Source organism: Mercenaria mercenaria, chromosome 7 (genome assembly GCF_021730395.1).
Source record: "Mercenaria mercenaria strain notata chromosome 7, MADL_Memer_1, whole genome shotgun sequence".
NCBI lineage: Eukaryota > Metazoa > Mollusca > Bivalvia > Venerida > Veneridae > Mercenaria > Mercenaria mercenaria.
Genome location: NC_069367.1, coordinates 1,464,691 through 1,536,779, shown reverse-complemented (window position 1 = coordinate 1,536,779; position 72,089 = coordinate 1,464,691). Strand labels below are relative to the sequence as shown.

General features: G+C 34.3%; 2 protein-coding genes across 2 annotated transcripts in view; both read left to right on the top strand.

Moving 5' to 3' along the window:
* LOC128558382 (uncharacterized) overlaps positions 1 to 3,801 on the top strand; it is a 13,736-nt gene extending 9,935 nt beyond the window's left edge. Inside the window, exon 4 of the mRNA XM_053547357.1 lies at positions 1 to 3,801. This exon is cut by the window's left edge and continues 1,748 nt beyond it. The gene's annotated coding sequence lies outside the window, so the exon portion shown is untranslated.
* Positions 3,802 to 30,323: 26,522 nt separating this feature from the next.
* Positions 30,324 to 56,243, top strand: LOC128558380 (uncharacterized). The gene is made up of 3 exons (XM_053547355.1): positions 30,324 to 30,956; positions 50,680 to 50,724; positions 51,045 to 56,243. Exons 1-3 carry the CDS (start codon positions 30,344 to 30,346, stop codon positions 52,688 to 52,690), a joined length of 2,304 nt encoding a protein of 767 aa, XP_053403330.1. The 5' UTR covers positions 30,324 to 30,343; the 3' UTR covers positions 52,691 to 56,243.
* The last annotated feature ends 15,846 nt before the right edge of the window (positions 56,244 to 72,089 follow it).

The following is a 72,089-nucleotide window of genomic DNA, read 5'->3' as shown; positions in this document are numbered from 1 at the left end:
TATTTTTGACTGTTGTTCTATAAAAAATAATAAGTTTATAGAAATTAGATAAAAACATACCGACTGATACCAAAATCATAAATATGTTTCCCTAAGAAACAGACAATCACACAAGTTACACGCTATTCTTAAACATTCACAGTTATCTACAAAAAACTGAAACGACGCCCAGTTCTAAAAGGGGAGTAAACAAGGGAAGAAGCGAGTACGAACATTGTTGGGGGCAGCGCATTTAGCGTTGGTAACTGATACAGCAAAACATTCTAGGTTTCAGATTGCATCTTTTATGCTACAAGAAGATGTTTTTATGAAAGAAACAAGACGCAGATACCAGATGTCAATCTGCGCAGAAATACATATACTTCCCTGGGAAAGCATTTAAAAAAATAAAAATTGGGTATTAAAAGCATGTGAATTGCCTTGTTTGCACACGATTTTTCTCCCGTTCATACATAGGCGGATCCAGTGAAAAAAAGTAGTTTTTATGAAAGAATGCAAATTAATGCATTAAATTATACATTTAAAACTTTGGACAACTCCAAAGTACTAATTTAAAATAGCCATTAAAGTATGACATAATTAGTTTTGTTAACCAATCTATTCTTATATTTTCAAACCTTTTTATCAATAACAGTATACAACATATAGTGATGTTAGAGACCGTAAGGCAGTTATACATAAACGATATCAATCACTGGAGACATACACAGATGCAAAATACTGCAGAATAGGAGAGATCGCCGTGACGTTACGCATGAACACCTGTTTATCTGGTTTAAATGTTGTGTTTCTTATGGTGCTGTTGGATCATTTCAAGTATTTCATACATATTAATCACTAGTTGGTAGAGTTGATTCATAAAAAAGATAAATGTAATAAAGTGGTATGTGTTGCTGCTATGAAATAAACCTGTTTTGTCAAATTGTAGCATGTTGTATAATAACAATATTTTATGGTTTATTGTCAAAAGCATATAACGTACAGTCACCTATGCCCTCACTCTCAGACGAAGATCATGAAGACCACAGTGCGTCCTGAAAATGTGTACTTCTTAAGTTCATACTGCGCCCTTGCAATATCCTTGCCAGGTTCTCACTGCGTCTAACACGTTTCCAATAATCTTTATTACCACGCGCATCTCCACGTCCAATGCGTTCTTACTACATTCTCAGTACGACCAGTCAGATTGAACCTCTCGCTCGCTTACCATGTGCTTATCACGTTCTCGTTGCGTCGTTCCTTTTGCAAGTTATATTGTGTCTGTATCTACACTCAACAGCAATCAAATACAATATACAACAAGGCCCCCGGAGAAATCAGAGCAGTCTTATAGAGAGGCCGTGGTGGAAAAAAGCAAAAGCAGCGTGAATGGTATACGAAGGTCCAGAAATCTACTATATGCTGCCAGTGCTTTTGAGTCCGTGATCTTGCGGTAATTCCTTATGATCTACGTTCATACCCATTGCTGGTTGAAAATGAAGTGATGGGGAATTGGATCCAGTATCCATACTCAGTTCTCAGAATCTGAAACAGACATGGTGAGAACCTGCTGCAAACGTGATATAGACATGTTAAGCACCAAAAGAACGTATTGATATCCAAAAACGTATTCTACAATGTGGCACGAACGTAGCAGTGTGCATTCCTACATCGTCTGTTACACCTCTTGAACATACTAAAACAGGTTGACCATCAGGTCGGGCGCATATGGGGTTAGGTGTTCTATCACTTTCTTAAGATCCAAGTCAAGATAAATAAGGCTGACCAGAGGTATCTTTGAAAACCTGGAACGTGCATCAAGTATCAGTCTCGTACCAATAGCTCCTCAAGTGCATGTGCAAACTAGATAGAGGCTGTCGAGGAAGATGTAATTTGTCAGAAGTGCTGAAATGCTCTGTACTGCCTTATGCAAGTTAATTAAAGTTGTCTACCATCTCGTGCTTGTGTGAACTGACATGTGTATCTTACATGAACCTTATTTCAGATTTCAGCTCACTGAGCTGAGTAATCTATTTCACAGAATAGTTACTGTTTGTCCGTGAAAACAACTTTAATATTTTCAGTCTTATTCTTCTTTGTTACAAAGTTAGCATTACATAATCAATGATTATGTGATCGATATATTATGCAGACATTGTGACAACGGGTGCATAATTAGGAACGTTGTTTCATTTGGTCCTACTAGCCCGAAGCTATAATATATTCTTGCATTTCTAAGTCCCAAACCGAAAGGGGTTGTTGTTGTATTTTGTGTCATAGAAAATACAATGTTATATAGAAACTAACATAACAGACTTTCTCATTCTCCATATTACCTACTATCTATACACAAGGTTTCATGAAGAAGTCTTTAGAAATTGTACTTTTGAAGTTATTGAAGAATCCACCATTTCCGAATGAAGGACGGACTTACAGACGCTCGAAATGATATACAAAGGAGAAACTAAGATAACAAGCATTTCTCAATTTTTCCTCTTATCTATGTACAATTTCTCAAGAAACAATCTCTCTTAGTTTTTAAGAAATGCAGGATGGAACTTTTTGTCACATTCGTTGACTATTTGTTGCCAATTTAAATGACGTTGGCATTCTCACAATTGCCATCTACCCATGTACCACGTATAATAAAAAATCTGTTCTAGTTTTAAAGTTATTACACTATCCATGCATACGGGGGGCAACCCATAAGCCCCCTCTGGCTAAACATTGTTGGCAGAATAGCAACTATGTTTTAATATGCTGCCTTGGAGGGAATACAAGTAAAATATGATAAATTACTTAAAGGAAAACAAAAAAAATCCCTTTAAAATATATAAAATGTGTTTTATGCTTTAATAAAATGCTGTGCCAATGTTGGTGCTTTTCCCATTTTCTGAATTATTTTGGCATTTCCTGTTACGAACTGATCGGACTATAATGGTCCTCTAAAAATATTTTAAATGTGCCTCCGAGGTGAAAAGAGGCCCCGCCAAAGGGACCACAAGTTTTCAAAAGAATTATATAGGAAAAACTAACTAGACCTAGGACTTTGATATTTAGTATGTAGCATTACATTGTGGTCCTCTACCAGAATTGCTCAAATTGTGCCTCTTGGATGAAAAGAGACCCTTCCCTAGGGGGAGGTGGGGTCGCAAGTTTTACACAGACTTGTATAGTAAACAACTTTAAAAATCTTCTTGCTTCTGGCATAGGCTTTTGATATTTGATATGTTGCATTGTCTTGTGGTCCTCTACCAAAGTTGTTCAAATTATACCTCTGGAATGAAAAGAGGCCCTGCCCTGGGGTCCCAGATTTAACATAATTTTATATAGGTAAAAATAAAAATCTTCTTGTCTGAAAGATCAAGGCTTAGGCCTTGGATATTAAGTGTGTAGCGTTGCCTAATGGATCTATAACAACACTTGTTATATGAGTTATAAAAGAGCAAAGACTTCAAAACTTATCAGATCATATTTCCTAGACTGTTTAATTATAATTACCTGATGACCCCAAGCGATTAATTAAGGGTCACTTGACTGTGACCATGACCTACTGACATATTTTCTTGATTTTTAAGGTACATCCTTGAAATTTAGATGACATGTTCAGTTTTACACACCAATCTTACAACTGACTTTCAGTGACCATGAATATATGACCTTCTGACATACTTTCTAATATTTTAGCATTAGTTTGTCGTTTTAAACGAGCTCATATTGCTCAGGTGAGCGAATCAGTGTCATCATGACCCTCCTGATAACGAAGTCTAGATTTAAGTATGTTTTTCTTTTATTTTGCATAAACTATATATAGTGTTTTGTTATGGACTTTGCATAAATTGTATATCGTTTAGCTTAATAAAAAAACTAATAAAATGATCAAATCAGTTAAAGGTGTTTCATTCCATGTATAAAACCTTTTTTTCATCCCTACCCCTAGAACAAAGTTTGCAATGGCGTGGGGTGAGAGGTCCATAGTGTTGCACTTGTCTGTGCATCCGTTCGCCCGTCCGAAAGTTATGTCGAGCATAACTCAAACAATATTTGACCCAGGGTAATCTCATTTAGCATGAGAAGCTGTGTACCTTATATTTCAACTGGGATTTCACACATCCAGATCGGAGTTATGACCCTTGACTTAGGTAGAAATATGCATAAAAAGGACCATAAAGTTTGTGTCGAATGTATCTCAAAAAGTCTTTGACAGAGTTATACTATATTATAGGAATATTATTCACTGTGTGGAGTTGTGCACCTAGGGTTGGTTTTATTTTAGATTTCACTCGATGAGACCAGAGTTATGCATGACAGACGGTTTTCACGAATCTTGCAACTTATTTGACCTAGGATCATGAAACATGATAGGAAAATTTATTCAGCATGTGAAGTTGTGCACCTAGGCTTTTGGTTTGATTTAACGTCGGACAGACCAGAGTAATGTCCCTTGATTTAGTCAAATATTATTAAAGGGCTACCTCTTCAAATAATATATGTATTTTCATAGATTTTTTAGGGTTAATGAAACACAGTAACGATAGGGATGCTACGTATCGCAATCAAATCATGAAAACATGTACGTTGACAGAATTGGTCATCATAGAGAAATACATCTTATATAAACATCTTATGATTTTTCACACATTACTAAAACGATTTGAACTTTCTATCAGTGAATCACAAACATAAAATAGGAGAAAATATGTGAAATAAGAAATGCCACAATGTGACAAATTTTCAGAGCAAATTGATTTTTGACTACTTCCTCAGTTAGCAACTGTTAGGACATTTGAAACCTGTTAAATGTATTTTCTTCTGTTTATAAATAGTTCCTCACACGACCCTTAAAATTAGTAAATGTATGTATTATGCACCATTATATTCAATAATACTGAAAATGAATTCCGTATTGTACTCTAAATATTGTACAGAGTGCATGTTGGTGAATAACTTTCATTACTGAATAATATTCCTGATCTGACCTCGCACACAAAAACTCCACTCAATCTATTTTAGCATCAATAAACCTGTTCATTGGTCAAACGCAAATCAACAAACAAAAGCATGGAGATATATAATGATAATATTATAACAGTATTTCTTACACTTAAACGTAAATGTATGCCAATGCTAATGAAATTTTTTACTTGTACCCGTCCGCGTTTTTATGTTAGTGCATAAAGAGGTCTCCTAGGACGAGTGGATAAGGTCGCTGACTTTGATAGCACTTGTCACTCACCGTTGTGTGTTCAAACGTTAAATTAATCATATGAGGAAGCTATCCAGCTGGCTCACGGAAGGCATGTCTGCTTATCCCTGGTCGTATAATGCACGGATAGGCACCAAGTGTCTTCCCCTGCCACTAAAGCTTGGATGGTGCTCTATGGCCTATAATTGTGTCGGGAGACGTTAAGTCAAACATAAATCCTTTTCAGTGCTTTTACATACATTCATCCGCCTATAGATAAATATGTGCATGCATAAAAATTGTACATGCATTTTTTTTCAGATAATCGTGCACAAGACTTAACAATTTTAAACTTTCAATGATTGTAAATTTTGTTGGGTAAGAATGACGCTATCAATAGATTAAGATTCAATGTTTTGAGATGGGTCATACAAGGACAGGTAGAATCTTACTGATAAGGGTATAATTCATCAAAATCTACCAATAGACAACAAAAAGTGCGTAATTTGGAGCGAAATATTTAAAGAATATTGGAAAACTATCTAAAATTGTAAGTAAAGTTTACATTTATGAGTACGTATTATTGAGTTTCTATATTATTAGGATAGCTGACAAATTTTATGTTAAGTGTCTTTTTTACTCGGTCCATCTAGATCTACGAATAATTAAGCCAGTGTCGGGTGGTTTTACAGCCACATAGAAGCACCTGAAGACTGCTGTTTTTATAATTGATAAAAATTCTTAGGCAAATAACGTAACAAATAAAGGAAAAGTAGATTCGGTTTGATTGAGCCTCTTCATGCGAGGTGATGAAATGCACAAAACTCTCAAGAAAGGACAAATATATGTTTGAATAAAGGTGAGTACAAGATATGTGTACATAGTCAATATATATATATATACAAATATACAAAGCTGATAAATATCCAAGTTTGAACACGAAACACCTTGTATCGAAGCAAAGTCGGTAGATGGTCACCGAAGAAACATTTTTAGAACTTTTTTGTTATATGACCAATCGTTTCTGACAATGATATCATAATAATCCAAAGAACATCTTTAATTAGCCTCTATCAAACAAAAAATGAAGCACGGTAGTGTGCCGCCTTGACATGGTGAAATTCCAAAAACACCGCTTGTTGTTAAAGAAACAAGGAAAAATATCTAATTTAACTATTGAAACCACCTCAACTCGCAACCCTGTAGTTTGTATGGATTTGTACTTGATAAACATTTAATACAGAAAAACAAAGTAGAACATATAGTAAGTAAGGACGTGGTATCGTGATCGGGCTGTCAGTGGCAAAAACGGCAATGTATAACTCAATTAAACCAGTTTACGGTGCGTTTATAACCTTAAATAGAAAAAAAAGGGGGAAACTTCACAGGTCGCTCAACACGATGCTTTGACAAAATCACAGCACAATTTTAACTAGGTTATTCTCGCCAGGAGAATCCCTAGTGCGCACAGTAGTCACAGAATACTTGGTATATATGCACTTTTCTTTTAAATATATATCAAAGCAATAAGCCTAAAAGACCTTAAAAGCAATTACTTTTTCCTAAAGACATAGCATGAGTGGCAACACCATCCGTTAATGAAGACAGATATTAAAGCAATTCAGCCTCGGTTTCCCGTTGGAACTGCCTAACATTAAGTTTTCCTGTAGATCACATTCAAGAGAAAATCGTTGCGTCAAACTGTAACAAAGGCTGAACATAATACATATGGCTAGTTAGAAAACAATCTAGTCGTAACATTTTTAAATCAAGCGTTTAATAACTTTACCAAATGAAATAATCACTTGAAAATTGTCCCCAAATATACACAACACATCCATAAATATCACATTTCTATTTACCTTTTTCACGGAAGATTCCATAAATTAGAATTAATCTTTCAGTCCAAATTTGAATAATGATACAATATTTTAAATTAATCTATTACAACGGTAGCCGTACTGAAGAAGTTTATTTGTAATACAGTGAAAGTGTATTGAAATTCTCATCAAGACTATACATGAATAACTAGATACCTCGTACGATTTTACCCGAGAGGGTAACTTACATTAAAAACCTAAAGTAAACTATCTGTTTTGTCAGAAATGTTTGTCTGTATAGAATTCTTACATATACAGAGAGATGAAAATTCAAAAAAGATGCAGCGGTATCCGATTTGCTTGTTTTATTTAACTCGAGCTCCGGGGAATAAATGATTTCCATCATATCAGTCAAAACGGATTATCCATATATGGAATTGCATCCAGATGGTGCGATGTTGCTTGCGTATCTGAAGAAAGGCTTATTTTATAACGATGTACAACCAACGTCATGACAATGGATTACAGTTTGTTCGAATTACATGGGAACACAGATTGGTAGTCGTAAAACTGCATTTCCAAAACTGACGAAAATTATGTCCAAAAGGGGAGAGCGCTTTACATCAAAGGGCTACTTATCAATATGATATTTCACAGCGCTACTATGAGGACAGCTTTATTATGTTGCATGGGAGAAATGTAGCATGTTTTCTTTAATAATGCCGTTAGTTTGTTTGTCTCTTATTTAAGAAATAATGTATAGAAAATCGTGTTTTGACTTTATTAAGACGCAAAAAGAGGCTAAACGTCCGATGATTAGCTATTCTTGCGCCTAAAAACGACAGTTTGAGTGTCTTACTTATTTTGATTCTATTATGCCCTAATGAGGCAGTATACCTGGGTAAATTCACATTAGATGAACCGTGACAATTTATTGTGTTTCGTATAATTTAGTGTTTTGGCTGTTACAATCTCAGATTTATCTCTGGCCCATTGCGGTTTTACTGTTATCCGTAAAAGTCTGCTTAATTGATAGTTATACTAGTATGCGCGTAAGCGTTTTAGTATAAGCTAATAATGTTTATGTCGCGGGGCGCGTGTTTCCATGGTAACGCGTTTACTCTTATTTTTAAACAACTATGTAAGATAATAATGTTTTCGGCGACTTCAGTTCAATTCTAATACTAGTAATCAACATCGAAAATAAAAGCAATATTATAAGCAAATACCAAACACTTTAAATGGTACCCTTTTTATCTAAACGGTTAGAGAAACCATGGCAACATAGATGCTAAAATTATCTTATTTCTTACTTTGTTGTGAATTTTATAGACAATAATTGAATAAAATTATAATTTTTGTTACTTTTCCTATTTTAAAGTAGGTAATAAATTATGTTCGTGTTACTTGCACTTATTTCAACAGATTCAAAAGCATAATATACATTTTAAACAGCAATATCCATCGGCTGACAATTTTATTGAATGATCATTTTACAATTGCAACTATTATTCTCATGTATAGTTATGAAATACATATAAAAAGCTAAAATTGTTTACTTTAAATCGACAAATACCAACGCCGTTGAATTTCAGGTTTAGCCAAATATGTAATCTTTCTATGGTAATACGAATTTATTTCAAGAAATCATTATTTTCTACCGAAAATTTAACAATTATGGAACCTAGTTTTAGTATATTTGTACCAAATTATCAATAAAAGCTGTAAATTAGGTATTACAAATCAAACTGTTGTTTTCCTACTTGAAAATGGCCGTTAACTTGATGTATTTTAGCGTATGTCTGTTTAAACCCTTCCCATGCTGGACACGATTGATTCTGCCTTTGCGACCAGTGTAGATCATGATCAGCCTGCAAATTCGTGCAGTCTGATCATGAAATGCACTTTTTCTAAGTCAGTTAGTATCTTTCTGGTAGGCACCCGTTTTAAACAGTTGATGGTACTGTCCAAAATTGAAGATAGACAAGTTCATTATAGATAGAAGGGTAAGGTTAACTGAAACAAGCATATGTGATCAGTTATAAGATAAAGTAGATAAATCTTATGTACTGGCTCAAGAAATTTTGTAATGATCAATTTTATACATTTTTGTTTAGATTTCGTGATAAGATAGTGTTTACTCTAGCTTTTTGTATGATTTATTGCAGTACATTCACAGCAGAAAGACACAATGTAAACAGATTGGATATATTGGTAGTATTACAAGAGCTTAAATAGGCGATAAATGGTTTTTATGTAGTTTGGAATATAACAAACGGTTGGAAAAAAACAATGATAAACATCACACAGGGAATGTCATGTTCAAAAAACGCAGCCTTCCCAAACTGAAACCCGCTGCACGCTGACGTGCACACTTCCAACACACACACACACACACGCACCAACACATACACGCACGCACACATGCACAATCGCATAGAAGCAAACACACGAGGACAAAACGAACAAATAAGGGAACACATTGGGGCACCGCCGTGGAACGGTCAGCGGCAAAAACACCACTAGGAAGCTTAAACCGGTTTATAGTGCGCATCCAACCTGACTATAGAAAAACATTGTAAACACTCTATATTCCACTTTATTCTATTGGATTTATATATAACCTGGTCAGAATATGTCTTAATGAAATCTACATTACGTTGAAACTAGATTATCTAGTCATTAGATGAAATTAGGTGAAGTTATAATCTTTATAAAACCTGTTTAGAATATTTGACATTATAAAGTCTAGACACAGTTTGGAATTAGATTTTCTGGAATTAAAAACAATGTCACGAGTCCGTATCATAGAAAATAAAGCATTTTTAATACTGTTGAGGCAATATTTTGTAATGGACCTTATGAAACCGATTCAGAATGTAGGCTGACTTTCAACTGGGTGAAAATCTAGGTCATTAAGTCAAATGACAAAAAAAACTTGTAAAACCCATACAGACTAAATTGTTGACCTTATTTATATGATATATGCCACAAGCAATTCTAGGTCAAGTTTGAAACTTGATCATCCAACACATGAATATTAGTCAAAACGTATCTCTTTATAAATGTAGAAATAGTGTTATCTGGGATTTAACATATCACAGAAATCTTTAGTGTCCGACATTTTGTTAAGACAATGATTCTTACCAAGTCACCAACGACCGGGCGATAATTGTTATCTCTGGAGTGTTCAAGCGAAAACTGTTTACGTCGGACGACGACCACGGACGATACACTGGGCGATCACACTAGCATACCTTATCTACCTTTTCTCAGGTGCACGACTTGTAATGCCGTATCTAACGTGCAATGTTATTAGACCACAAAGATTTGGTGATATCTTTAAAACAAATGTTTTTGCTTGACACAAAGCCAAATCTATGTCCCAAACAAGTTGTTTGTGAATGAGGGGTGGTATTTTGAAAGATATTTTCTTTGCAGATACATACACATGTTATGCACAAACTATTATTTTTAAGAATCAAGGGAAAACTCTGCTCTGTAGTGATCTATAAGTTTCATGAAGATCCATAAATGGATGACATTGTTAAGTAGAAACTAATGAATTTTAAAACTATTAACTCCCTGGAGCCGAAATGCGACCATAGGCGTTATATTTTCTACCCCCGTAGCGGCGTCGATATCAGACTATACGCGCGTTATCAGTACTCCCCAGGACGGCGATTGACGAGTATAGTCGCGGCACCGAGATCATGCTGATTGTGACATGTACTTGTTAATTTTTGATAATCTTGGCAAAAGCAAAATTATTTTGCATACTGGGTATTATTTCTTAGATATTATAATTAGTGGTAATTAATTCCCTTGTTAAAATAAGTGTTTGCCATTATGCGGCCATGTAAAGACGAAATCAACTGTGTTTCGTTCACACTGTATTTCAAAGGAGCAAATAATGTCGTCTGCCAAAAATCTTTTTTAAAATAAAGAAAATATTAATTATCATGCAGCTTCTGACATATCAGTTCCGTCCGATTATGATTCAGACGATGAAATTCCATTATCAGTTAAATGAATGTTCGGAAAATGTTAATTTTTCTCACGGCCTGAACCATTGTTAATTTGAAACTGTGCATTTCGGAATACGTGATGAAATGTACTTTATTCAGGCGTTTTGGCTATTTCGTGTTCGTCTGTACACTTTATACAATATTTTGATGGAAGGCACTAAATCATTTGCATCAGTAAAATGTATCGTATGGCCCAGTCTTACAATCGCTCTCGTAATGGCAATCACATGCCTAGCTTTTATTATTAACGTCAAAGGTGACCGTTTTGAAGCCCCCGGTGGCATAAAACCGATTTCCACATAGAACTTGAAATGACTCAGGTAAGCTGTGTAACCTAGCTGTAGCCTTAAAAACGTCCACATTCGACAAGCCACATACTTCAATAAGTGCACATCCGCAATTTCTCTACCTCTTGACAAGTTCCGTTTTCTCATATAATCTAAAGGATTCAACCTGTCACGAAATATTACCGGTCTTCTTTGTAGAGCTCGTTCTTGCAAAATAATATAGGGGGTAGCCATTTTTGTTTTTGACTTAAGTTTGACTTAAGACAGGTAGCTACCAGTCCTAAAATCGGCTCAAATTTTGAACTTAGTTTTTTGTCTAAGAATTTTGATGAATAGGCTTAAGTCGATGTTTTGAGACTTAGTCAAGACTTAAGTCAAATTATTAGTCTTAGCCCTTTTGTGAATAGGGCCCCTGTTTTCCTACGCTTGTACACAGAAGTTGAACACAAAAAAGCGAGAATTTCGTGATTCGCCATAGACCACTAGCTTACCGTATGATCTTTGGTATGCGACAATTTTCTTTTGTCATGCGAAGTGAGCTAAAACAGGTTTTTAAAGACCTGATTGATACCATTAACCCAGGAAGCACAGTAACGTTGTGACAATGTTGTTACAACGTTGTGATGTACGTTGTGACAACGTTAGAAACAACGTTGTGACAACGTAAAAGTGTGGAGTCGTGTCAACGTTGCGACAACGTTGGGGCAAAAACTTTGTTGCGGTCAATAAACTTTTGTGACAACGTAAAAATGGGGTCGTATCAACGTTGTGCCCAACGTTTTTGGGTTAACGTTGTAAACCCCCAAAATAAAACCAAATTTTTTGACAGCTCATGTTTAATAAATAAGCAAAACAAAATTTAAATTTAACAAATTTTTAATTTCCCAATTTTTTTTTTTAATTACAAAATTTACTAAAATATTCTTTTTAGTTCAAAAAAACGAAAGTAATCCCTTAAGCAGTATAGGGGGAATACCCCCCCTTGTAATACAATATGGGTTTAAAGCATACAAACCAATTTTTTTAAACCCATCAAATACAAAAAACTTAGGGTATTTTAAAACAATAACGAAAATTTTCAAGCCCCAAAATTAAAAAAGAATTATTTTTTTTTAAAACGATAATTAAATTTTAAAATTTAAATACAAAAAGCTTATAGTGCTGCCAAAATCGGGGAAAATGTATTTCTGATGGAAATTTTTTTTTGTTAATGCCCGGATTTTGGGTTTTTAAAGTTTTCCTAGAATCGAACAAAAAAATTTAAAAGGGGCTTCCCCCCTTCCCTGGGGTTTCCTTCATTACGTACAAGGGGGTAAAAAAGGTCAAAGGGGAGTCCCTTTTACAAATAAACTATCCGCTTTTCACCATTTTTTTTTCCCATATACCATCAAAATTTTTTTTTAAAAAAAAAGTCCCTCCGATGCCCTTTACTTTTTTTGTAAATAAAACTGTTTGAAAAAATATAAAATGTAAAACTAATAAATAAATAAATTATTTTAAAAATAATAAAATATCTGGGAAAGTGGCATACGAGGGGAAAAGTGTTTTTTTAATTTTACTTTTTTCAATCTTTATATTGGATGAACTAGAAAAAATATTTTTGGAAATTTTTTAATCCGGGGTTTTTTTCAATGAAATTTAAAGGGTCCAGACATGTAAAGGGTCAAAACGAATTTTTAAAAAAATTTTTTCCCCCAAGTTTTTAAAAAGGGAAACCAAAATGGTCATATTTTAACAATATTTTCAAGAATTTTTCCCTGACCCACATCTTTTTTTCCCCCTTTTATTCCCAAAATTTTTGACAGATTTGAATGAATTTTTTTACACAATGTTAAATAAATATTCTTTTAAAATATAACACAAAAACGATCATGGCCTGATGGAAATTCTTTTAAAAACTGAAAAAGGAAACAATAAGTAACCCTGAAAAAAAAAAATCATATTAAAAAATCCAAACCCACAGTATACATTTTGATCCTATTAATTCAATGATAAAAAAAATATTATATTCTAATGTTCAACCTGTTTAGTTGAAAATGGAACATCTTTTAAATTTTAAATTATGTACATTTTAAAATTTTTAAACGGGTTTTGTGACGTATTAATAAAAAACCCAAAAAATTAATGAAAAAAATGTTTAACCCCGCAGATGAAGTACTTGCCGCATACAGACCAGAAACAAGTTGCATTAAATTCAATGACTTTAATTTTTTTGGTATTTTGGCGGGGGGGGGGGGGGGGGGGGGGGGGGGGGGGGGGGGGGTACCTTATTTAAACTGCTTTGGCACAACGAATGTAAGAAAAATTGATACGTTGTTATGTTTTTTTTAATTTCCCAACTGGCCCTTAAAAAATTGTTTTCCCCAAAATTTTCCATTAAAATTTTTGTAAAACTTTTGGCAGGAAAAAAACAAAAGTCAGGTGTGCATTTTAAAAAAATTGTTGAGCAAATGTTTACAAAATGACACTGCAAATGCTTTCTTCCCTTTCAGCAGCAATAAAACTTGAATTTAAGTTTTGAACAAACCAAATAAAAAAAAATTTACATATTGTACACCTTCTGAGTTTTTGGTGTGCGAAAGAAAATATGATGGGTTTTTTGGGGGAAGAAGACAAAAAGGGGAAAAAATAAAATTAATAAAAAAGAAAAAAATTTCCACGAAAATATTTTAAAATCACTTTATTTTCCCATGTAACAAACAAGTATTTTTCCCCAATCAGTAACGCAGATCTATGGGTCGGAGTTCAACCCCCGGGGAGAGGTGAATGTTCCCCATACGATTTGGATAATAGACATTGTCAGAGTAAAATTTGTCCTCCATTTTCAAAATCATTTGGAAAAAAGGGGCTTTTATTTTGCACGGAAAAATCTACACTTGTAGAGATTTCCAAAAAACACGGATTAATTTAAATTAAACCGCCGTTAATGACAAAAATGTTAAAAGCATTTAAAATATTATAGGGAACCTTTCCCCACCCCCTAAAGAAATTTTTTCCCAAATCGGGTGTTTATTCTTTAAAAATGATAAAATTTTTTAATTTTAATTTTGGTCCCGTGACAAATTTTAAAAAAGGACCTTTTTTGGGGAAAAACGGGGAAATTTATTGGTGAGGGGAAATTTGGGTTTACAAAAAGTAAAAGAACGAAAATTTAACAAACCCAAACAGATATTTAGGATTTCAATTTTTTTTAAACTATACAATTTTCCCCCTTGATTACTGTAATAAATTTTTCTTTGTTACTAAAAAGTCAGGCACTTGTCATTAATTTTAGGTATTTAAAATTAAAGAAGCACATTTAAAGAACTAGATTTTCAAATCCCCCCGAAGCCCCTTAATGGCGATTTTTCATCATTTTTTTTCAAAAATTCACCACCAATTTCTTTTCGATTTTTTTTAATCTTTGGTTTTGGGCTTCCCCACTCCACTTCCTATTAAAAACCAAATTTTAAAAACGAATCAGATCGTAAAAAATTTTTCAGATCTAAACACAGGGTTTTTCAGACAGGATGCCCCTTGATAAAAATGTGAAAACAAAGCAGTGTCTTGACACTAAAACCCTTAGTCATTCAAAATTTTTTTAAGTTCCCAAAAAAATTTTAAAAGGGCGAAAAAATTTTCTTCCTGCAGGATGAGAAGACAGAAAAAGGGAAAACCTTTAATTAAAAATGATGGGTTTTTATAATAAAAACTAATGCCGTTTGGAAAAATTTAAATTCGACTAACCCATCTAACCCTTGGGGAAGGGTCTATGGATTTTTATTAAATTTTTTATATAAGGGAAAGGGAATTTTATTTCTACATAAGGGAGTTCATTCAAACTTTCCCGCACTGAATTTAATTGAAAATATTTTTTATTTTTAAAACTTTAAAGGGCCCAACAATAGCTTTAAAGCTCAAAATTGTTTATTTTAAAACATCAGAAAGATTTTTTCCCGTGAAACAAGGAAAGTTTGCTCCAAAACGGTTCAATCCCCAACCAATCGCTAAAAAAATCTAAAGGTGTTTTTAACAGAAAAAAAACCCTACTTTCCCCCCTATATTCCCCATCAAAAAAGCATACTAAAAAACATTCAATAAAACAAACAAATTACTGACATTTTTTCAACCCTTTTTTAAAAGTTATGAAAACAAAGAACCAACAAAACAAATTTTTAAAAAATTGAAAGAAAATTGAAACATTTGAAGAGGGGTTTACAAATTCTTAAAAAGCCTAAATGTCAATGTAAAGGGAAAATTTTTTAAAGTTTGTTTCCCAAAAATATAAAAGGGGGCCCAAATTTTTCATGTCGAAACAAATACGTAAACCAATGGAGTAAAAATTTTAAAATTGAGGGGCATGGACAGTTTTAGAAATGTTTTGAAAAAATTTTTAAACATTTGAGCCCGTCCCAAAGGAAAACCCAAACATAGGGGGTGTGCGCCCACCGGGAAACCCGCCCACCTTTGCGCATCCCCGCAGCCCGGGTCAGACCCAAAGCTGTTCGCAAACCCGTTTCCCCTTTTTCCCCAATAGGTTTTAAAAAGCGAACAGAAAGGACCCTGACCAGACTGCGCAATGCCGGGCTGGCGGGATCCATTTTTGGTCCCACCCCACTATTTTTGGTTTTCCCATGGCACGGCTCATTCTTTTTAAATCTCACAAACAAAACGAAAACCCCAAAACCCGATTTGCTTTTTTTACGTTTTTTGATTTCAAATGCCTCCGAAGGAACCCTTTAGATCTGTCAACATTTATCCCTTTAAACTATTTTCGCTAGAGCTTGATAGGACAAGCAACAGGGTTTTTCGAAAATATCAGTAGTACAAGTCAACGTGAATATACTTTATATAACCTGAAAACCAAAGTTTCGAGCAAGCAAAAGTAGAAATTGGTTAAAATCCGAATTCGAGCAAAAAAAAGTCTTAAAAAATACGCGCCATAGATTTTTCTACCTTACTTTTCCCATAGGGAAACAATCATCCCGGAAAAACCAACCACCCTTTAAGGAAACTGTTTAGCCAAAAAAGGGAAAATTTTTTTTAGAACATGAAAAAAAAAATTTTCCAAAAATAAAACAAATATTAGAGCTTACAAAATTTAAGCTCTTTCCCTATAAAATAAATTTTTAGTGGGTTTTTAAAATTTTGGGCCCAGTCTCAAATGCAATAAATCAATTTAAAAGAAATTTTAAATTTAAAATTTCCCTAGATTCATAATTATCACCGAAAAATTACAAGTTTTTTATTAAAATGAAGAAAAAAATTTGAAAAAATCTTAATTTTTATAAAAAAAAAATGCACTTTACGGACCTTTGACCTTTAGGGGCGGGACCTTACTATGATCCTTAAAAGGCGACAGCCCCCCTGAAAGGTTTTAAAATTTTTATAATTTTAAACAATGAACATGGCTTTTTGGGGCCCATTAACAAAAAATCCCATCAAAGCCATTTTTTTGGGCCCTTTTTTTTTGGGATAAAAAGGGCAATTTTTTTGTATTTTAAAATAAATAACAAAATCAAAATACAATACATGTCCCACAGGAACAAGGTAAATAGGGCCCTTCTTTGAGCTGCAAATTCGGAAAAGGGTGAACTAAAAGATTTTGAAGAAAATGCTTGTCTCCCCAAATGCATAGTCGAAAAAGGCAAGAAGACAATAGGGGAAAGGACCAAAATTCAAAGGACAATGATGGTTGGCTGCAAAAGGATCATCAAATTTCATTTCCAAAAACATCCGACTAAGTTTCAAAATTCGGGCCTATTGGTTTTTTTAAAATTTAAATGAAATGGAAATTGTTTCCCCATTTTTCAGGCCCAAAGTGACCCCCAAAAAAAAATAGGGTCATAAACTCACATTTTGAAATTCCCCCTTTTAAATTTTAAAAACTTTCTGGTAAAGGGGGGCCCCCTCAAGTTACTGATTAAAAAAAAAACCTCTATGTTGTACCACAAAAAAAGGGGGTTTTGGTTTTTTCCATTATTAGGTAAATTAAATAAAAAAGTTACAATGAAATTATTTATTAACAACTAAGGGAAGTTAATTTTTAAAAACCCCCCCCCCCCCCCCCCCCCCCCCAAAAAAAAAAAAAGTTCAAGTCCCAAAAAAATATTTACCAGGTAGGACAGGCCCAAAATAAAACCAAATTTGGGATGTATCATGCATTTGAAACCCCCAAAAAAGTAAACTCGTTTTTTTCCCTACGACTAGAAAAGGGAAAAATTTTGCAATAAAACAATTTATATAACAACGGGGGGAAGTAATTCTAAAAAGGGGAAAACCTGCCAAAAACACTCCGTCTAAATGATGGTGTAAAATTTAGTCCCAAATTTTACATCAAAACCTCTATTCATGAAGAAAAATCCCTTCCCGGACAGTTATTTTTGTATCGAACTTTAGCCTCTAAGTGGGGACCTTGCCCCTTAGCCCGGGGGGCCCCCCTGGTTTTTTGCGAAAGACCCCTCGTCTCGTGGGGGTTAACTTTGGGGCCAAGAAATTTATCAAAATCCCTCCAGGGCATGAAGAAAAAATTTTTCCCCTGAACAAATTTTTCCCTTCTTGTATTTTTTGACCCATGACCTTAAAACCTTAACCTGGGGGACCTGGTTCTTGCGCTTTAAAACCCTCCGCCCTCATGATGGTGAGCAAGGGTCCCAAAGTTTCATAAAAATTTCCCATCCCATCCCTGAAAAAGAAATCATTATTGAATTTAACCTTTGACCTCTAAGTGTGACCTTGACCTTTGAGATGGGGAACCGGGGTTTCCCGCTTTACACCGGCTCACTGGGGTTAACATTCACCCAAAATAAAAACGAGATTACCCCCTGCAGCCCCAAATTTTTAACAGCCCGGACATGTATTAAAAACCCGGGACACAAGCACGCAGGGAAATCACATCCCCTGAAAAAGCCCTAGTGCCCTGGTTTTCTTGCCCAAAAAAAAAATGACACCCCCAATCTAAATGATGGTGAAAACTGTGCCAATTTCATCAAAACCCTCCATGCATAAAGAAGAAAATGCCCGGACTAAACCTGCCCGGCCCCCCCGGGGGCGTTCCCCAAAAAAAACGCCAATTTTTTTAAAAAAACGGGCGTAAAAAAAGGCAATAATTCTTAAAAATGATCCTTGAAAAGAGTTACCTCCTCTTTCCCAAACAAATTGGGCCCTCACAATAAATTATGTCAGTATCATGTCAATACCTAGATAAGTTCGGGGAAATTGGGAAATTGAAAAAAAAAAAAACTAAAAATTTAATTCGAAAAAAGGGGCAATAGCTAAACAAAAAAATCAAAAAAAAGTCCCCCTGGTAAACCAAAAAGGGGTCCCCACTGTAAAGAAAAAAATCCCTTTGTTACTTTGAATTGAAAATTTTGGGAGACGGACGGTTTTTTTAGAGGAAAATTTTACCTGAAAAAACCCAAAATCACGGGGTTACCTCAGGGGCAATGAATAAAAAGAAACCGGGCCAACGGGGCAATATACCCCCCAAGGGGTTACATCAGAGGATGGGAGAAAAAATTTTTAAAAGAACTTACTTTAAAAGCTCAAAAAAACGGGAAAAAAAAAAAAAAAGAAAATCCAAAAAAAAATTTCCAAGTCCACAAAACAAATTCTTCCCAAAGGGGTAAATTTTTCCCAAAATAAAACCAAAAGATTGGAGGGGCCATCCATCGACCATGGGAAAAGTGGTCTGGGTTTTTTTCCCCTAGGGCAAAAAAATTAAAAAAGTTTCAAAATAAGCTATTTAAAATAAAAAAAAAGGGGAAATTAATACAAAAAAAATTTTTGTAAGAAAAAAAAAAAAGGGGACCTGCCAAAAAAAAACAAGAGCACGGCAATGCAAACCAATATACAAAAAGCAAAGTCATATTTTACATTTGACCCCCAAGTTGCCCTGACCTTGAAGCGAGCCCAACAAAAACAGCCCTCGAAACTTCGCCTAAAGTGTGGTAAAACTTTTGTGCCCAATTTTTTTTGGGAAATCCTCCAAGCAGTTAAAGGATTTTACAAGCGGACAAAACACATTATATGATTTTTAAACCCCAAAATTTGTGACCTTAAACCTTGAACCATTCCAAACCCGAAAAAAACCCCGCTAAGCACGTCGCCCTTTTGGGGTGAACATTTGTTTCAAGTTTTTTTTAAAATCCTTAAAAGGGGTTTAAAGATTTAAACAAGGGGACACAAAATTACTAAGGGACGGAGGGGACACCGGCTCATAACATAATACCCCCTTGGGGCGTATAAAAATGTGAAAAGGGAACAATTTTTCCCCAAGGGTTTAAAAATTTGGTTACTTTTGACAGTTTTTGAGAAAAACAAAAATTTAGAAACCCCAGACATAAAAAATTTTAAAATTTTCTGATAAAAAAATAAAAGAATAAACAAAAAATTTTTTTTAGAATAAACCCCCTTTTGCCCCTTTAAACCAAATGTGACCTTGCCCAAAGGTTAAAAGGGATGCAAATTGGTGTGAAACCAAAATCAGAGGGATAAGCGACAACAAATTTGAAATTCTCTAAGGGTCCTCAACAACAAACTTCCGAAGACAGTGCCCTCCACTTTTTGGTAAATTTACAGTAAAATGAATATTGCCCTCAACGGGAGACCCTATTTAAAACGGGAAAGTTTCTTAAAGGGTTGCATAACCCTTTTCCCAAGAACCCCTATTAGAGTTTTTTTGGGGATTGCTACCCACATCAGTTTGAATAAAAAAAGGGGAAGTCACAAATTTTTTAAAGCCCAAAGGAAATGTCTATAAACAAAGGTTTTCCCAAAAAAATTTTAAACATGAAAAAAATTCGTAGAAAATAAAAAAGTTTTGTAAACCTTAACCCAATTTTAACCCCTTGGGACCTTACCTTGGGTATAATGGGCCCACCCCCTGTACAAACTTTTTTTATCCTGGACAATGTTATGTAAAGTTACAGAAAAAAATAAGCAAAAATAAAAAAAGCTATGACAAAAAACAAAGGTTGCCGAAAAAACTTTTACCTTAAAAAAAAACCAAAGACGTCACTATAACCCCTTGGTGAATTGACCTTGCCGTACAAAAATTTCAAAGGTTTGCCGATTTACCCTTCGTGATCAAATAAACCAGATGCTTACAAAAGTTTTAAAAACCGGGCGGTAACACCCGGTGTAAAAAAAAATTTATTAAACCCCTTTGGGATCAAAATTTTAAAGTTGAAATTTTGGGGGGGCGATTTCTAAATGTTGAAAAAGGGAATCCCCCTAAATAAAAATTTTTTAAATGCTGAAATGTTGCCCGGGGTAAATTTTCTCAACGTTAAAAAAAAGGACCCTTTGTAAAAAATTGTTTTTTTGAAATGTTGACGGGGCCCAATTCTCAACGCTAAAAAGGGAAATTTATGGGGTCAATTTCAACGTGGTCATTATTTAATGTTAAAAACTGGCGCTTAAAAACGGAACGAGTCCCTTTTTTTAACAACTGTTGATTTCTCCCAAATTTCAATCAAAAATTCAAATTTCTTTTCCCGGGGTAGAAAATACTGGTAACAATTTTTAAAAAAGGGACCATTAGCCTTAAACACAAACGATCAAATTTTTTTTATTTCAAAGCCTTTTTCTGACTTGAACAAATTTTGATCAAAATTTCTTTCAAAAGGGACCTCAAAAGTTTTCCATTGGGGTGTTTGGGAAATTTTGCTCTATACGCCATTTAAAAATTTCCAAACTAAATTTTTTTTTGGAAAATATACAAGTTGGGGGTCATGCGTGAAATAAATTTTAAAAAGCGTGAAAAAATTTTTGACTTTATTGTTTTTAAAAAATAATTTAAAAATTTTGGATAATTTTTTTTACTAAAATCCATTAAAATACCGGCCCAGATCAAATTTAACAATATCAATAATTCCAAAAACACTACTTTATTTTTTTAAAATTTTTTGCCTTCTTTTGGTTCCCTAAAAAATTTAATTTTTAAAATCAGGTTATTGATTATCTGTATCGAGCAGTGAACTTTTCACTTTCTGCATAAAATAAAACATGGCCTAATCACCAATACTGGGATTCAAAAAGCTCATACGTCAAAAAAAACCCCCTTCAAATTTCTTGAAATTATGTAGTTTTTACAAAATTGTCAAAGCTCAATTTTGAAAACTGACATACTTTCACACATACTAAAACCCCCTTTTGAAAACTTTAAAACACAAAGCAAGTCCCCCATAAAAGACATTAAAAGTATATCCCAAATCCCCCTGGCGACCGTCAAATCCCCTGCCTGCAGCAAACCACCCGTCACACCTTTTTGTAAAAAAAATTAATGTTTTTTTTTTTCATAAAAATTCTTTAAAAATTAATTTCTGGTAAAACAATGGGCCCCAAAAGGGGAAAACATTTTTGGAGCAAAGACACCTTTTTTTTTTTAAAAAATTTTTTCTGAAATTTATGTTTTAAAGGGAAAATTTAAAAGGGTGAAGATTTTGGTTATTAATTTTTTATCAGTTCAAACCAACCGAATTTCCCGGGAGAAAAAACCCGAATCAAATTATTTCTGACCTTTTTAGTGCAACACCAAAAACAAAAAAGTAAAGGGTGGAAATTTTCAAGAAACTCAAGTTAACACCCTTTTCTTTTAAAACATTTAACTGTAACCTAAATCAGTTTTTACCTTCAAACAAAAATCTGTTTTAAAGTTTTTAAATTTTCCCGGAAAATTATTTCCCAAAAAGGGATCAACACTGAAAAAAAAAGAAAACAAAGAATTTAAGCCTACCAAATTTTAAAACCCCCTTTTTTAATGGAGCATGTTTTTAAAAAAACATTTCCCCAGCTTCTTTTTTTTTTTTTTATTGGGCTTATTAGGGTTTTTAAAAAAGAGCAAAACTTTAAAAAAAAACATTTCAGGGGTGAAAAAAGGGTTTTAATCAAATTGGGCCCTTATCACAAAAGAGGGATCCAAAATTTGGTGCCATGCTTCCCATGTTTTAAATTTTTAAAATTATATTTTATAATGAAAAAAACCCAAAAAAAAAATTTTAAAACTATCTAAAATAGCTTTTTAAATGGATACCCGATTTTTTATATGTTTTTGTAAAAAAACAAATGAGACTGAAAAAAAGGTTTGAGAACATGAGGGGCCCAGCGAGCTTTTCTTTTCCCGAATAGTCCTCAAAAAAACCTGTCAATGATGATGATTTAAAACTATCAAATTTCAAAAAAATTTTTTTTTTTTTAAATTTCCAAGTTTACCTTTCCTCTTTTTTCGGGCATGTTAAAAAACCCAAAAAAACTCCACAACTTTAACATATTTCAGAACTTACTCAATTAATTTACCGCAGCCAGCAAATTGGGGCCCCAATAGCCAGGTTTTTCCAGTTTTTTTTTTCTCCTCCCCATTCCTTTCACGGAAAGCAAAAGACCAAACCTTATTCCAACCCGTAAAAAGTCAAAAACCCGACGACATGTGGTTTTCAACAAACTTTGCAAACCCAAGTGCAATAATAATGGGCTGTAAAAGGGAAACAACAGAAAAAACAACATTAAACTATTGTAAAAATGAAGGGCCCCAAACAGTTTCCCCCAAAAAGCAATCGAATTTACCCAAAAATAATCGCATTAAAAAACAAGACCGTACTCATTTAAAAAAACTTTTTTTTGCCCTTAATGGGATCAAATGATTCAATTTCAGTAAATTTAAAACCCTTTAAAAAATTTTAAAAAAACTAGAGCCCATCACTGAAGGTGATGAATCCCCCCAAATCGTATGGCAACCCAAAATTTCTTAAATTTTTTTTTAAGGGCACGACTTTAAAAAGTATCTCAAGTCAAGGTAAGGGCAAAAAAACCCTGTAAAACACGTGTTCCTCGCTCATGGGGGTTAAATTTCATGGAAAAAATTTTTTGAAAATTTAGAGACAGTTTAGGAAAACATAACTGTACGGTTTTAAAAAATTTTTTTTAAAATTTTAAATCATCAAAGCTTGGTCACAATGCATTTAAACCAAATTTTTCATGCTCACTTGGGCATGAAGGGTCGTACCAATTTTAAAGGGATTTTTTCCACCCCCGTGGGAACAGGCCTGAAGATTTACAAAGAAACATGGGTAAACTTGCAATTTTAACGGTTTTACTATGTATACAAAACTTAAAAATTTACAAACATGCAAATCCTTGGGATCTACATGCATTTGTACCCCCCCTCCTTCCCCACTTGGGGATGAGGATCGAACCATTTTGGTATCGCCACCTCCAAAGTAAACAGGCCCCAAGGGGTTGACAAAGAAACCAAAAGATACTTTGATTTTAAAATTGAATTTTGGTTTTTTTTAAACCCATACTGTGTTTTTGGGGCCGAAAAACCCAAATAAATTTTAAATTTGTTTTAAAATATATTGTATGAGGTTAAATTTGAGTAAATTTTCAAACTTCAAGTCTTGGAACCAAAATGCATTTTGGGACCACCTCTTCTTAGTTCTACTTTGGGACAAGGAACATCCCATTTAATACATTTTATTCCCCCACCTCTCCCCCTGTAAAAAGGCCCCAGGATTGACAAAAGAAACCTGAAAAAGCTTTTAGGCCCTTAATTTAAGGGTTTTCTTTTGACAACAAAGTAATTTTACTAATCTGGTACTAAATGCATTTGTACCCCCCCCCTGTCCTAATGGCAAGAGGTTGGACCAATTAAAATTTTTCGCTACCTCCCAAGTAAACAGGGCCCGAGGATTGACAAAAAAAACACGAGAAAACTTCCAGATTTTTAAATTTGGGTTTTAAAAATATAGCTTTCAGACTTTTAATTTTTTTACTATTCCCTACTAAAAGTATGACATCAAATTTTTGGGGGATCTAAATGCAATTTTGGGACCACCTCTCTTTCCCCACTTGGCAAAGAGGGTTTGGACCCCAAATTTAAAGGTTTTTTTTCCCCCACCTCTCCCTGTAAAAAAGGCCCCAGGGTTGACAAGGAAAAAACGAGATATCTTCCAGGGTTTTTAATTGGATTTCCCGTACTTTCAGACTTGGGAAATTTTTTAAAAATGACAACAAAGTATGACATGCCCAAAACTTGGAAACTAAAAGCATTGTACCACCCTCTTGTCCTACTTGGCAAGAGGGGAAAGGGCCAATTTTAAAGGGAATTTTTGCCCCCTCTCCAAGTAAACAGGGCCTTTAAAGGGTTGACAAAGAAACACGAGATAAAACTTCCCCGATTTGAAATTTTGGGTTTTACTAAACTTTTAGACTTGAAATTTGTTTTTCCCAGCATACAAAAAAAGTGACATGCAAATCTTGGTATCTTCCATCATTGTACCACCTCTCCTGTCCTACTTGGGATGAGGATCGGAACCCCAAATTTAAATTTTTCGCCAAATCTTTCCCTGGGAAACAGGGCCTGAGGGGTTTTACAAAGAAACCCCCAAAAGATTCCTTTCCCGATTTGAATTGGTTTTTCTGTATTTTTTCCCGACTTGAATTAGTTTACAATGACCCTACTTTAAATAGTGACAGCAAAACTTGGTATCTACATGCATTTGTACCACCTCCCTTTTCCTACTTTGGGATGAGGGTTTGGGCCAATTTAAGGGATTCGCCCCCCTCTTTCCTATAAACATGCCTTTAGGATTGACAAAGAAACAAAGAATATCTTCCAGATTTTAAAATTTGGGTTTTTCTATGTATTTCATACTTTGGGATTTTCATTACAAATGCAAGTCCTTTGGGATCTACATGCATATTTTCCACCTCTCCTGTCCTACTTGGTATGATGACGAACCCTTTAAAGGGATCTGCCCCCCCCCAGTAAAAAAAGGTCTGGATTGGGCAAAGGAACATGAGAAGCTTTCAGATTTAATTAAATTTACTATGTTTGTGCACCCAAATTGACTGCAAGTTTTGGTATTTAAAATACTTTGTATGAAACCCTCCTGTCCCACTTGGCCGAGGATCAACCATTTAAAAATTATTCCCACCCCCTCCATGTTAAAAAGGGCCCGAAGATTTACAAAAAAAACTGACTTAGTTTTCACACTAGAATAGTTTATAACCAAAATTTGGACCTGACCGGTGCCCAATCCTTTATATCAAAAATGACGTTAAAAGTAAATCTGTAGTAAGGTTTAAATTACACAAAGTTTTTTTTGCAGACGAGTACGACATTTACATTTTTTTAGTAAAAAAACCTATCAATTTCTTATTCATTAGGGAAAACCCATTACCCCCTTTGGGGAAAATTTGCCCACCGTCCGGTAAAGGGGGTCTCAGATCGGCAAAAACTCAGACTAGGCATTTGGGAACCCCGACGGTAGACCAAAATCCTTTTGTTTTAATTTTAAAAAAATTCCCAAACAGCTTTTCTGAAAATTTCGTTTTCCCTAAGTACGCAGCTTATCTGAAGCCCCTGATTTAAAGCTTAAATAGTTTAAAAAAAAATAAATTTAATCTGAAAAAAAAAAATAAATCCCTTGGAAGCACCCAGAACAAAACAATTTTAACCCAAAAATGGGAAAAATTTCACACTCAGTTTTTATTGATTTTGTTCAGAGCTTTTTGGGGAAAAAAAAACACTCCCACCCCCCCCTAAACACCGGGCTTAAGCCCGTACTTTAAACTTCAAAACTAAAAAGATTAAAATCAATTTTCCCAAGGGCCAGAAAAAAAAATCAACACTGAGATGAATCGGGGCGACCCTTTTTTTGGCCCCCCACACAGCCCCTTTTAAAAAACCCTGTTGTGGGGGTAAATATAATCGAAAAGTTTTATCCCGTGGAAGCACTGAAAAAACTCAAACAAAAAATTTAAAAAAGTTGCGGACGCACGGTCCGGGGGGGAAAAAGGGTTTCCAAAGGGGGCGAAGGCCCCCGGTTCCCAATCCCCCGGGTACCCCAAATGCGGGGTGGGCCTTGGGGGAAGGCACTTTATCAATTGCCTCATCACCCCCGCTGTAAAAAGGGTTTTCCACAAATTTCAGGGGGTGGGGTATAAATGGGTTTTTAAATGTTTCCCTTTAAAATAGGGTTTGCAGAAAAAACTCTAGAAGCTTAAAGTTTTAAATTTTTTCACCAAGCGAGGAAATAAAAATAACCTTACCCTTTTCCAGTGCTTAATATTAATGGAAAAATTTCTTGTTTTAAAAGAAGTGGGGGGGGTTGGCAGCAATTTGCATTTCGATTTTTTTTTTTTTTTTTTTTGTTTTTTTTTACAGAAACTAGACTTTAGGGGTTTTTTCTGAATAAATTTCATGTTGCTGTTAAAAACGCATATGTAGGGTATTTGATCGCAAAAAAAATCTTGACTTTTTGGCCCCAAACTTTGGGGTAACCCTTTTCGGGCCAAATGAAACAAAAATAACTAAGTATATACTATCAAATTTTTATGTATTAAACCTTTAGTCTTACAAAAAACAAACCCGATACAACCCATAGTTATTTGGGAAAAGGGGATTTTTTTCAAATTTTTTTAAATTGTAACAGTATCACCGGGAAACCCAAAAATACTAACGGGCTTTTTAAACAATTTTGGGGCGCAAAGCAAAATATTTTAGGTGTCAGTACATCCGAAACAACTTTCTTTTTTAAAAAGGAGATACTCAAAGAAAATTACGAAAAAATTTTAAATTCAATGAAGTTAAGTAAATTCGAAAAACTTAAATTTAAATAAAAAAATTTTTAATGGCAAAATTTTAGATTCGAACCTATCGCTACGAAAAAACAGCTTTCCCTAATGAAATACTACAAAAAAACAACAACAAAATATTGGGCACCAACTAGATCTAACCTAATTTATTTTTAAGAAAAAAGCTTATTTTTTTAGAAGGTTTTAAGTTCCGGCATCAAATTTTTTGATGTTCCCTCATAAATACATAATTTGCTTAAGCGTAAAAAGGGCCCAGGTTGATCCCGGGGGGGGAGGGGGGGGGTTTAGGGGGGATATTATCCTTCAAAAATTTTGGGCAAAACGCGGGGGGGAAACTTTGAATGCATAAAAAAAGGGTTTTTTTTTGGGGATTTTCTGTCAATATTGACAACTTTTAATTTTTAAAAAAATGTGAAAAAAAAAAAAGTGATCCATCTGTATTTAAATAATTTCCAAAGATTTTAAACTACATGCTTAATGTAATGATTTAAAAAATTTTATTTTAAAAATTTTCAATTTAAAAAATTTTTAAATTTTAATTTTAACAGATCTCATGCAACCATTTTAAAAAATTTATACTGAAAAAAAACTTCAGATTTATGGATTGAAAAAATTTTACAGAATGTCAATAAAAAAAGAAAAAATTCTAGACCTGCATACAGCATATGCTGTACAAATTACCTATATAACTGGCAATGTTTTGCGGCAGAAGGGGAGTGTTGGTGTTGGAGATAAGGTGTCGGCTGCTTACCACGGAGACGTGGGTTTGAACCTTAATAATGGGTCATGGCAGTTAACGTCCTCATTAAACGCCATTCCAAGGTTTTCCCGGATTCGGACTCAAGCTTTATTCTTCACAATCGAGCGAAAAAAATTAGTATATAAGGGAGTAGCAAAGCAGTTCACGTATGAGGCAGTTGACAGCTGCTGAGCAGGCGACCTCGGTAGCTCCGCAAGTAGGCAGGCTTTTCTAGGCAACTGTCGGTTTTGAATATACTTTCATAACTACTCTTTCACTGAAAATTGGCAACATTGTAAAAACGTTAATATAACGTTACCTTAACAACGTTGTGATTCAAACTTGAGTAAAACGTTGTGACAACGTTACTTTACAACGTTGTGACAACGTTACAGCACTGTTACGTACACAACTTGTAGCTCAACGTTTGCACAACGTTGTACTAACGTTGTAGATTTTACAAGATTCAGATAAAAACTCAGTGTGTCTTTTTATAGGGTCTTTTCAGTACATTCACACATTGCTTGCATAGGACTTTCTCCTATACATTTCAAATCACTATCTTGAATAGTTCTCAACGTTGTTAGAACGTTGTCACAACGTTGTAAAATAACACAACTAACATACAACTAAAACACAACGTTGTCTTAACGTTGTGTGTTTGCTGGGATCTACCGTAAGCCCCACCCCATCATATCTATTCTTTGTAATAGAAACAAAAGTAAATATTTCGTATACGTACGTTTTGGCGGGTGAAATTACGCGTGTTTCATATCATCAAAAATGAATGTAAACGAGTTTTTGAACATGCTGCTTTTATCTTAAGTTGAAGAACAAAGTACCCCTTCAAAAGGTTATATTTTTTTCGTCTATAGATCTACCATGCCTATCTATAGCGTTAAAATGTTTTAACATACCACTCTGCTTTGGGTTTCACTGAACGACAGAGAAAGAGAAATAAAGACGCGAGGATGGAATTGATAAAATATCCGGTAGATTATGTTATCATACAGAATAAATGCAATTTTTAATTTGTTTAACGTAATCCCATATATAGGCCATTGTCTTAAATTAAAATATATCGATACTATTAATTGCGTTGAGGTAGAATTTTTCACCTTGATCGGACGGTCACTAAAAATAGTGAATACGTAGGAAAAAGAAAGCACCAGTCAGTACACAAATATTGATTCATGCCAACAAAAATAACCTGTAATGATAACGAGTTAAATGGGTTGCGTGCATCTCTGCTGTCCCCACCGTCTGAAACAATGGTACGTACGCACTTGACTTGTATTCATTATACGTCAATACTAATTAAGTACAAACTCATCTTCAGAGAAATGACTGAAAACCCGATGTGGAAATAACTGTTTAATTTGAAATGAAATGTTATTTCTAGGCCTTCCGTAAATCCTAAAAGTTTTCGAAAAAGTTTGTTTTAATTTTCTATGTCTGTTATTCAAAATTCTAACATGCCTCGATTTTATATCCAGTTAAAAAAAGAAGAAAATCAAGCTCTATATATTCTGCGATAAACCACGGTTGATGCGCGAACCGGTAAAAGAGCATTATGACGTCAATTAAAACGTCATATTGCTGCATAACGTCAGATATATTACTCCTCGCGTTAACGAAGTCCAGTATAATATCTATTAAAATATATCAATGAGCATGTCAGAATGAAAACAATCAAGGTCTTCTTGTTATTTATCGTCTAATTAACCACGGTTCATCGTTCAGATGCTTCAGTATTTAACCACTCGGGCTGACGCCCTCGTGGTTCTATTCTTACACATCTGAACTCTGAACCGTTGTAAATCAGACGATAATAAACTCGAAGGCCTTGATTATTCTTAGACGTCGCTTTCTGTGAACAAACACCAAAATGACGTTTGTATGGACGCCGCAATATTGAAATGTACGTCAATTCATTTTACAATGCAAGTCTATTGGAAAAAGCATAAATCTTGATTTTTAACTTAATTTTAGATTTTTTTTTTAATATAACGATGTCATTTTTTGACAATTCTAAATACAGTATGAATAACTTATTTCAAAAATTAGGTGAGTGGGGGGGGGGGGGTAAATTTTAGTGTATTATCAATTACATGTAATGACTTTACTTCACTCCCAAGATGTCAAACATATGATATAACCTTGTAATGCATAATATAAAAATGGATAGTTAACTTGTATGTTTTAACATAATATTAAAATAGATCCATGAGGACGAATAAAGAAGTGTTTTGGATCCCATGAACTTTCAGTGACAAGAATTCCACATGAAATGTTAAACCAGTTGATTTTAAACAGACATCTATAAACCATAATGAGCCGCGCCATGAGAAAACCAACAAAGTGGCTTTGCGACCAGCATGTGTATCCAGATCAGTCTGCGCATCCGCACAGTCTGGTCAGGGTCCATACTTTCGCTAACAGTTTCTCTTTTTGCAATAGGCTTTGAAAGCAAACAGTATGATCCTGATCAGCCACAGTGTTGGTTTTCTCATGGCGCGGCTCAATTGTAGTAAACTTTGCATCTTGGATTCAGCAAAATAAGCTTGTGAAGAATGTATTACCTGGCATTACAAATTTATGTTGTGAGTATATTTCATTAATTCAAGCAACCTGTAATAATTAGTATTTGTTTTCTATTTCAAAGCACGCTTACCTTACCTTTCTTATTTAAGGTGACTGACACACAAAATATCTCATTTTAGAAGATGAATGTACAAACTGAATATTACATACGCCTTCTGCTGGTCCTCGTTCAAGGAGGGATGCTGGTTTGTAAAGGTATAGCTGATAGAGAGCTTGCAGGCATTACACTTGATGCCTTCCTGAAACCTCATGAACCAAAACTAAAGAAGAAGCTTTTAAAGTCTCAATATCTCTTACTTTTCCCTAAGAGTGGGACCCCGGGTGTTGAAGATCTTGACCTTTCTTTGCTGACAGTTGTTCTACAAGATATTATGATTCTTTCTACTATCGACATACAGTACATTAAAGTTATAAAAGAAACAAGAAACACTTTGGCGCATAATTCTACGGCTTCAGTTGAACTGGCTGATTACAACAACTTAAAAACAGATCTGGAAGACGCATTGAGGAAATTGTGCCTAGGCCTGGACGTGACTCTACAGACCGAATGCTCAAAATTAATACAGAAGTTCACAAGCGATCCTCTTGATGAGGCAACTGCTTTAAAGTACGTAAAGGAGCTGAGGAATGAAGACGAGCTGTTACAAGATTTTGAAGGAATGTTGGAGAAACAATCGGAAGATATTGTGCAAGAAGTCAAAGCAACTGAGAACCGATTACAAGAATCGCTGTCAGGTACAAAATTAGTTTGTTATATACATTCAAAACATTGAACATAATATTTAAAGGTTATACTTTTGCTGTTGTATGTACTTCAAGTAAAAAGGAAAGATACCTCTTTTGTTTAATATTACTAAAACAAACCTGACTTAGATTTCATGCAAAAAATGTAAAATATATGTTTTTAGCTCGACTATTCAAAGAATAGGTAGAGCTATTAGACTCACCCATGCGTCGGCGTCCGCGTCCGGATTTGGTTATATTTTTGTTTTTAAGCTGGTATCTCAGTAACCACTTATGGGAATGGATTGAAACTTCACACACTTATTCACTGTGATAAGCTGACTACTGACTTACACTGCACAGGTTACATAACTCTATTTTGCTTTTTTACAAAATTGTGCCCCTTTTTGACTTAGAAATTTTTGGTTAGGTTCTGTATGTAAGCTGGTATCTCAGTACCCACAAAAGAGAATTGATTGAAACTTCACACACTTGTTCACTGCCATGATGTGACATGCAGTGCACAGGTTCCATTACTCTGCTTTGCATTTTTTACAAAATTATGCCCCTTTATCGACTTAGAGATTTTTGGTTAAGTTTTTGTATGTAGGCTGGTATCTCAGTACCCACTAATGAAAATAGATTGAAACTTCAAACAATTGCCCATTTTTATGAACTGATATGCATTTTACGTGTTCCATAAACCTGTATTGCAGTTTTACCAAATTAATCCCCTTTTTCAAATTTAATTTTCATTCAACTGACAAAGCTGTTGAATAGTCGAGCTTTGCTCTCCTCCGACAGGAATTCATTTTTGTAAGGTATAGAGAGTTAAAGGTACTGGCCTCCAAATCATCCGACAACACAAAAAAAATATTTTCTAGAAATCTGGAAATAAATCGACGGTGTCGATCGAAATTCCCGGAAAATAAAAAGGTGGTTTTCAGGAGAGGCAAAAAGCTAATTTTAGTGTTTCCCACCTTTTCCAGATCAAACATAAAATACCGAATAATGATTTTTTCAGATCAATTTCTGAAAAAAAAATTAACAGCACAGAACATCCATACTTGCAATGCTGATTGGTATTTGGATGTGCTATATGCTTGACTATTGAAAAGACCCTTGCAACTTAAGAAATTGTTGAAATTCACTATTCGGCTTTTTTTCAATCAGCGAATTCATTCGGCATTCAATCGGCATCTTCTATCTATCTCATTATTCTGTTTTTTATTTCTTGCACACCGGACTGGCATTTCCGGTGTTTTTACCCATGCCGGCAAAATCCATCTGGCACTCCCCATGCCAGATGACTCTCGTGCTGTTAATTAATGACAATAAGTGGTTCATGCACTGATAATTAATATATTGTTCATGTAAAATACAAAAAATTGAGGTACCTTAATAGTTTCTCTTCGTTCCTTATAGTATATTTCTCGATTCAAATCACGTGAGTTTACCGAGAGAACATAACGTTACGCTACAAACGATAAAACTAAAGTGGAACTTTGTTATTGTGCGTAACGCAAAACATCATGACGTCACCTCTGCTTACAGGCGTTAATTTCCCGCGCTCTACTCTAAGAAAGAGTGCTACAAAGGAAGTATTTCTACCAGTTATTTGTAAAATACGGTATGCAAGAAAAATATCTGCCAGAAAAAAATGCTAACTTGCTCTACTCTAAGAAAGAGTGCTACAAAGGAAGTATTTCTACCAGTTATTTGTAAAATACGATATGCAAGAAAATATATCAGTCATGTGTTTACGAATCGGATGGAAATATCCGCCCCTCAACCACCTGCGCATGGGCGGTAATTCGGCAAACCTCATTACCGCCCACTGCGCAGGTGCCCTCGGAACGGATATTTCTATCTGATTCGTAAACACATGACAGATATTATTATTCTTCATGTTTCACCCCTTTCCGATTGGCTAATTGACCCCAGATTTGGAGAGAAAGTGCGCGGGAAAATGCTGAACATTATTGACATAGAAAAATATAGGCTTTTTCGTTATTCGGGAATTTCGATCGAAACCGTCGAAATGCTATATTTGTTAAGAAGGCTTTAAAACTTACTTACTGACAAACTATATGTTACGGAAACACGTAAGAATTTTCTGTTTTTACTACTTTTTACGATGAAAATTAAAAAGCGTTTGTAACGCTTTTACTCCAGGTAAACTGTTTCGATTATAAATATCTATATTTTGAAGTCATAATTCACAAATTCCGCCATAGCTCTATTGCACGGTGTCAATCCGTAGAGTATACCTCGTAGCACATTTTACCGTGCATAGTTCCTCTAAGCGCAGGGCACAGGAGCCTCACAGCTCTAAACAGATTATGTATGATGAACTCCGGTGAAAACATGTTAATAAAGAAGGTAATATGATTTATTAAGACTCTTGCCATACAAGACAACTTTCTGTATCGAAAATAAATTGCCCAGATCACGGCGTATTATGTAAACCATGACAAATATTTGGTTAAAGTATAGTAGTTGCGGTATAAGTATCTCTTTATACAGAGTAAAAGAGTTAAAAAATAGTTCCAAACACAGTCCTAAATGACCATTCAGACAAGTGCTCCATAAAACGAGAAAAAAAAGTATTTTATAAGGTACCTGTATTTATACAAGCACGGGAGTCCTTTTCGCAAATGAAAATTGTCCAAAATATATGGCACTTGACTCCGTTAGGCCTAAAAAAAAAATTGTTTGTTTCCAGTGACATAGCCAAAAAAAAATAGGGTAGGTAGGTAGGCATTTTTTTTTTTTTTTTTAACCTACATGTAACACTATCGTAGTTTCAAACAGGGAGATTATAAACCTTATAAACATGCATCCTATTGTTATGTTTGATTTACACCCGGATGTACAATGACTTTGATGATATTTTAGCAATATAAAATGCAATTTGATTGTGTATTTAAATATTATGAAATAAATATTTGCTTTACATGTTTGCGTTTTGTTGTTGTTGTTGTTTTTTCATTTCCAGATTTATAAGCCCATCCGATTAGCTCAAGGTAGAGCAGTCGATCTACGGATCAAGTGGTCATAGGCTCGTTGTGTCCTATATCATTCATTCTCCGCCGCTAATTCATGTGGATAAGTTGGCAATTACTTGCGGAGAACATGGTTTATATTTAATTAAATGTGAAACTTGAATGAAATCTTGCTGTGAATTCTCTCTTTAAATAATATAATTTTAATATTGAATATTATTCGACAACCAACATTTATATTTCAAACTAAAACCAAGTAAAAGCACACTGGCCAGGAATATGATTTGCATCTTTGATCTGCATTGAGATTGATACCATCACCCCCTACCCCAATTTAAAATTCTGGATTAACTGGAAATGCCAGACAATGAAGTTTTGACTGGTATGCCCAAATTATGAATTATTAAAGCTGCAAGTGGTTGTCCAACGTCTTACTACTACTATAAATCCCATCTAAAACCTGACTTTTTCAAGCCTCTGCAGGCCTCGACCTTAACTTTTTTCAGCAGGTCCACCAACTGCTGAAATCTAGTAGACCTGCTCAGACTTTAGTGGACCTCCAAAGGTCGTAACTTCAGTTGACTCAAAGAAACAGGGCTTATTTCTAAAATAATTAAAAATGGAAGACTAGCAATCTGTTATCCCGAAAAATAATTATTTTGTAAAGTGTCCCAAAATATGGACACAATAATCATCATCCACCCGACGTCGACCCGTGTTGAAAGTGAAAAAAAAATTAACAATTATCGGTAATTATTCTGATGATAAACTAAGTAATTAGCCTTGTTTTCATCATCAATTAACACCCCCTCAAAGAGCTAAAAGAAGTGTGTCGGTTATTATGGCATCTAAAGTGGAGATCAAAGCGGTATAGTTGCCCGAGATTGTCATGGCGTTACGTCATGTTTTCGCGCCATGTGACACATCACTGTCTAATCGTACTTTCTCGATTCCTTAAATTGTTGAGAAGAAATCAATAAAAAAGTTTTTTCTTTATCTTTTTTTTTTAAAGCGAATGTGCAATATCCCGAATAAACTGACATGTAAATGTGTCAAACCGTGAACGATGATAGTGGATAACCTACCAAGTCAAGTCAAGTCAAGTCAAGTCAAAAACCTTTTATTTCACTCATTTCATGAATACATGAATAAATGAGGTAAGATATTTTCACAATATATTGGAGGCTCATAAGAAAATAATAGTACAATTCAATTCTAACAAAATATGATGTTTTCACAATAACGCCTTTCATATCTAGATTTCATATGTCAGTATTACAATATAATAAATAAATATATAAATAAATAAATGATGACCCCATTCGGGCATCGGAGAGTCATAAAATGTACGGAGATGAAAATACAAAATTCATTTATCTTAGCGGTGACAATATAATTTTAACAAATTTGCACAATTTTAAAAACTCTTTTTTATTTCCAGTATTTATAAGTTGTTCCAATTTAAATACATTCGGATTTCTGAAGAAATATGGTTTGATAAATTTTTTTCGTTCATTTGAAAACAGGTTACACTCGAAAAGATAATGAAACTCGTCTCCTAACTTATTTTCACAGTTGTTACATGTTCTTTGGTTTAATGGTAATCTTGTCCAATTTCCTGTTTCTACAGGTAATCTATGGTTTCTCGTGCGAAATTTTATGACAGAATACAATAGAGACTTTGGGGTATTTGATAGATATTTTTCTTGACCAAATGAAGTTTTGAATAATCTATAGAATGTGCTATTGCTAGAATTTTCAACTAACGAGTACCATGCGTTTATAAATAAATCCTTTAGTTTATATTTAACTGCCATTTTAAGCCATTTGCTATTTGTGAATGTTTGTTGATCCCATATATTATTAAAACCGCACTTACCTCTGTGACCTATTTGCCCTCAAGGAATTTTACATTATTGTTTGAAAAGAATATCTAACAAAGTGTTGTGTCAAAAAATACATGTACAATGAATAATTTAAAACTTATTAAAATCCGCAACAACATCATACTGTTTTATTTTAAAACCACATTTCTATGTTTTTTCACGTGTCACGTGATGAATATGGCGGACGTGTTTTTTTTCACTGTTTGAAAAAGATGAAAATATTTGGAAATATACAGTATAAAATGGTCTTAAAAGTAACTTTTCTGGATAGAAAATACATCTCGCTCTTCTTTCAAGTATATGTTGGAGAAATTATGATGGATATAGGTTTTATAGACGTTTTATAGACGTTTTATGGATTGCTTATTTGTGTTGAACTGTTTTTGCTGAATTCATTCTTTGCATGAATGGGTGTCAAAAAGGGAGCTAAAAAGAGGACAAAGTCAGACTCTTCGCCAAATTATTCGAACGACCAGCCAGGTAAACGCATAACAATGACTGATCAAAACCCATCTTCAGTGACCTCTCCAGGTTTGTCAGGGAGTTTTTTGTCTCAGCTACCATCCGCTCCTGGATCATATTTCCCTATGGCTCACCCACAGTATATAAATCCACCGCCGCAAGGCGTACAAGGTATGCAGCAATTACAAAATAACAGTCCAAACTTCAGTCAAATGATATTGGATAAATTGGAGATAATGGACAATAAACTCTACAAGCTTGATTCAATTGAAACGCAGATAGCCGCTATGTCACAGAAGTTGAACTCATTAGACGGACGTGTGTCGTCTTTGGAGAAACAATCTTATGAATCAAACAGACAACTTGCAGAAATTGAAGCAAGTAGACATTTTGATACCCAAATCTGTGATGAGATAAAATCCAAACAAACGGAAATTGATAGAAAACTTAGTTCAGAATCTTCGAAATTAAAAAATATTGAAACTGAATATCAAGCTATTAAGCAAGAAAATCATCGTCTTTCTGAAGAGTTATTGGATTTACAATCAAGATCCATGAGAGACAATCTCTTATTCTATAATTTTGATGAATGTATCACTACTGAAGAAAGAAAAAGTAAGGACTGTTCGAAAAAAATTCTAGAATTTTGCGAGAAAGATCTTGGAATCACAGGGGCTAAGGATACAATAACAATTAATCGTGCCCATCGCATCGGAAGATACGATAGAGCCAAGACTCGCCCGATAGTGGTTAACTTTAGCCACACCCCTGATAAAATTAACGTTAAACAAAAAGTATTTGAAAAACGTGAATCTATTGAAATCAAGGTCTCTGACCAATATCCAAAGGAAATACAGGAGCGGCGAAAGAAACTGATTCCGGAACTCATAAAAGCTAAAAATCAAAACAAAACAGCAGTTCTGGTTTACGACAAATTGTACATTGAAGGTCGTAGATTTGTTTCATCTTCAGATTAGGGAAATGTAGAGAAGCAGCTCAGCTTTTTACTTTGGAATGTTCAAGGAATAAAAAATAAGTTAGACGACCCGGACTTTTTGAATTTTATAAATTCGTACGACATTCTCCTGTTAAATGAAACATGGAATTCAAAATTAGCAAATATTGACATTGATGGATATTGTTCTTTTGTTTGTGCTCGTCCAAAAACAAATCGTAGAGCGAAACGTTTTAGTGGCGGTATTATCATATATTATAGAGAAGAGTACTTGAATAAAATAGAGTTAGTGAGCCTAAATTCAAACGGAATTGTATGGTTTAAATTGAAAAGGGAATGTTTTGGGACTATCAATGATTTATATTTTTGTACATGCTATATACCACCTGAGGAGTCCAGCGTATATAAAAATGTCTCCTCTGGTTTATATGAATATGATTTTTTTGATCAGCTGAATTCTGATATAAGAAAGTATAGTTTTCTCGGTGACGTATTTTTGACAGGTGACCTGAATTCAAGGACAGGTCAAAAACCAGACTTTGTGCAAAATATTAATCTTGACCGTTATGTCGATTTACCCGAGAGCGATCAGTCTGTACTAGATATCCCGACACGCATTTCTCGTGATAACCAAGTGAATGGTTTTGGTAACCGTTTATTATCACTTTGTAAGGAAAATGAGATTATTATTGCTAATGGAAGGCTCGAGGAAGGAGAATTTACGTGTCATAATGTAATTAGAAGTAAAAATGCATCCAGTGTAGTTGATTATCTTATAACAAGTTTTAATAATTTTCCTTTTATTTCTCACATGAATGTGCATAGTTTGACTGAATTTTCTGATCATTGCCCAGTAACTTTTTCACTAAATATTGAGAATGATTTTTTCTATAGGACTGATATTTTAACATATGATAAGATTATATGGGAAGACACAGACTTACAAAAATTGCAAACTTTATTGGATGAGAATAAACATGTATTCGATGAATTGTCGTATAAGTTGAGTACAGGTGATATTGATATTGATGCATGTATTAATGATTTTTCCAAAACAGTGTATGATATTTCATATCAGGTAAATGGCAGGTGCTACACTGGTCATAGACGGAGGCGTACTAAGAATAAAAAAGTGCCGTGGTTTAATGATCAGTGTAGGCAGGCAAAGTCCGTTTTTCAAACAGATAAGAGACTTTTCCATTCAAATAGTAGTGAATTAAATAAAATAAAATTTCTTACCAGTAGAAGAGAATTTACAATAGTAAAACGAAATGCAAAACGTTCTTATTATTTTAAAGAAAAAAAGAAACTGAGTAGTATGAGCAAAAAAAGTCCACGGAAATTTTGGAAATATATTAATAAGTTTAAGAAAAAAAATAAAATGAAATCGGCTGATGTGAGCCCACATGATTTTGTTGAACATTTTAAGAATCTCTCAAACACAGCTCATAATGAATTTTCAGCTGAGGATGTCTATGAGGGACGAAATGAAGAAATACACATAGAAGAATTAGATTGCCCGTTTAATGTTGAGGAGGTTTCAAAAACTGTTAAATCTTTGAATAGATATAAAAGCTGTGATTATGACAAGAATGTAGCTGATTTTTTCATTGATTCAAACTATTTCATATCTCCATATTTGGTAACAATTTTTAACAAAATATATGACTCGGGTACATATCCTGAGTCATGGTGTAAAGGTATTATTGTACCAATTCATAAAAAAGGTGATGTTACAAACCCCTCAAATCATCGAGGTATAACGCTGGTAAATGTTATTGGTAAAATATTTTCATTGTTACTTAGAAACAGATTAAACAAATGGTGTGAACAAAATCATGTTTTCAATGAATCGCAATTCGGATTTAGAGATAATCATTCCACAGTAGACTGTATATTTATACTTCATTCTTTGATTCAAAAAGTGCTGTTTAGCAAATCAAAATTATACTGTGCTTTTATTGACTATGAGAAGGCTTTTGACACAGTTATTAGAGATGCTTTATGGGTAAAGCTTTTAAAAGAAGGTGTCAGTTGTAAAATGATTAATATTATCAAATCAATATATGCAAATGTTAAATCTTGTGTTCAGATGTCTTCGGATATGAATATGTCAGAGTTTTTTGATGTGTCCATCGGATTAAAACAAGGGGAGCCACTCTCGCCTCTACTTTTCATCCTTTTCATAAACGACATAAATGAAAATATCGATTTTAATCAATTAAGTGAAAATGACCTAAATCAGTTGAGTATGTATATGCTTCTTTTTGCTGATGATATAGCTTTATTCACAACAAATCCTGAGAGTTTGCAAGCGCAGCTAAACATTGTTCATACTTATTCTACTAAATGGGGTCTAAAAATAAATGTAAACAAAACAAAAATATGTATTTTTGAGAAGAAAAAACAAGTAAATGATTTTATATGGACAATAAATGGCGAGAGAATAGAGGTAGTTGATAACTTTACATATCTTGGTGTTGATCTGACTTACACAGGAAATATGAAAAATTCTGTTAAAACACTTTCAGATCAAGCTCTTAAAGCCTATAATGCCTTATTATCTTTATTTGATAGAGTTAACTTAGATATTAAAACCAAGATGGCACTGTTTGATTCAATGGTTGTACCAATTATTTTATATAGCTCTGAGGTATGGGGCATTTATGACTTTAAAGAGGTCGATAAATTGCACGTGAAATTCTGTAAAAATATGTTAGGAGTAAAACAACAAACTCCTAATATTGCAGTATTAGGAGAATTGGGTAGATATCCACTGTCTTTAATCTGTAAAGAAAGAGCTATTAATTTCTGGTTGAAAGTTATGAAAAATCAAAATTCGCCAATGTATAGATTATTTATAGAACAATGCAATGGAAACAATGAAAAAAGCTGGGCTTTTAAAATAAAACAACTTGTAGATAATTTAGGTTTTAGTGATATTTTTATTAACTTTAGACCAGATGTTAATTATTTTCCTGTTTTAAAACAGCGTTTACGAGATCAATATCTGCAATCATGGAATGAATCAATTCTTAATGTGTCAAAATTAGATTATTATAGAAAATTTAAACCTTTTTTGGATATGAAAAATATTTAGATACAATAACAAATGTTAAACTAAGAAAATGTTTTGCATGTTTTAGAATGAGTTCTCATAATCTAGAAATTGAATTTGGAAGATTTCATGGAACTCAAAGACATGAACGTATATGTAAAATGTGTAACTCCAATATGGTTGAATCCGAGTATCATTTTTTGTTAAGCTGTCCTGCATATGCTAATTTAAGAAACAAGTACCTTGGTCACTGTGCATGGCCTAGTGTGCAAAAATTTGTAAATATTATGTCATCTAAAAGTAAATTTAGGTTATATAAAACTGCAAAATATATTTATGAGGCTTTTCAGTTTAGAAAGACAACCCTTGAAACAGAAGCTGCTTCTTAAAAGCTATATGTATAGTTTGTGTATATTTGTAAAATACTCTTCAACACGTTATTCAATTCTGTTTAAATGTATTTTTTACATGTTGTTGTATGTCTTGGCCATATTCATCATTGAAAATTGTTAAATTGGCCAAAGGCATGATGTATGCCGATTTGCCAAATAAAAACTGAAACTGAAACTCTATTTACGTTCACGAGGTCACGTAACCTATTCTGCCGTGCTAACAGAAATCTGTTTGCCAAAAATCGTTTTACTCCATGTATTTAAATTGCTGCCGCTTTTTCATTATTTAAGATTTTTTAATTGTGTTTTTTGTACATTCTGGTCAAAAGTCTGAATTTTATTACCATAGTATGTACCGTTTATTTACTTTAAGAATGAAGTAAATAATCAAGATCGCGCTGTTAGAAATTTTACAAAACATTATATGAAAATTTGATCGTTTTTAAAGAATTTTGCCTACATTCCTGTGGGTATCTTATTAAAATTGTTATAGAACTCAAACTGTATTAGTTCTCAAGCGGTGTTGAAAATTTGAAGCGATTATATTAAAAAATGAATGCACTATGCGCGTTTTTTGTGTCAAAAGTAACCGCGATGTAAATTAGATATTACGATAGGGCGCACGTGCTTGTAGAATGGAAAATTACCGGCACGACGTTTTGATATTTTTACGATTCGCGGGTAAATTCCTGTCAATCCAGGTAATTTTGCCTGATGTAATTTCTCAGTTTGGTAAAGTTACCACGAAAACACCACTCGCCCGATCGGTGGAGTAGTCCATTCGTGCAAAGAGCTATAAAAATAATAATATACTTATTTGCAAAAATATGCGGCCCGATTTTACCGCTAAAAAAGTTTAGGGTCGGCGGTAAAAAAATAGGGTAGGTCGGGTTACCGGAAACAAACAACTTTTTTTTTTACGCCTTAAATTGTATGACACAGGACACCTTTAAGCTGTCAAACACTTAGGTAAGTAAAATGCCGTGTTTGTCTGATTTTAAGACTGTTTTGAGAGTCTATGAAACACGATATATAGAATCAGGCCTAAGCTGTTTATTTTACATCTTCACGCACAAAAAAATCGTAGACATAATAACATTGACTTGACATTATATGTTGTACAGAAAAAGTGCTGACATACGCATTCCTGAAAAAACACAAAACACTGATTTTCATATAAATATCTAGTACTTACATACTTTAAATGCGTTCTATATAAAGAGAAGCTCGTCCTACAATTCTCTTGTTTTTCTACCTCACAAAGTCTTTGTTTCAGTAGCTGTTTTCATGTATGCACTCATGTATTATACAAACGTTATTTATGTGTATCCAAACTGAAACTGAAACTGAATAATTTGATTTAACGCCTATTTTTATACAATGACATATTCAATGGCGTTGTACATAATAATAATAATAATTGTTATAACAATATTAATAATGACATTGATGATAATAATAACAGCCTTATTGTAACAAACAGTCATGACCGCACACCTCCCCTCTCCCTGAGGACTAACATACTAAAATAAACGTCCTCGAACAATACAGATTTCCCAGTCTCTAACAACAAACATTGATTTATTGTAGATTCAATGTAAGAAAACGAAGTCTGTGAACATTGAAATTACTGTTTTTCAAAAATTCACAAAACGGAAACGTAACTTCCTTCACCGGGAAGTTCATGATATAGATCTTTATTTCAAAGATTACTTAAGTTAAGCAAATAACAAATAAAAAACTGTGTGAAATGGAGATCATAATTATGACTGAATACAAATTCAATGTAAATATACATATCTATTTCCAGATTGTGAAGTTACATTTCCGGTTTGGGAAGCTTTGAAAAAGAAATATAAAATTTAAATAGCAAGTTTGTTACTGCCAATTTCAGAATACCGCGCCGATTCAGTGTTTGCATCATACACATGTAGCCACTGACTGATATCGATTTTCTTATCGTGAAGGCTAATTTTGTAACCGTCATTTACATAGACTCCACCCAAGACGCGAGTCGAGTTACGTTTATTTCATTTTGTTAAACACATAAACTAAAAAGTCAGTCATACCTGGAGCAATGATATAAATTTCTATCTTCTTCCCAGGTCATACAATGTATTTATGGCTTTTAAAATTGATGATATTACAGTTTTTAGCCGTATCTCAGAATCCGTTTCAAATCAAACATTTTTTGCAATCTCTGTCCAAAACGTGCAGACCACTTGCACCAGATCAGAAACAAAATGCCTCCGTACGTTTTACACTACCCCTAGGTATTCTATAAGAACCATGGTCATGAACGGGAAAGTGCACTGACCCGTTTCAATCGTACATTTCTCACTTAAACGCGCAGTTCGGTGAATGGGTACCTAGTATATTAAACAAGCGATCGTGCACCAGTCACATTGTCTCAATATTCCATATTGCTGAGATTATCAACATATTTGATGCTTTCGTTAATGTTACAGAAAAAACTTGCTTGACCTTCCCTAATGAACATCCGGTCTAGAGGTCACGGCAGTGTGCACATGTTTGGCGGAATGTAAACAAACAAAAACAGCATTTAAAAAAAGATCACAATTTTACACTAGAACTCGAAATGATGAATGAAATTCATCTTGTATATGATCTTTAATTTGAAATCGTACATTGATCTGCATATGTTCTGTTTATTTTATTCATTTTGCACATTTATGCTCCATTTTCACATTTTAGCGAATACGTGTAGTAAAATGACGATTGACATATATTTTCACAACAGCCAATCAGAATGAACGGAACTTCACCAGGGAAGTTCAAGCAAGTTTTTCGTGTAACGTTGAAATAACTATAAACTATGCGTTGTTTTTCTAAGATAAGATGTATTGAAAAAATGTGACCGGTACACAATGGAAGATAAATTACCACTTGTTTGATATCCATAGTACACATTTACCGAACTGCGTGTTTTAGGTATGAAATGCGCGATTGAAATGGGTAAGTATATTTTCCCGTTCATGACCATGGTTCTTATAGAATACCTAGGGGGTAGGGTATAACACGTACGGAGACATTTTCTTTCTGATCTGGTGCCAGTGGAATAGACATCTACCAGCGAATCTTTTTTGATTCTGAAGACAGGCTTGAATTAATTGGAATCATTTGTTTATTTGGTACATTGAGCATGTATTTAGGTCCTATTTATCAACCGGTCATGTAGCCGTTGTACATGAAGTTAAAAGCCTTAAGTGTTGGACTTCTTCATTTGACTTTAATAGCGAATTGAAATTTGATTCGGGATTTATGACTAAGCAAGTTTCCTTGCCAAGAAACTTGCTCACGACAGAAATTCATTTATTTATTTTCGTGGGTTTAACACTCGTTTTCAACAGTTCTTCCTTTATGTCGGGTGTGCAGTTTACCTACCATCGCTCCTGGGAAGAACCAGTATTAGACTCCTGTCCTCCGTAAGAAACTGCCAACTTTCTCAAAGAGATATGGTCGGTAGCAAGACTCGAACCCATGCTCCCCCCCCCCCACCCCACCCCCTCCCTTCCAGTCAGTGAGATGTTACAGCGATTTCAATTCAGCGACCAACCACTCGACTACGGGGGCAGTCACACGATGGATGGATACTACAATTCGAATTCTAGAATTCATACGTGCATGTACTCGCAATAAAGCAGAAGTCGGCACATAAAATATGATTTAGGGCGGTGGGTTCGACTAACAGGTTATTTTTATCTCTACTTTTTCCCGTTTAACTTAAGTGTTCATAATGTCGCATACCACATGTCTTGTATATGCAGTAATAATTTGACGGGTTTCTATGAAATAATGTAGAATTTTTCATATCGAAAACTTTTCCAATGAAATTCTAATCCAGGTCAATCCTTTGGTTTGGTATTTTATAGATTATGTCGCAAATACAAAATAGATTCTATAGAACTTAGTGTCTTAAAAGAGGACTCATTTGAGAGAAAATATCGGTAAAAATATTTTATCTTTCGATTTAAAACTGTGATAGCAAACATTGAACCTCTATGTTCACACAGCCCGCCCGCTTAGCTCAGTAGGTAAGAGCGTTGGTCTACGGATCTCGGGGTCGCGAGTTCGATCCTCGGGCGGGGCGTATGTTCTCCGTGACTATTTGATAAACGACAGTGTGTCTGAAATCATTAGTCCTCCACCTCTGATTCATGTGGGGAAGTTGGCAGTTACTTGCGGAGAACAGGTTTGTACTGGTACAGAATCCAGGAATACTGGTTAGGTTAACTGCCCGCCGTTACATGACTGAAATACTGTTGAAAAACGGCGTTAAACCCAAAACAAACAAAATCTATGTTCACAGCGTTTGTAAAAGGCGATCTTGCTGATACTTTTGCCTATCACAAATACTAGTATTTATTTTATGCTAACTGGTGAAATACTGAAAAATATCAGTGAGATATTTCTCGATATCACTCACAGTGCCGAACTTCTTTTTTTCAGATAAAATTATCTCCCTTGAAATATATTCTTTAATTAACTCCCTTTGTTGCCTGTACAATTGCTGGTATCCTATTATTATCCTAACATTCAAGCCATGCAGGAGACATGTACAGCTGGACAATCCTATAGGACAAGCTAGCTATAATAAAATTTGCAGAAGAAATAATATTATAGATCTATAGAGTGTCCATGGTAATTTAGCGGATGCATTATATGTAACACAGTAGCCTTAATAAATCCTAATATCATCATGAAGTATTAGTTTTATTTGAACATGTTAGAAAATCCGTTGATATTCACTAATTAGCATAAAATAAAAAGAAAATTTGTTTGTTTGCAGTGTGATATCGAAATATATCTTCACCGATAAGGGAGACAATTCTGATATTTTCACTCAGGCTCCGCCTTCGTGAAAATATTCAATTGTCTCCCTTATCGGTGAAGATATATTTCGATATCACACTGCAAACAAACAAATATTCTCTATTTAACGATCGTACCATTTGACTATGATATGCGTTTAATCAGAATCACATGTGCTTTTGTTAGTTTAAAATCATTACTATATTTTTCTTATCATAAGCTTGTCCAACTTCGACAATTCTCGGCGTCGAACTCGGAAAAATCGGAATTTACAGCATCTAAGAAAACCTTAATTAACCCAGTTTAAACCTTGAAGACTGGATGTAGTAATCAAAGTAAATAAATGAGTTAATTTGTTTTCTCACAATTGAAACGAACCTTATAGTTCAACGTGTAAAGACAACATCGTGTATGTTAGAACAAAATCCATGACCGCCATCTGTGGACATTTTACGAAGACTCGATACATAAATGAAAAATAAATAAATGAAATGTTCGAACACTAACAAACAAAATTTGTGGTAGCAGTTTTGTTGTATTGCTATAAATACAAATTATACACATCAATGTCGATCTCCAGACAGTTTAAATCTATAGTTTTTATAGTTTTAAGTATATATGCTGCATATGTATACATGTACAATGACATGTATGTATGCATTAATTATCACGATTATTGAAATAAACTCGCGTAATATTTTACTTTTGTAACTAACAGTAACCCTTTACACAGGTTACTTTTCTCGCTTTAAACTACTGTGATCAATAGAAATATACTTTTGGGCGGAGCAAACTTAAAGCGTGCTCACCGATAACTAGGGTGACAGCTACGTCATTTACTACATGCGTTTGATGTAAACGCCCATTCGGCGAGCTTTTCTGAAGTATGATATTAAGGTTTAGCAGTATATCACAAAATAACAATTTTTTAGTAAATGAACAGCTTCTTGACACACAACTTACCTGTCCAATACATGCTTTACTGTTCTGTCCCACAGAGTTGGATACTTAAAATATTCTTAATGAGTTGTCCCCCTTTGAATAAGAATGTCATTTGTAAAGAAATAAATGTAAACAATTGTCAAAAACGATGTTTTACCTAGTTATGTAAAGTTTAAACACTCGCACGATGTTGCAAATGCATCAAAACGAAGATATGTAACAGCTTTTTCAAAATGGTGAGTTTTTAAAGGCGCTGAACTGTCCAGAAGTGTGGTCCCTTCATGCAGTCCCTTTCCGGAATTTAATACATACATGAATAAATTGACAATGGTTTTGTAGAATAATATAAATGTTTTATATGCTGTTAAATTTTCATGTAAAACAATGCTTTCTTTCTATAATTTGATGACGTTCGAACATTTTTCTCCGAAACATGGACCTATACCTTAAAATATCGCAACGATAGAAATATAGATAAAGTATCTAACTTTATATTGCATATTTCATTTAATGACGCCATGTACAGATCGGGCAATGTGATGGAAGCAAGTCAAAAATGATGACGGGAAACAAGTTGCTATATTCAGTAACAAGTTTCCAGTTCAGGAAGTAGTAGGGAAAAGCTATAAATCGACTTCCCGCATATTGGTTATAATTGCTTTGTATCTCATTTGTCTCGCCACCACGGGGTTATTACATACAAAACACCATTTATAGTAACACGAAATTATATGAAATACACGTCTTCTGTTGCGTAAAAGTGACAGAGGTGGTGCTAATGACCACATATAAAATTTAAATAGTTACGTGATTATAACAGGAGACTAAGAGATATTGAGTGTATGAACTTCGATTATCACTTTGTTTTAAGCGCAAAAACAACTCAACAGAGTACAGTCAGAAAGAGAAAGCCCATGAAACAAGTATAGCAAGATCGCATTTTCGAAAGATTAACAACTGTAAAAAAATAAAACTCCAGTTACTGCACAGTTTTCGTCATTATGCACTGCTTATATATGCGACTTTTCCGACGTCATTCAAGTATGTAACAACAGAGGAGAAACTGACAGTTTGTCTGTAAACTGTGAAAAGTGCATGTTTCGAAATAAACCAAAACTGACAATAACTTTGGCCGAATTGTCCACAATTCACAATTCATAAATACCATCAATGTTAAAACTCTTGTACCGAGGCAGTTAAGCTAACATCACACGCTTAAAGGACTCAGCTACAGTAGTTTTAAAGGACTCCTGTGCCGTTGTCATTTCGTTTGGATTCAATTTGCATGTTGCTGTAGCTCTTCAAATGACAGCACGGATCGCTTATTATTACTAGTTAAGTATGTATACCGGGAAGAAGATGTCAACAAGCTTGACGAAAGCGTGGCATGTATCGAAATAATATTGAAAAGGCTGCGTGTTCACGGCCACTTCAGCTTACACCTGTCAGTTGTTTTCACTACTTTATGAAATTGAATTGTTGAAGTTTCATTTTTAGACATGTATTCATAAGAAACATATATAGCAAGTTCCGTGAAGGCACACTCTTGAACATTTATCGTGAAAAAAACAGCAACTTCTATTTACTACGTCTGTGGTTCTTGACAACTTGCTTGTTTTTAGTTGCGAGGTTCCGGTGTCTACGCTTCGAGGTGCTGGGCACGGTATGAGGTGGCCGTTATGGATGGACATCGCGTATTGGTTACGACGACGGGAAAATGTTTTTATTGTCGCGGTGGTCCGGGGTTCGATTCCCCCGATCTTTTTATGCCCCCAGCATCTACTGATGCGGGAGGCATATAGTGATTGTCCTGTCCGTCCGTCCGTCCGTACAAGGTTAACCAAATGGGACCGTTTCGTCTAGCATCAATACCCCTTACTAGAATGACTTAATACTAATGCAGATGTAACCTGTGACCACTCCTCATCTTCAGACATCACCTGACCTCAGTTTGACCTTGACCTCATTTTGGACTTAGGTTGCTATATATGGGTCATCTCTTGGCAAAACAAATGGGACCGTTTCGTCTAGCATCAATACCCCTTACAAGAATGAATTGATACTAATACAGATGTAAAATGTGACCATTCCTCATCTTCAAACATCACCTGACCTCAGTTTGACCTTGACCTTGACCTCGTGTTGGACTTAGGTGCTGAATCTATCGACAAGGATGCCACTGGGGGATCAAGCGTTTATTGAACGCAGCTCCTTGTATTTTCTTGATTTGGAATTTTTATAATATTTTAGAAACAAAAACTCATATTCTAATGTTCATAATATGACCAAACTTCAATTTGAGAGAAAGATTATTTTTAGGCAAATCTGGAGGTCAGTGCCTTTAACATCAGAAGTTGAAATGACACAAGATTATTAGTGATACAGAATGTTGCCAACTTTGTGTTTCTGAAAAAGTGGAATGGACATAAGCGTAATCGAACAACGTTACCTTTAATGAACATTTAATGATGTTAGACAGTGTCTTTATCTTTTTAGCATTTTTACACATTTTATGACGCATATTTGTTTAAGAAATAATACATCTCATTTAGTGATTTGTCGCTGAATAAATCATTGTTTGGGGTTCAGATGCGAAGGAATTATATCACGAGGGCGCAGCCCAAAAGATATAATAATACGCATCTGAACGACAAACAATGATTTTATTCAAGAGCAAATCTCTAAATTAGATATATTATTTCGATTCTAACACGTTTCTAAGGACTTCAAAGTACATCCTTGACGGCATTCATTAAATACTTGCCCGTTTTCAATCGGTTTCTTTTCCAGCGCGCCGCTATGCCGTTTGACGCTATAACGTAATAATTGTAAAGTCAGAACAGTGAATTGTTGTATAAAAATTCACTGTTTTCAGCCTTCTCTGTTTAATAGGAAAATGAATCGGATCGTGTTAGAATTAATATTAAAACATCAGCAGAATCCCTCATTCTACATTGGTACTATACAAATGTACAAGACTCGAGCACCAACCAATTCCTCGGGATTATTCACGAAATAACATGCGTTATCCTTACATTCAAACGTGGTTCTGATATTCTTATAAGAATTTTATGTCCCAGTCATAATAGCGATTTAAAACTGTTCGCCAGTCCGTAACGAAACAGTTCGCCTACAGCCTGCATTAATGACCCGATTTAGTTCATACTTGCAACCAACCATCCTTTTGATAAGATATACACATTGACACAAGACACAATACGATGTTGGTGCCTTTCGAAATCCGGATAAATTCCATTATGGGTTCTAGAGTTACTGAAATTTTCTAAATTTGCCCTTTCAGCCATGTAGAGGTTTTATTTATCCTTTGATTTGCTACAGGCTTGCAACGAATGTTTATCTTGATTATTTCTAGGTCACGTTAGAAACTGAGTCATATGGGGTTAAAAACTAGGTCACCCGCTCAAAGCAAAGGAAAAGCTTGTTAATACTCTTGGGGCCGCATTTATGGCCATATCTTCATGAAACTTAGAATATTTATCTTGATGATTTTTAGGCCATGTTACAAACTGGGAAATGTGGGATTAAAAACTAGGTCACTCGGTCAAATCAAAGGTAAAGCTTGTTAACACGGTAAAAGCCAAATTTATGAACCTACATGTATCTTCATGAAACTTGATAAGAATGTTTATCTTGATGATAAAAGGGAAAGCTTGATAGAGCCCTAGAGGCCACATTTGTGACCCTATCTTCATGAAACATAGAATGTTTATCTTGATGATTCCTATGCCATGTTTGAAACTGAGTCAAATAGGGTCACAAACTAGGTCACCCGCTCAAAGCAAAGCAAAATATTTTTAATACACTTGAGGCCACATATATGACCATATCTTCATGAAACTTACAATATTTATCTTGATGATTCCTATGCCATGTTTGAAACTGGGTTATGTTTGGTCATAAACTAGGTCAATCGGTCAAATCAAAGGTAAAGCTTGTTAACACAATAAAGGCCAAATTTATTAACCTATCTTCATGGAACTTGGTAAGAATGTTTATCTTGATGATTCCAGTGCTAAGTTTCACAGATGAGCGATAAAGGGTCATCATGACCCTCTTGTTTACATTAATAGATGAACAAGGGAAGAACTATTTCTTGCACCTGTATGGTGGCAAAAAAATATGTCGACTTAACATCAATATGGTCGTGTTTGATAACAATAAACATGATATTTCTTTTACAGATGTTGAGAAGAGATTAATGGGGGAAATCCAGAAACTGCAAGCTGGTAAAAAAGTATTTTTCAAATAAAGAAGTTCATTTAGTGAATGAAATGTCTGTACTGATTGATGTTTAATATTGTACATTGTATTATTAATCTCATGATATTTTTACAATAATCTGGCGATAGCTTTTTATTGCTGTGTTTGCTTAATTAATCATTACAAATCGTCACCTCAACACAAAAAGTGAATAACTGCATTGACTTAAAGAAGGACTTATTCATTTTTTCCGCTAAGGTGACGAAATAAGATATATATCTCAGTGCTCTAAAATTCTTGTTAAAAGGAAAACACTTCAGCACCTAGGTTTTTGTCTATATTTTAGGATACACAGACGATTTCACACAATCTAAATTTCCTGATACGTTGCCCGACTGTGAGGTTTGTTTCCACGTGAGCAACTGTGCAGCAGCAACGTTCTATTGTGAAACCTGCTGTCAGTTTATGTGCACTGAGTGCAACCAACGTATCCATACTGTTGAGAAAACACACAACCGACAAAGAATAGAAAAAGGTATGCCATTTAAGCTAGACATGAAAGGTTATGATAAGTGTGATGACCATAAAAAGAATATCTCATATATTTGTGAAGCTGATAATGAACTTTGCTGTGAGGTGTGCGTAAAGGAGAAACATGAAAACTGTCTTACAGTTACTTCTATTTCTGAAGACACGTTTGAATCTAGACACAATCCAGCAATGGAAATACCTCGACTGCAAAACGAAGCACGCCTGCTTATTGCATGGTTGTCTTCCATTGAAGCAGGTGTAAAAAGGAATGTAGAAAGTATTCCTGCAAGGTTAGACGAATATAGAAATGCGTTATTGAAGGTGTTTGATTCTGAAGCACAAAAAATAAAAGAGAAAGCTAATGAAATGCAAAATAGTACATTGAAAGAAATAAAGAAAAATCGCGAATACTGTGAGCTTGTCATTAAGAAATCTGAACAAGCCAAACTTTTGTTGATAAATATGACAAAATGTGGCACAACCCCACAAAAACGTATTTCTCAATATCGGATAGAGGCATTTAGAAACAAAATGCAGTCTCTTACAGATATCAATATTGTGTCTCTTCATCTTGAACATTTGAACTTACCAGAACAAATTGCACTATCTTCTACACTACTATCAGTACATGTGGAGACACCAGACACAAGGCCAGTACAGTTGTTCTTGAATAGTGTACAGGAACTGAAGCAGAATAAAAACGAGAAGACACCGTTACTTTCAGGACTGGATTTCTTGCCTGATGGAAGACTTTTTACCATAGATAATTTCAACCAAAAATGCTTGATTTACAATGAGAAACTGGAGAAAGTAGGATCATATCAATTATCGTATTATCCACTGAGTGTAGTTGCTGTATCTGAGGAGGAAGTGGCGATAACACGTGGTGGTGGATACAAGATAGAATTTCTACGTGTCAGTAAATCTAATGAAATAACTTTGGTCAGGACATGTGAAGTAACAACTAGATATGGGTCAATATGTCTTAAGGATGATAAGAACTTTGTTGTTGGGGCAGTGGAAGATTCCAGACCTTTTCGTATCGTATCTCTATCAGGAGAAGAGAAAGATTTCAGTATCGACTTTCAGAACAAAATGTACTCTGTTGACACCAGTGCGTGTACATATATAAGAGATCGAAACAAAGTCGCCCTCACCGATAGGTATAATCACGCTGTTTTTATATACGACACCACGACCAACACCAGAGTCGATGTCAAAGATGAACAAATCAGAAAACCAAGAGGTGTAGCAGTAGGACCGTTTGACTGTATCTTTGTTTGCAGTAATGAAACAGGCAGCATTGTACAGATTTCTCCATTAGGAAAAATTGTAGCATCACATAAGATAGATATGAGGCTTCCTTACAGAATTTGTTTCTCAAAGGACAAAACAAGACTAGCCATTTCTAACTGTGCTCAGGGAGAGATAAAATTACAACTATTCAAAGTAGTGATATGATATAAAGTAAATACACAAGCATCTCCAACAGAAAAGATTGTGTGTCAGAAGAGTGTTAAGAAACAGCAATATTAGATCACAGACTTTATAAGTTATTAGAATCTAATGATTGCTAAAGGTGAAAAGAATAAATTGATTATTTTCTGTCTATCTTTTAAAGTTTGGAAACACTGAACGTAACCAAGTAAAACGAGTCTGCTCGTGAAGGGTAATAAAATGTACAGCACCAAACACTAGCCCTTACAACTGCCTTAGTGGAACTCTTATTTAACAGATACATTGAATGAATACAATGATCCAAATGTGATATTTTAGAGGATATTTGATGCTTTTCTAGCATTAAACTGCTGTTCTTTTCACTGTTCTCTTACAGGAGAGTACGTTTACAAGTATTAACAGAGAGTTTCTCACACACACATGCTTTTAAACCCATTTTGTATGTTATGCACGTTCAATGGAAAAGCGTAAACAGATACGTCAAAAGAAAATGTGGTTAGCCTGATAAACAACAAAGATATTCGAGCGCGTTTCATGGCATTTATTTACATATTTTATGCTAGAATAGCGTTAGCACATTTTCATTTCTTGAACATCCTCAAAATCTCTCGGGATGCGTTGGTAACTGCGCCTCACTTTCCAATCCCTCGGGGATTTTGCAGATGGTTGAACATAAAAACACAGGAATTGCTTAAATATTTTATTTCCGTAATAAACAAAGGGAATACTTCACATGGACAAAAAATTCACATGCCAATAAGTTTGAAATTGTAGAATACTGGTCATATAAAATTTTTATGATAAATGTAACTTTCAAGCTCACCCTTACAATCGATTATGGTGAAATATCTCAAAATCTTTCTAGAATTTGACAGTTTTGTTGATTCAAAATACATGAAACAATAGAAACAGTAGCGTACCTCATAGGCATAGGAGCGAGTTTAACCTGGTAGGGAGGGGAGCAAACCTTTTCGACAGGGTGGGGGGCGGCGGCAAATGGGCCATAGCCCCCCTCAAGCCTCTGTCTGCAGCGTGTTGCTTAATCGGTCAAAATATATATTGTTCTAATCAAGTGTGCCATTTTTTTAACTTTCTTCAGTTGAAGCCCTGGACAGACAATCAGATAGCGCTGCATTTGTCTAATAATTATTGTGATATAAAGTTGTGGAAATATTATTTCCCTTGAATGGACAATGAAAAACGTAAATACATAACGTTTGTAAACATGCGTAAACAGGTTAAATACTTACATCGTTTTTGCAGACGCTTGTCCCGGAACTGCAGTGATTGCGCTCAATATTATATTTTTTTTATAAAATATAATCAAACAATCCTCGACGCGTACGAGAATTCAATACTCACCTTACGGAAGTGCAAGGAAAGGCCAAATACAAATCGGGAAGCAGGTTGAAAATAATTATATGATACTATGAAATGTTATATTAGACTGCAAGTTGTATCTCTTTTCCAAAATATTTGGGGGGAGGGGGGCAAATTATAGTTCGCCCCCACCCCCATATCCTAGCTTTGGAATGGGGCCTGGCCCCCGCTGCCTTCCCCCGCTCCTACGCCTATGTATCTGTCTTGCCATGTTGTGAAATATATTGCTTTAGCTGTAACTGCTGAAAACTTCTATTTCACACATTGTTACGTTCAAATACCAATTTACAATTAATGTGGTCCTGTCAGTTTATGCCACATGCTATATCATATAAAGGATATTTGTCTAAATCACTTAGAATGATTTAGTTTTATGTTTGATTTATATATACATGTATATGTGATGTGTTTTTTTTATTTTTTAATTGAAATTTTCCTATTTTTGTATACGTTTGAAAGTGTATAATACCCAAGGCCTTTGTAAAGTAAATTGTGCGAATGTTGAAACTGTGGAAAGAAGGAAAGTGAAATACCTCTGTTTTGTTGTATACAAAAATGTACCATTAATGTATGCTTGTTGACTTTTCCAACTAGACCCTTTTATATTCTAATATCCTAAGTAATGAGTCATGAAAATATTTTGAAATTGTGTTAGGATTTTATTTACATTGTGTTGTCTAACTTGTTGAAAATAGCGTAAGTGCGAGGTTGGCATGCCATAAACGCGTTTAAACCCCCAGTTTCCTTTATATAGGTTACTGACCGTTTCAAGGCGGTGTCCCTATTTTCAATTGGTTGTTTTTTCTGTCTTGTATTGTCTGTTGCGTATATTTTCTTGTTTGTTGTAAGCGTTTTTCGTCCTCCTCACTCCCCCTTTTGCCCCCTCCTTTCCCTCGCATTTACGCTACTTTTTGCATCCCACTCCCCTTTACATTGAGTAAGTTTTCGTGGCTCCCCTTTGTTTCGGCAGCCTAAATCCTAAAATGGTACATTATTGTTTTTCCTACTTGTGTGGGTGCATTTGTATGCTTGTGAGTCTATAACGGTGCCCTACTGTTTTCTTATGTGTTGCTTGTTCGATTTTCAATGTTATTCAGTTGATCGTGGTTGTGTGTTTATCTTTGGTACTAAGGTACTATCTTTGCGCTATTGTGGTTTACGTTGTAGTGTGACTGTTATATTCGTCCTTGTTCAACTTTCCCCTTCGGGTTCCTGCCCCTCTCCCTCCCCCTCCCCCCGGCCTTATTTTGCCCCTTACCATTTCCTTCACCGACATCTATATTTAGCATAAATTAATATGTACTTGTTGGATGTTTGAAGCAATCCTTCTGAAATATTTTTCCATTACAGCTTCTTTTTGTTTTGGGCCTACTATGGAAATGTGTGGCTCTGGGGCTGTGTTTTTAGTGCTCTGTGCTTTCAAGAAATCTACCCTTACCTATTATCTTTTTAGGACTCACCATTTGCTTAATATAAATGCTATACGCAATCATGCTATTTGAAAATTACTGCGCCATGGATTGCAAGTGCAAAATAACCAATATCGGATACCCTACAAGTCAGCTAATCTAAATACCGCAATGCTGCTTCAGAAACAATTTGGATAATTTAAGCTGGAGTATCGCAAAAAAAGGATAATTATCTATCTTATGAATTTATTTAAAATTATCAAGTGTTTACATGTTAATAAATGTTTGATTGTAGTTTAGTTCATTCTCCTGAGATATGTAATAAATATCTGTTCTTGTTCGCACGAATTTGCCATTTCATCACTGCTGAATTATTCTACAATATTTAGACCTTGCCCTTGAAATAACCTAATTTTAACATAATGACCAAACGTTCATCAGAAATTAACCAGATTCTACTGGACAAAGATTGTTTCATTTAATTCGAAGTTACTGTTGTAATAACGCAGGTGCATTGTAAATTGGATTTACCACAGTTAAGTTTGTTAAACTGAAATGTTTACAACATACGAATAAGAAATGTAACATTTTCAAATACATAATTAGCACTGTTAAGAAGTTCATTTCTCATGTATAAAAACGTTAGGGGTCTTGTTGGAAATGTTAACATTCAAATGTATTTTTCTTTGTTTTGTACTAATTATATAGTGTTTTGTTATGGACTTTGCATAAATTGTATAGCTTTTAGCTTAATAAAAATCTAATAAAATGATCAAATTTATTAAATGTGTTCCATTCCATGTATCAGACCCCCAGAACAAAGTTTGCAGTGGCGTTGCGTGAGAGGCCCATCGAGTTACCCTTGTCTGTACATCCGTTCGTTCGTCCGAAAGTTCTGTCGCGCATACCTCAAACACATTTTTGACCCGGATTCATCAAACATCACCCGATTGTCATGTACCATGGGAAGCTGTGTACCTTGTATTTTAACTGGGATTTCACACATCCAGACCAGAGTTGTGGCCTTTGACTTTGCTAGAAATATACATAAAAAGGGCCATAAAGTTTGTGTCAAATGTATCTCCAAACGTTTTTGAATTGGTTATACTACATGATAGGAATATTATTCACCGTGTGAAGTTGTGCACCTATGTGTACCCAGTCAGACCAGAGTTCTACACTTGACTAGTTAGACAGTAATATGCATAAAACCCGGTTTCGTGCGAATCTTGCAACTTATTTGATTTATGAGCATGAAACATGATGCGAATATAATTCAGCATGTGAAGTTGTACACTTACGGTTTTGTTTTGATTTTACATCAGACAGACCAGTGTTATGGCCCTTAATTTAGTCAATCAGGGAAGTTCTTTACCTGTTGTTCTGTTTGGGATCACTCTGCAAGACCACGTTTATGGTCCATGACTGTAAAAATATACACAAAATGCTTAAAAAATGTGCTGCATATTTCTTAAAATATTTGACCTGGAGTCGTAGAACTATGTAGAAATATTATTCAGCATGTGATTTTGTGCACCTCAGTTTTATTTGGATTTCACTGTGCAAGACCAAAATGATGGCCCTTGACTTTGGCAAAGTATGCAATAAGGGCATAAAAAATTGAGATCCATGTATCTAAAAACATTTGACCTAGTCATAAAACATTAGATGTTTGTTATATAGCATGTGAAGTTGTGCTTGGTGTTCTGTTTGGGGTTTCATTCAACATTTATCATAAGATATTTCATCTAGAGTCATGAAATCTTGTACAGTGACAGGAAGTGGGGTCACCTTTGTTCTGTGGACAAAATTGCCTGGTCCTTGTCTGCAGCATTATTGTAACTGCACATGTTTTGTTTTAAGTGTATGTACAAACGGCCTTAAAGAACCATTCAGAAGCTAAAGTCGTATTTGATTTCGAATGATATAGATGCTGATGTTCTATAAATATACTATTTTTCATTGTTACTGACAAGTCACATTAGAACTGAAAGAAAATGTCCTTCCTGTAAACATAAAGCAAGACATTAGAGGTCAATTGGCAGATTTGTAAAATATTATCAAGCAATTCTTCAGGTTGCATCAAGTTCATCGTCTTTATTCAGGTGAACGGAATCATTGGAATGAATTTGCAATTAGAAAGCAGATATGCCTCATAATAGCCGGTTATCAAACTGCCACGCATCCAAATCTAAATAAAAGTAAAAACTGATGCAAATACTCTGTAAATCATGAGCACTCACATCCAGTAGTAGAGTTTTCGATTGACACACACTGTGTATAACTGGAGATGAACACATGCGGACATGTTGATAATTTTGTGGTGTATGGTATTTTATAACGGCATATGTTTGGTTCTGGCAGGTGTTGACTGACTGATTCTGAATTGGTGGTACCGTGTGCTTTAATTCTTAAAAAAATAACTAAAAATTTTGATTGGATACTAACATTTGACGCTTGTCTACATTTTGAGGGCTCAACTACGACGTGTGTGGTTCTGATAGATATTAACAAAATAATTCTGAATTAATAATCCATATGTTTTTGTTCTTATAATGTTAACAAAAACATTTGGGTAAGATAGTTTGTTTGTTTTTTTGACGTTTGTCTGGGTGTGATGGTTTGTTTTTGGCGGACACGGTTCCCCAGATCCAGAGTTTGCTTTGGTTGGTTGTATGTCTGCTTAGTTGTATGTTACAGTATGTCTCTGTGTAATTTCGAGTGTGTTTCGACACGTTTCTGCTTGGTTCTTTTCAAATAGTAGGTTTTCGATAGGCGCACACTATCTACAACAGAACATGAACGCATGGGGAGGTGTTAACAACTTTGTGGTGTATAGTGTATTTTTACGCCGTATGTTTTAGTTCTGACAAATGTAAGCTAATTAAATTGAATTCTGATTTTATATTACCGTGGCTTTAATTCTTAGAAGTTAACTAAAGAATTTTGATTAGATACTAGCATTGTACGCTTGTCTGAATATTGTGGTTTAATTCTTAGAATGTTAACTAAAGAATTTTGATTAGATACTAGCATTGTACGCTTGTCTGAATATTGTGGGTTTAATTCTTAGAATGTTAACTAAAGAATTTTGATTACATACTAGCATTGTACGCTTGTCTGAATATTGTAGGCTCAGCTGCAGCATATGTTTGGTTCTGACAGATATTAACAAAATAGTAAAATTTTCGATTCATACACACTGTGTACAACATGACATGAACATATACGGAAGTGTTGACGTTTTTGTGGTGTATAGTGTACTTTTCTGACACCGGATCGTATATTGTGTTATGTTGGAGATGGTTGCTGGTTGTTTTTGGCTTGGGTTTCCTTGCCCTATTTGTTTCTTTCTAAATAAAGTTAAGGGGATAATTTTTTGTTTATTTTTTGTCGGTGGGTGGCACACACTGTCGGGGAATCAGTGCGGTCGGATGAAGGGGGATGTGCGGTTTGGCCGGGATGTCCGGGATGTCCGGGCAGATGAGTGGGCTGGTTGCGCTAGGTCGATGATTTTGCTCGGATTTTAGAGATTTTGCTCAGAATTCTGAGGATTTCGGAGTATATGACCGAAGTTCGGAGGTATTGATTTCATACTTTCTATGGCGGTGCCCGAGTGATTTCCCTCATTGTGTTAAGGTAAGTATATCGCATTGTCACAATCTGAAGAGGATTTTTGTTGTTATCTGTGGGATGGGTATATATTGGTGCAGCTTCGGTTTTCGAGCGGCCCCGCCGCCTAATTTGTCTTATGGACTCATAGAGCAGGCAGATATTTTAGTGGAGTTTCAAAGTAGAATCGCAGTATAATTTTCCTAGGCCGTACATAAAATATCGACAATTGCACATGGATTGGGTCAAGGGTATAACCAGACTGCTTCTTAGTGATAAGGTGTGCTATTCTTATGATCACATGTATATAAGGATGGATTGATTGCTTGTTGACTCAGGAGTTTTTTGGATGGCAAACAATTTCCGTTTTGATCTCAAACAAATACTAGCAACCAATGACATATAAAAATTTTATTTTAGGATCAGAAGGCAGATTGGATGATCATCACAATTATTACAAACACTTCTGTCTTATCATCTACGATGTTCAAGATGATTGCACGGTTAGACTGGTGGCGTCTTTTAATAAGGGTCTGGCTAGGTTCTTGCACAAAATGAATAATTATTTAAAACAAATGGTGTACGGAGGTCTCCATAATCACTTTTTCATGGAAGATATTAACTTCGATGAAGACATGTAAACAATTTGGCTTGAAGGTTTTCTTCGGTTGATAGGCCAGATAGGCAAGGAGCGTTGCGCGCGCGTAAAGGTCTTAACTTGCCATTAATTCTTCGCAAGGGAATTTATCTGGTGATGTTTCCGGGGAATTCGTCGGGCTATTGTCGGGATGTGATGATACATGAGATTTGGTAATGATTATAATTTTACGTTTCATTGATCAAATTAACCAAACTGCTTTTGTACAGTTGGACACCACAGATTGTGTTTGCATTTGATGTGGAATATTTGAATGGCACTTTTCTGCGTGCCAGTTCATTCATTTCATTAATACAACTTGATGTTGCATGACTCATGGATACAGTGGTGAAGAGCATATGCTTTATGTGCCAAACCAACCAATACATATACATACAGATGCCTCATAATAGCCGGTTATCAAACTGCCACGCATCCAAATCTAAATAAAAGTAAAAACTGATGCAAATACTGGATAGAATCTCTATAGATTCTTTAACATTTAGGTTAATATTTCTGCTTCTGGGACAAAAATTCGAAACGTCGAGCATTGGCTGTCTTGTTAATTTATTCAAGAACACATTCACTGAATAAATCGACCCATGAGACTCGTGGTTCTTAGGCTTTTGTGTCCATTTACGTGCATTTATACATGTTCCCAGCCAGTTGGTTGGTTGTTTTGTGTGTAGCGCCATTTTTCAACAACATTTCAGTTCATATGTAAGGGCAGGCAGTTAACGTAACCGCTGATCCTGGATTCTGTACCAGTACAACCTGTTCTCCGAAAGTAACTGCCAACTTCTCTACATAAATCAAAGGTAGAGGACGAATGATCTCAGACACAATATCAAATCGTCATAGAGAATATTCGCCTCGGCCAGGGCTCGAACTCACGACCCTGCGATCCGTAGATCTTCTCTCTCCCTCTCTCTATTGAGATAAGCGGGCGGGCTGTGCCTAAACAGTGTATACATTTACACATACCCCTATTTCCGTGTGGAGTGTTGTATGGGCGGTTGTGTTACTAAGTCTTTTATGTGGCTTTTCCCGACTTCTGACCTTGCTTTTTTGTTGTTGTTGTTATTGTGTTTTTATAGTTTTAACAATTCGACGAACAGAAGCCATTTTCAAGCTATAGGTCAAATGCACACTTTGTCATCCGTGGCCAAGTGGATAAGATCACTTATTTAGAATCACTTACCTCTCACCGACGTGGGTTCGAGCCTCAGCGTTGAATTCTTAATTGTGCAGAACCTATCCATCTGGCTAACGGACAGTGCGATCATAGCCTCTCAACTGCTAACACCAATCATGTAGTTATCTTATGAAGATACACATATATTGTTCTTTGGTAACTGATCTTGATGCGATGTTTGCTTGCAATGGGGAAGTGGGTAGGAAAATTTGATGAGGGAATATATGAGTACTAGGTTTAGTCTGTGGCCCCTTATTGTTGGTCCCCCACACCTCCAACTTCCAGGTCACCCTTACGGCAAAGAGGAAGCAATGATAAAACAATTTGAAACTATTCCTGAAATAAGTTGTAAAATGAAAATAACTTTGTGTGTTGGAATTTGACTTAATATATCCGAGAAAGCTTGGTGCCATAGTGTTTGCAAATGCTGGTTTCTTTCCCCTTAATAGCAATTTGTACATTGGTCACAGGGTGACGTTTCAGACTTTTAAGGTACAGGATGACCCTAGGTGCATTATTGCAGGTACGTGCAATCACCTGCGTAGAACCACTGACCTTCAATTAGCCAGCTAAATGCTTCCTTGCACAACAAGTCATTGATTCCATTGGAAGAGCAATTTTATAACTATACCGAATGCTATAAAAGTGTGTTATAAGGTGCAAATAACAAAACAAGTTGTTTAAAAAGATTTATTTCACAAGATTCATTATATCAATCAGAAAAAATATGCAAAATCACATTAAAAATGTTATAAATGAAAGTAAATTTTACAATTCTTGATATAATTGTTGACAACCCCAAAGTAGAGTGGTTTCAGATATGGTATCAGGTCCGTAAATCGTGTAGAAAAACAAGAGCACCACAATGCAAATCAACATAAGAGAGTGACATTGACCTTGAAATGAACCTTCAAGAACATGCGCTCTGCACGTCGTCTCAATATAATGAATACTTGTGCTAACTTTCTTTAATATCCTTCTAGCAGTTCAAGAGTTACAGAGCAGACATGAAACAAATTCATATGGACTTTGATCCCTAAGTGTGAGCTTGACTTTGAAGCGAGCCATCCAAAACATGCGCATTGCATATCGTTTTGATATATTGAGTAATTGGGCCAAGTTTTCTTTAAAATCTCTCAAGCAGTTCAAGAGTTACAGAGCGGACAAGAAACAAATTCATATGACTTTTGACACCTAAGTTTGACCCTGACCTTGAATCAAGCCATCTAATATTAGCTCTGCAAGTCGTCTCGATGTGGTGAACATGTGCGATATTTTTTTTCAAAATCCTTGAAGCAGTTCAAGAGTTACACAGCGGACACGAAAGGTCTCCCTTGGTTCATATAAAAAGTTAAAAATGGAATGTTATTCATACGCTATCAAAACTGACATGTTGGTATTAATGAAGTTATAAATAATTATATAATTTCATTAACTTGATGCCTGCTTTCGTACCAACATGTCAGATACCTTTTTATCGAAGATGGATGGTTGTAAATAATCAGGCATTAACATACTTGATAAAATACTTGGAAATCTGATACTGTTAAATCATATTATTTTGTGGATTTGGTCATGGGGATATAACTTTGTTAATATCGACCTCTGAACATTAAATGATTTAACATTTTACTTTTTCGTTGGGATTTAATTTCGCGGTATGATTCAACCACAAAGTCCACAAAATTATTCACCCACAAATATCATTGACTTAACACTTATTTAATCTGCAACTAACCGGACAGGGCCATAGTACTGGCGTTTTTTATTCATTGTACGGATAAAATGAAAACAATGGATCAAAGGAAGCATGATTGTTAATTTATCTCAACCTCAATGGCACCTAAAACCAAGTATTACACTGAAATCATAATTTGATGATTTTTAAGAATGTTGTTTAAGACCTTCTGAAATGAAATACATGTAATTTGATTACCTGCACGTAATCACCAATCATAAAAAAAGAACCTATTCAGTCACTGTGAACTGGTTGTCAGATATTGTAAAATTATATGACTAGTAGGGCAATCCGCGAAAAACTTAATAAGGTGTAATTTTTTTATTTCTTTTAGATTATATTTTCTATAACATTGCGACCATGGAATGTTTGATAATATTATGCGAGTTCAATTATAAGATATATCTGTGATATATAAAAATATCCTAATGACTATAATACATTACAAAGTATGCCTGAATTATTATACGAAAGCATTCAGGCTTGAAAATGTAACTGCCGATTTTCAAATCAAAATTATATCATTTTGGCATTGTATTATAATTTTGTCAATGAATATACAAATTTGCCTTTTTAAACGGTTTATGATTGTATTTTTGTCACATGTTAAGGATTTTCACAAAATATTTAAGCAATAAGCTAGTTGTCTAATGAAATATACATTGAAAAACTGAATTGTTTGAAACTATTAAAAAAAACATTTTTTTTCAATTTAAATATCCTTTTTAGCAACTTAATATATAAATATATTTGCTATACAAATAATGTCTAAAAGGCTATAACGAACACATTTTGTTTGTCCCGATGAATTCGCTAAAACCGGAATTTACAGTACTTCAACATTTTGCTAACAATCGCCTGAATTATAGAAATGGATATAAAAATATGAAATAAACATTCATTGGAAATTATTCTGAGGTATGTGTCGTTTTATTTATAAGCTATTTAAAAAAGAGTCCATATAATGCTGCCGCAATCATTACGAAACTCAGGAACCCAATACAACACACGGGTGGAGTCGGCTTTTTGATAAAGAATGAACTTTATAAGTCATATAATGTTTCTGTTCTAAATGATAAAAATGAAGGCATACTCTGGTTGAAGCTTGAATATAAAATTTCAAAATTTGCAACTGTACCATGTGTATGTTATCTACCACCAGAAAATTCTTCCCGACAATTTGATGTTAACAACTTTTTTGACAACCTTTTAACTGATTTTTATATGTATCAAGATTCTGGTTTAGTTTTTATTTCCGGAGATTTTAATAGCAGATACGGCAACTTAGAAGATTTCATTGCTGGTATTGATCATGTAAAACCTAGAGTGGTAAAAGAGTTCACTGATAATTTTTATGGTGAGCTTTTTATAGAATTTCTTATCAACACGAATATGTGTATGTTAAATGGTCGTTTTGATGAAAATTTAAATAATTTTACATCTATTTCTACAAAAGATTTTTCTGTGGTAGATAATTGTATTACACCATATGATTCTTTGCATAGTTTTGATAATTTTATAATAATTCCAACGTTGGATCTTGTTAATAGTATACCTGGCCTATGTAACTATGTACCTCAGGTACACCAGATCACTCTTTATTAACTTGGCAGTTTTCATATTTAGATGTACCGTGCTACAGTACTGCTGAGAATAATATAAATTATACTAAATTTGATGTTTATGCAACGCCTGATACTTTTATGACAGAACCAGAAACTTTTACAAGAATATCTGATACTATTAATAGGTTAGAAAGAAGTATGCAAACACAAGTGGATGTTGATAGAATTTATGATGAATGGTGTTGTATTGTTAAAGATAACATGTACCAACATATTCCGCATAAAATAGTTAACACCGGGAATTCAAAGAAATACCGTAGTAGCAAGCCTTGGTGGAATATTTCTCTTACAAATCTTTGGTCTGATATGTGTAAAAAGGAGAAAAATTGGTTGAAATGTACTGATCGTAAGGAAAAAAGTAGGCTTAAGCCAATTTACGTTGCTTCAAGAAAGCTCTTTGACAGAGAGGTACAGAAGGTGAAACGTAAATATTGGTTTTCTATTCAGACTGAAATAGTAGAGGAATGCAATCTAGACCAAACAAAATTTTGGAAATCTATTGGAAAAATAGGAGTTAGTTATAAAAAATTAAACCATTCCACTAGAAATTGTCAATAGCGATGGTTCCATCACCTCTAATGTTCATGAAGTGTTGCAGAGATGGAAGAATGATCTTAGTTCTCTTTTTAATGCAAACAGTTTTGTAACAGAACCTGTCGATAGAGATGTACAAGCTTGTATAACTAACCAAGCTGGCTTATTTAATGATAGTATTTCTATTTTAGAAGTAAGTAAAACTGTATCTTAAGCTAATAAAGGTAAAGCCTGTGGCTATGGTGAAATTCCAGCAGATATACTAAAAATTGATGTGTCTATATTGTTTTTACATGCTCTTTTTAACGTAAGTTTTAACACAAGTACTCTTCCTTCCATATGGTCTAAATGCATCATTAACCCAATACCAAAGTCTAATTCTGGGGATACTCGTAATCCAATGTCATATAGGGGTATAGCTTTAGCGTCGTCGATGTATAAATTATATTGTCACATTTTAAATGAGCGGTTAACAAAATGGTCCGAAGATAATGTAAAAATAGTTGATGAGCAAAATGATTTTCGAAGAAAAAGGAGCACTGTCGACCAGATAACATCTCTTACAGATATTATTGATACCAGAAAAAGGCTACGTAAATCCACTTTATGTGCCTTTATTGATTACAGAAAGGCTTACGATACTATAAACAGATCGCTACTCTGGCATCGCTTGTCAGCTATCGGTGTATCTGGTAAATTATTTGCATCTATTAAATCAATTTACTCATCAGTTATTTCATGTGTCAGAGTAAATAATTATTGTACTGACTGGTTTGAAGTAAACTGTGGTTTAAGGCAGGGGTGTATTTTATCTCCCATGCTATTTAACCTCTATCTGAATGATCTAGCATTGTATTTGAAATCTTTTAATGTAGGAATTAATGTTGCCGAAGATAAAATTTGTATTCTGGTGTACGCAGACGACATTGTGTTACTTGCAGAAACTGAACATGATCTGCAATTTTTGTTAGATGCATTACATATATGGTGTAATAGAAATGATATGTCAATCAATATTGGTAAAAGTAGCATTATTCATTTTCGTAAACAGTCTACACCAATCACTCAGTTTAATTTTAAATGTGGTGAAAATACTATTTCCATTGCTAATAGTTATACATATCTTGGTTTATTGTTAACCGAACATTTAGACTATGATTTGACTGCAAAATATGTTGCTAAAAGTGCAAGTAGAGCCTTAGGTTTACTTATTGCTAAGTGTAAGTTAGCAGGTGGTTTACCATATGATGTGTTTACAAAATTATGTAACTCAGTAGTTTGGCCTGTTGTAAGTTATGCTGCCTCCATTTGGGGGTTTAAGGAGTATTAATGTATTAATGCGGTTCAAAACAGGGCCATGAGATTCTTTTTAGGGGTTGGAAAGTATACACCAAAGGCTGCACTTATTGGAGAGATGGGATGGGAACCAGCTTATGTTAAACAAGTGTTATGTATAATTAAGTCTATGCAACGTGTGTCAAACACTAATGTAACTAGACTGAACAAACGTATAGCTTTGTGGGCTTATTCACTAGCTTCTGGGTCATGTAAGAATATATATTTTGTAATCACTGTATTAATGAGGAAGTTGAATATTGACCTCAGTGTTGACATTTCTTCCCCTATTTCTCCATCATTGTATAATACTGTTAAGACAGCACTATTAGAAAACTGTAAGGCAACATGGTTGAGTCAAATACAAAGTGTTGTTGGTCCATCTCATAAAGGAAGAAATAAACTGAGAATGTATCGTTTGTATAAATCAGAACTCCAAGTTGAGCAGTACTGTAAATTTATTTTACCACTTAAACACAGGTCTGCATTAGCCAAGTTCAGGTGTGGTGTAGCACCATTGCGGGTGGAAACAGGGAGATTTGAGAGTTTAAGTTTTGAAAATAGATTGTGTCCGTTTTGTAAAGAAGTTAAAACTGAAGTACATGCTCTATTTCATTGCCACATTTACAATGATATAAGACAGGTCCTGTTTACTAAGGCAATATCAATAGAAGCAAATTTTACCAACTTTTCTGATGTGGAAAAGTTAATTTTTATTATGTCCAACCAGGAAATGATAAGGTGTACAGCCAAAACCTGTCATGATATTTTACAAAGAAGAATTTTATGTCTTTGTAAATAAGTAGTCATTTCTTAATACATTAATGTTTTCACTTAATTTTATGTAACCTTGAATACATTTTGCTAATCAAACCAACATTAATCTGATTAATGTTGGACCGGATTTCTTACACACATATTCTAACGTTTGCATAGTAATGCCTGTTTTGCGTTTTCAGTATTTTAAGCTAAATTTTGTGGCAGTTTTTATCTACAAAAGATTAGCGAAATGGATTCAAGTTTTAATTATGTAAAATATATCAAATATGTATAGATTTAGATTACAATAGTAGATGTAAATATCACATAGGGGATTGAATTAGAGGGTATATGTTTATCCTTTAATATAATAGTAATAACCCTTTTGTGATAACATACAATATGGGCTTTTTATAAGTGCAATATAATGTGGAGTTTGTTTTATATGATATAATCTCTGATATAAATTATATCATGATATATAGTCTCAAGTAACTCATTATTGAGTGGCAGTATTAAATATGTTTTAAGATATTATATGTAATACAAATATGTACTGTGATTTTGTATATGTATGCTGATGAGACTTGAATAAAATAAATATAATATCACAATAAAAAACACAACAGGTTGACTTCGGATTCTTGCGCATTTAATCTAACTAATCAGTCTGATATTGATAAATTTTATGGTGTCTGAACACTTATATAAATGATTAATTATAATAACGATTTATTTTTGGTAATGTGACATCAGAGTGTGAATCAAACACGTTTAAGAAACCATTAATTTTTCACGAGAAGTGTGCAATGTCTTAAAAGCTTGGATATCTTTTTACATTTTCTATTAAAATAAATACCTTGAAATATATACAAATCGGTATCTTACAGTTGGTACCTTAAAACAATTTTATTTAAAGAATAGTGTTAAGTTAAAAATATTGCCGTTTATACTTGTTTAATATTTATTTTGTTTACACTTCTCTATCGCAGTTATATTCAAATAACACAGACTTAAGCTATTGTCCAATATAGTCAGGTGGTTTTAGCATCTGAAAAAAGTTTATGAGGGCCGGAATGTTAACGCTTGAAAGCAAAGACTTTATTAAAGTTTAAACATCCCTGGTTCATCTGGGTGCTGTCTCCAAAAATATATGATCATTATATGCAAATTATAGAGGTCAAAAGGTCATGCGTTAAAACTGAATTGTTCACATAATTATTGGCACTGATGCAATGATTTATAAATAATTTCACAATATACAGGATTTGATTTACAATATTAGGATTAAATAATCCATACGCTTGTATTTAATTAATAAATTATGACTCGCACTCGAAAACACATTGTATGCTCATATATAAAGGTGAAAGGTCATAGGGTATATATACAGAACAAAATAGCTAACCGCATTTGCTAATTTTCCAATATCTTTGCAAATTCTGTAAATACAAATTTGAAATTTAGCCTACTTTTAGAAGAGAGTGTTGTTAATAACATAATAAAATTTCAAAACTATTAAGTGACGCTAACATATAAATTTTATTCAATTTACTAACTCACCCCATTTGTAAAAAAGCTGTGTTTAAGTGAACAAGTGAAAGTGAACAAGTGAATACCATTTGTAAGAGTAAGAACTGTTCGTACTAACATTTATTTCTAGCGAATGGTTAAATATGAAACGAATGGTGAATGCTGTTTTTAGAAAAAACAAGTTAACGAAGTTATTTCATTATCTTCCCAAAATATGTTTTCGTTTTTAGTATGTACATGCATATTGTAAACATGTTTGTTATTTTTGTGACCTATCAAAAATTGGTTGAAATCGTAAAATGAATGAATATTATATCTGAAGACCTGTTTTGGTTTTGTTGAAAATTTTATCAATAACATATTGTTCTGAGTGTACACTAAATTTCAAAAAGTATTTTATGTTATTTTTGAAGATATTGACAAACAAATATGGGGGGTGGGGGGAGGGGGCACTTAGCTATTTTGTTCAGTACATATTAATTATATACAATTTTAGAAAAGCTTTTATTTTACAGTTTAAAAACGTCCTAGTAAATCTTTATGTAATATTTGCATACATATTATCAAAAAATTCTGTTGAAGTTCACCTTCCGGCAGGACATATTGTAAAGTTTTAAATGTTTCTTTTCGTTGCTCCCGCCCAAGCATCGAAGTCGGCGTCGCCATTGGTTAAATTTTTTGATTAAGTCAAATATATCTATCACTACCAAAGCTATTGACTTGAAACTTAAAATGGTTATTTACTATCAAAGTCTACACCAGGAGAAACAATTCCCCTAACTGTGATTTTGAATTTGATGGAGTTATGCCCCTTTTTGACTAAGAATTTTGGTTAAAGTTTTTTATAAAGTCAAATATCTCTGTTACTATCAAAGCTATTGACTTGAAACTTTGAATAGTTATTCACTATCAAAGTACCAGGAGAAACAAATTCCCTAACTCTGGTTTGAATTTTCACAGAGTTATGCCGCTTGTTAACTTTTTGGCTAAAGTTTTGTAAAGTTTTTACTGGCAAAGCTCTAATTCAGAGTCAAGCAATGAGAAAATTCGAGCGCGCTGTCTTGCAGACATCTCTGACTTGTTTTAATTCGGGTTGAGACTACTTAACCAAATATTTCTGATTTCTTGCTAAAATAATTTTCTTTATCTAAGTAATGCAATCAGTTTGATCATATAGATGCTTCTCAGTTTAAATGTCACAAATATATGTCAAAGGTCCAAAGGTCGCAGTAAGTGCTATGAAATATAAATAAACATGATTATATTGCCTACTGAAAAGATACATAACCTTGCATATAAAAGGGTATTATTCATCAACTACATCAATGCTTACTTTTATTGATAAACCATTCAATAACGTTATTATTTGAAAAAAAAAACAGAAAAACATTGCCAACAAATTTCTTCTTTCAATAAAGTTGTGGCTTGCGTCTGTGTTCTTTTTATATATCTATCAGAACCAATTGTAATTTCATTTTTGAATTAGTTCTAAAACTAAAGAAAAACACATTTATTATACTATATGATATAAAAGGGAAGTAATTTCATCTACAAACGAAAAGGAAACTTAATTTTGGGTGCATGTGACCTTGACCTTTGTACATGTCATATTGTTAATAATGGTGAATATTTAAGTGACGTTGTTGGAATATACCAACAAAAATTGCAAGCCAATATATGTATTATATAAGGATGATGTCGGCTGTATGTGGGAGTCGCTAAAACATGTACATGTACTTGTAAACTCATGATTACAGAACAATATTCAGTATTGTTAAATAATTCGTTTATGTGAAATTAGCAGAATAGCAGCATAGGGCAATGAGTTCATATAAACTTTCGGAAATATTTAACTGCTTTCCTATATATGTCGGTATATACCACAGCATTTACATGTAATTGGTTTGATATAAAAGTTTTTTTTTAAAAAAGGTAAAGTTTCTTGTTAAAAGTGGGTAGTGGACGAAAGTCCCCACCTGTAATGGATGGAACAACTTATTTCCAGCGGAGCCCACGGCAGGTGTGATATTTACCTTCCCAGCATACATTCTTGACCGATAGTGCTAGTACCAGTACTGAACACTAGTCAGGATATCAGCCGCAACCTTGAATCGAACCCGGACCGCTGTAGCCCAGTCTTCTAACTCCTGCGCCACTCACTCTCTATCAACAGAGAGTTTTAATGAACAAAGGACATAATCTAATTAAGTAACGTATGTACCAATAAGCTGTATCTGGCGAAAGAATACACTTTAAAGTAATTTACATATAGAATCATTCAAAAGTCATTTGAAGATGCTTGTTAACTAAGCACTGTAACCTAATGCACATTGTGTAACTTTGAAAAGTTTGTCAATCTTAAGTGTTAATGTAACGTAGATTTTGGTGAAATAAATGGTACGCTAAACAAAGCATGATACAGTAGTACTCAGTGGTAAACAGTCATTGCTCAAAGTGTGGTAAAATGTGGGAGGGGCATTTTATTCATTAAAATTATGTAAAAACGACTTGTAATAAGAACTCGCAAATATAAATAAAATCGAACTATACCTGTGTTATGCAGTGCATTTTTTCAAAAGTAAATATAAGTATCGGTACATATGTTACCATGAAAGCAGGCTGAAATAAAACAAGAGCACCGGCTTACGGGTGCAGATGCTCATCAGACTTTTTTGTCTCTGTATAATAGAAATATTGTCATACCCATGATATTTGAAGTTCAAAAGGGGTCGTAATTCTTGCAAAAAACAATATAGAGTTACTGTACTTGCTGTGAAGAGTCAGCTTTAAACGGCGAACAACTTCGACAAATTTTAAAGCAATGGCCTTGACCGTTAATGAGAAAAGTTGACCTAAACGTAAACTTTATGCAAGAAATCTGATATTTTTTCTAAGTCCAAAAGGGGTCATAATTCTGGCAAAAAGAAGGATTGAGTTATGTTTCTTGCTTTACAGAGTCAGTCTGTGATGGTTAATAAGTGTTGCAAGTTTTAGAGCAATAGCTTTGACAGTTTAGGAGAAAAGCTGACCTAAACACAAAACTTGAACAAGAAATCTGATATTTTCTATGTTTAAAAGGGGCCATAATTCCTGCAAAAATCAGGATGTAGTTATGTTTCTTGTAATACAGAGTCAGCTTTTACTGGTTAACAAGTGCTACAAGTTTTAAAACAATAGCTTTGATAGTTTAGGAGATAATTAACTTGAACATAAAACTTAAAAAGAAATTTGATATTATTTAGTCCAAAAGGGGCCATAATTCTTGCAAAAGCAGAATGGAGTTTACTTTTCTTGCAGTGCAGAGTCAGCTATTGATGTTGAACAAGGTTGCAAGTTTTAAAGTAAAAGCTTTGGTAGTTTAGGAGAAAAGCTGTCCTAAACATAAAATTTAACTAGGCAACGCTGATGCAGACGCCAACGCCGATGACGATTAAGTGACAAATAATTTTCAAACAAGAGCTGTCACAGGACTATGCTGGATAGTGAAAATGGGCACATCTGAGGAAACTGAAGCTGTCACTGGAGTGACTCCAATGGTGGATGAAGATATTGCACAATCAAAAATATTAAGTAATAAGAGGAGTAAAAATAAAGTGTATCAAAACACTATATAAGTATATTCTAAGCAAAATGGGAGCATAATTC

Excerpts from the sequence above, each read along its gene's own strand:
- LOC128558380 (XM_053547355.1), top strand. The coding sequence starts at position 30,344 with ATGAATGTACAAACTGAATATTACATACGCCTTCTGCTGGTCCTCGTT. Across the intron at positions 30,957-50,679 it reads ATTACAAGAATCGCTGTCAG|ATGTTGAGAAGAGATTAATG; the intron begins GTACAAAATTAG and ends TTTCTTTTACAG. Across the intron at positions 50,725-51,044 it reads AATCCAGAAACTGCAAGCTG|GATACACAGACGATTTCACA; the intron begins GTAAAAAAGTAT and ends TCTATATTTTAG.